General features: G+C 34.6%; 1 long non-coding RNA gene and 1 pseudogene across 1 annotated transcript in view; both read right to left on the bottom strand.

Moving 5' to 3' along the window:
- Window positions 1-44,876: 44,876 nt before the first annotated feature.
- Window positions 44,877-48,126, bottom strand: LOC149168798 (F-box protein At1g67340-like; annotated as a pseudogene).
- Window positions 48,127-71,871: 23,745 nt separating this feature from the next.
- The window catches only part of LOC149168797 (uncharacterized), a 483-nt gene continuing 265 nt past the window's right edge, over window positions 71,872-72,089 (bottom strand). The window contains exons 2-3 of the long non-coding RNA XR_016259735.1: window position 72,089; window positions 71,872-71,961 (exon numbers count right to left, since the gene is read on the bottom strand). The exon at window position 72,089 is cut by the window's right edge and continues 58 nt beyond it. This is a non-coding gene — a long non-coding RNA (uncharacterized LOC149168797). The remainder of the gene's footprint in view (window positions 71,962-72,088) is intronic.

Genomic DNA, 72,089 nt, shown 5'->3' with positions numbered 1-72,089 from the left:
TCCTGCAGGCTAAACCCATTTTCATGTTTTTAGCTCTTCCTGCTCCTAAAGGAGTTATGAAAAAAATCAGGAGTATTAAAAGAGATTTTCTTTAGGGCAAGGGGGAAGAGAAAAATAAGTGGGCTTTGGTTGCTTTGGACAAGCTCTGTAAACCTAAGGCCCATGGTGGTTTGGGGCTGCATGACCTTGAAATCCTCAGCAGAGTTTCGGGAGCCAACCTTGGTGGAGGTGGCTCAAGGAATCGGCCACCCCTTGGGCCAAACATTGGAAGCAGAAATATGCAAATAATTGGCAAGAGAGGGATCACATCCGAATGTCTGGGCTCATCAAGGGCTCCCAAATTTGGAGCCTTTCTTGGGAGAATAGAGCCATTGTCTAGAAGCATAGTTTCTGGGAGATCCGAGATGGGAACCTTGCACGGTTTTGGGATGCCAACTAGCAGCAGGAACCAAATTTCTTTAGGGAAGGACTGACTGCTCTAAAAAATGACACTGACAACAAAGGTTTACTTATGGTAAGTGACTTCTGGGATCAGGCAAGCAACAATGGTAAATGGAGAGTGTGGAAGGATATTGGTTATAATGAAGAGAGCCCTTTGAAGGCCCAAGCATAGTCTCTTTCTCTTGACTTGGAGTAGAGGAAGATTTTGGTGTCATCCTCATCTGACCAACTAATATGGGGTAGAAACACCGAAGGCACCTTCAACCACAAAGAAGCTAATCGCATGGCCCTAGGTTTCAATTATCCAAATCCTGATCAGGTTTGGAATGACCTTTTGCAGAACTCAGAATGGATGAAAATCAAGTTGTTTATGTAGTTAGTTCACCAAATGAAAATTCTCACATGTGATAATCTTTTGAAAAGAGGCTTTGTTGGCCCATCCAAATGCCACCTATGTGGCCTATAGGAGGAGACGATGGAATATTTACTAAACCTCTGCCCCTTCACCTCTACCCTGTGGAATTGGGTGGCCTCTATCTTGAGGAAAAATGACAGGGACAGACTCAGTGTTACCAACACTTTGAAGAATTGGAGGAAAGAATTCTCAGGTAATCAAATAATTAAGAAGGTTTGGACTCTGGTTCCAAGCTTTATCATCTAGGATGTCTGGAATGAACGGGATGGCAGGATTTTCAAGAACAAAACATGCTTGAACCGGAACATCATTGTCCAAATTTTACGATAGATAAAAGATATAGTAGGAGCCCTTATGTGGAAAATTCCTAAGGAACCTCCTTCACCCCAGGATGCTGGCATACTACTACAATTGGGTCTTCATTCTCTAGTTCCCAAAGGAACTGTCAAGGGTGTGAGAAAAAAAACTGTTGGTAAAGGTATCTGGCAGCCTCCTACTCATGGTTTTTCGAAAATCAATATAGATGGGGCCTCTAAGGGCAACCCAGGGATGGTTGGATTTGGCGGTGTCACAAGAGATGAGCAGGGGCGCATAAAGGATATTTTTCACAGTCATTTGGGGACTGCCACTAATAAAATGGTAGAGCTCATGGCCTTAGAACAGTGCCTAGAAATCCTGATGGAGTCAAATTTACATAATGCCATCATTGAAGTTGTCTCTCAATAGGTTATTAATGCAGCCAAGAAAATGTGTAATGGATAGGCCCCTCGAAAAGTGTCAAAACATTGGAGGCTCTCGCAGGTAGTTCACCGTAGTCATTCCCACGTGTGAACCCTGAGAACTACCAACTTCGTTCATGTGCGAAGAAAAGAAAATATGTTAGCTGATCGTCTGGAAAATGAAGAGGTGTTATGCAAGGAAAGCTACATTTGGTATGACTAATAGTCTTTACCCTCTGGTAAATTGCGTGATGATTGTCAATGACTGGCAGCCAAAGACATGGCGTATCTATATACCATGAAAAATGAGTAGGAGGAAGACCAGCAGGAGTTGAAGGAACGACATAAACCTACAGAAAAGAGAAGGACTAAGCGGTGAAATAAGTGGTGAAATAACAATGAAATAGGCAGTGAAATAACAATGCACAACAGGCATTAGATCATGTAAGACCAATGGACATATATGGTGGAAAGGATTTGTGGGACTAGGAGAGGGTGGAAGGCCTTGAGACTGGTTGAAGTGCCACATTAATTCCTAACCATCGATCTTAATTCCAAACGATGACGTCACATGTAACTACATGGGTTTGGCTATTTGTAACTCGCGTGCTAGTTGAATGGCTGCAAATGTAGGTTTTAAGTGCAAATGCCATCGATTGGACATTGGGTGCTAAAGTGGTTCGAGGTTAAATCTAAGAGCAGACCCGAACTTTTATGGACCATGTTTCATAATCTATTTCGGCTCCAAGAAGCGGTTAAGTGGTGAGCAGGTTCCCGATGCAATGTTGCGACAACTGTCGGATCAAGAACCAGATCGACGTTGGAGATTTAATCACAAATCGCATTTAGTCAAAGAGTCGGGTCAACGTTAAACCCAATTTTGCGATATTTCGATATAACGATATTGCGATGTGCCAAGGTTGTGATATTTCAATATTGTTATATTGCGAGGTGCGATGCGCCACGGTTGCGATGCTGCGATGGATTATGGACCATCAGATCAAAGGGTTGAACGAATGGTGGTGGTTAACTCTCGCTTTTTGTAGGTATCAAGTGTTGGCGACATGCGGACCTAAAGTTTTATAGACCATGGGTCATTTTCTATATCAGCTCTGGGGAGTGATTATGGGGCGTCCAAGGTCCTGTTGCAATGTTGCAACAACCATCGGATCGAGAACTAGATCAACAACAGAGTTTTAATCACAAATCACATTCGGTAAATGAGTCTGGTCAGAGATAAACCCAGTTTTGTGATATGCATTGTACCGAGGTTAGCAATGTTGTGATGGACTTTGGACCGTCAGATCAAAGGGTGGATCGAACGAGAAAGGTTAACTATCGCATTTCGCAGTAATAAAGTGTTGACGGCTTGCGGAAACTACAATGGGTGATATGCGGAGCAAGGGTTAAAGCGTCTAAATTGGTTTTTGTGTGTAATGTTTTGAGTTTTGTTGACCTTGTTGCAGGTTTTTCATCAACGACTCTGCCTTTTTCTGGTCTTTACACTTGTAAAGACGTGTACCATATGTAATCTTGTTTTTTCAGTTAATTGATGGCTCCATTCTTGCTTGACCAAATATATATATATATATATATATATATATATATATATATATATATATATATATCACGAGATTTATAATCCCTTAGTGTTATAATATATATCGAGGGATTTATAGTTCCCCTTGTTTTAATATTAGCCTATTTGGTTCATAATATTAATCTCTTGATTTTATTAATCTCGTGGGTACTTCCTTCCATTTGTAGCAATATTAATAATATAATAATATTGTTATAATATAATCATGATTTTTAAAATTATTTTTTATCATAATAATAATAGTTTATATTATATTTTTTAATATTAATATTAAATGTATGATATTGAAGTTTATTGGTATATATTAATCAAATTTGTTAACATAGTTGTGTATGTGTTAATATAGCTTGAGTGGGCCTAATGGTTAAGAGCATGTGTTTCCTCTTAAGAGGTCACAAGTTCAAAACCAGAGGGGGGTAAAGTATGTATGTCTTCATAGACTTAGAAGTCAAATGGTTGCACGGAGGTGGGTCCCTTGTCCCACAACAATGGGGTCTGATACACCAATTTGGTGTGTGGCTTAGCTATGATCTTAAAAATAGATATTATTATTATTATTATAAGACCGTAAACTTATATTAATGCATTTCACCACATTGATTAGGCTATACCTAACAAGTGTGTGCGGTCATGGTAATAGCCCGGGGGCCCTTGTTTTCCTTTTCTTTTGCCATCCTTTTTCGATACACTCACATACTCAAATGACGAGACACAACAATTACATGTGGTGAATCCTTCTTTTTGTCTACTATGGAAATTGTGAGACACGAAAGAATGCATGCTGTTTTTCTCCAATTGAAATCCCGTGACACAAAATAACGATGGTATTTGGTCATGCAATTTGTGGTCTTTGGCGATGCGTGTTATGAATGTGTGATGCACTTACCATGAGGGGCAATCCTATCCATACATCGACTGTGTGTGATTATGCTTATATATCTCTGTGAGGGTTATTACCCTTTATCTCCAGGCCTATAAATGTCTTCGGATCTTCCAGTTCTATTTTGCACAAACAATGTGGCAGCGGGAAGGGCCAAATCTTGGAGGAAGATGGCTACCCGCGATGGTTTCATGTTCTCTGAACATCAAGCCATTGAGATTGTCGTTGTAGGAGAGGGCGTTGCAGGACTAGCCGCAGTCGTTGCCCTCCACAAGTCAATCTTATACTCAATCTCATATTTCAGCTTAATAACTTAGAAATAATACGGGAGTTGCGCTTATCATATGGGGTTGTATGCATGCAGGATCGGCCTTCATGGCCTAGTGCTGGAGCGCTTTGATTGCCTACGAGCTTCCGCTGCAACCTTCTTTATGTGGCACAATGATTGGAAAGTGCTTGATGCTCTTCATGTAGCACGTACCCTTGCTGGTGCAAAATATTGTCTGATTGATGGATCAATGACCCACAAGGAAATATTGCCAAGTCTTCTTTCATCTATCACCAAGATAAACGATTGATTGTGGAGCTTAATTATATGCTGGTCATGCAGGTTATGGAGTTTCTCAAATTTCTTTAGTGTCCAAAAGAATGGTCAGCTCCTAAAAGACCACACAATGTAATAGATTTGTCGTTTATTGTATAAAATTATTTTCATTTGATATATGGAATGAAAAGAAACAAATTATACACAGAAGATAATGTCAGTTATAATTTTGTTTATTATGTTCAACCTGTTCAGTATGAATTGCCTGGGATCTCGGTGCGCAGAATGAAGCGTGCTTCAGGAAACACTGGCTAAAGCGTTGCCTGAGGGGAGTACCATATTCAACTATAAACTTGTTTCCATACATAAAAATACTCCCTATCCTTTAAGCACACTAGATTTGGAAGATGGAACATGCATCACAACTAAGGTAGGGTTGTTGGTATCAACAATTTATATGGTTATTATTTTGTTTTGAGTTTTTGTAAATCTCTGTGCGTAGTTTAAAACTGATGTGATGTGGTTATGATGATCAGATCGTACTAGGTTGTGACCTCGTGCATACAGTGGTTGCAGGGTGGATTGGCTTAGATAGGAGCATAGTTACCAAGATCGCTAGAATCTGGCCAAAAAATACAAAAATTCTTCTATGACATATTAATTTTGAATTACTAGCACAACCATATTTACCAAGTTAAATATGGTTGATATAGGTTTATAGGGGCATATCATGCATAAATATCAATTATATTTTCCAGTGTGGTTGATATACCCCAATGGGCCAACTTATTATTCATAACTATATAAATATTAACAAAGATATTATTTATATATATTATTATATGAATATTATATTAATATTATAATAATAATATAAACTCATAATAATATTATTAATATAAATTAATTACATTATCATTATATTAAGCCAGAAATAAAATAATATATTTATTATTATATTATTATAATAATAATAGCTCATAATAATAACCATGATCCAATAATAATTAGAATTGTGATAAGTGAATTATTATGTGTAATTTTTTAAAGACCAACCATTTATGATAATTAATAACTAGCATTTGCACCAGATGTTGCAAAGGAACGCCATAAGGCATAAATTGAAGAACAATTGTGACATGTAAATTGTCATTGAGAATAAGAATTAATAAAGAAGATTGTCTGCAAAAGTGGAAGATAAATCTAAATGATTTACATTATCTGAATTTTATAGATAGTATAATGTTTGTAACAAAGATTGGCTCTTGATCTTCTAAGATGTTTTTTTAAGTTTCAATAAAAAATTACTAGTAGATTATAATAGATGACACTTTCAATTCTCCACATAGTATCTCTCCAAAAAAACATCCCTACAAAAAGGATGTTGTACAATACCTTCACCCAGTGACATATAGCATATAGCAATCACACTTACAAAGTTTACTTCAGGGTTAAAGGCCTTCATACCAATTTTTTTGGTGATGTATGACCACTGCAAACACTAGGGCTACAAAACCTGAGGCCATACATTAGTCGTCTTGTTATGTCCCCTTCGCCGACTCTAGATGTAGATTTCGACTTAATGAAGACAAAAAACTTTGATATCTTCAATCAACATAAAAAATAGAACTTGCAATAAAAGTTTTGTAGAATTTTTCCATATGCAATTTTTAAAAAATATAGAGAATTTGTGTGGGGCTATTAAGAAAGACTTGAACTTCAAACATTTCCCACTATTTCTATATTTCTCACTTATATTGAGATAATGTACAATGCAATGTTATGATATATTATTTTGATTTAAAATTGATAATTAAAATAGTAATTATAGTTATTAATTAAAAAGTTAGTAAATATTACTTTAAAATTATTAGTTAATTTTTTTTTAAAATAAAAATAAAGTGGTGCAATATCCAAAAAATATACTTGTCAACTTAGAAGAAATAATGTGGAAAAGGGTCATTTCTTCAAATGACAAATTGATCATTGCGATTGCGAGGAAAGAACTACAACTTTGTTGTTTAAAAAAGAACTCACTATGCTTAATTTGAACATGCAGGTTGTTGAGACTCCAAACCATGTGTCCTAAACATTTTGTGAATATCATTTGTGGCTTCAAATGAGAGTTTGATATCCCTTGTGGCTTCAAATTAGATCTTTAGTCATACTTTTGTTTGGGTTTTATACATTTTATATAGTTGTGATGGAATCTTTATCTTTTAAATGTTTGGCTATTTTAAAAATACAAACCATGTGTCCTAAACATTTTGTGAATATCATTTGTGGCTTCAAATGAGAGTTTGATATCCCTTGTGGCTTCAAATTAAATCTTTAGTCATTCTTTTGTTTGGGTTTATACATTTTATATAGCTGTGATGAAATCTTTATCTTTTAAATGTTTGTCTATTTTAAAAATACATTTACAATCCAACTTGCACCACAGATTACAGTTTTAGTTATTATCAAACATGTTAATTAGTATCCCATATATTTTAAGCAAGGAGTGTTATTTTGGGTCCAATTTAATCCTGGAGTAGAATTTTTATCTTTTAAATGTTTAGCTATTTTAAAAATACATTTACAATCCAACCTGCACCACATATTACAATTTTAGTTATTATCAAACATGTTAATTAGTATCCCATAAGGAATGCTATTTTGGGTCCAATTTAATCCTGGAGTGGAATTTTTATCTTTTAAATATTTAACTATTTTAAAAATACATTCACAATTCAACCTTTTATATTTTAAATGTTTAGCTATTTTAAAAATTAGCTATTTTAGTTATTATCAAACATGTTAATTAGTATCCCATAAGGAATGCTATTTTGGGTCCAATTTAATCCTGGAGTAGAATTTTTGTCTTTTAAATATTTAACTATTTTAAAAATACATTTACAATTCAACCTTTTATCTTTTAAATGTTGAGCTATTTTAGAAATACATTTACAGTAGAATTTTTATCTTTTGAATATTTAAATATTTTAAAAATACATTTACAATCCAACCCGCACCCCATATTACAGTTTTAGTTATTATCAAACATGTTAATTAGTATCTCATATATTTTAAGCCAGGAATGTTATTTTGGGTCCAATTCAATCCTAGAATAGATTTGTTTATGCACAACCTATTGAAAAATTCGATAATGAAGATAATTGTTAAACAAATATTTTCTCTGATATTCACCTGTGCTCTAAGTTGTGCACATTTCAGATTTCCACTAGAGAAATCTAGAAGAAGGGAGACTTGATTGTTATGTAGAAGCCTAAGTTTACTAAAATAATCGGTTCTGCGTTGTTTGAACATCTGTACTAAGAGTGTCGAGAATTGTACTAAGCGTGTCAAGAATTGTTCGATCCAAGATGTAGACCATTCCTTTTTCAAATTTTCTTGAATGTTATATTGGGTCCAATTTAATCCTAGAGTAGATTTGTTTATGCACAACCTATTGAAAAATTTGATAACGAAGATAATTGTTAAACAACTATTTTCTCTGATATTCACCTGAGCTCTAAGTTGTGCACAGTTCAGATTTCCACTAGAGAAACCCCAGAAGAAGGGAGACTTGATTGTTATGTAGAAGCCTAAATATGTGAATAGTTAATTAAAAATAATACATTATTTAGAAACATGAAATTTTTTACTCTGTAACCCATAAAAATAATAATACATTATTTAGAAACATGAAATTTTGTACTCTGTAACCCATAAAAATAATAAATTATGTTAAACCATGCAACAAGGTCATGAATGTGATTCCTTCTGTAGGGTTGTAAAAAGAAAAACCTTCGATGTTAAGGAAAACCAACCATGCCAAAACCACTACGAGTGATGTCTAATGTGCACAAATGTCTATGTGGATTCAGATAAATCTCCCTGCATACCAATGTATCTATGAGATGATTTAATCCTGGAGTAGAATTTTTATCTTTTAAATGTTTAGCTATTTTAAAAATACATTTACAATCCAACCTGCACCACATATTATAGTTTTAGTTATTATCAAACATGCTAATTAAGATCCAATAAGGAATGCTATTTTTTGTCCAATTTAATCCTGGAGTAGATTTTTTATCTTTTAAATATTTAACTATTTTAAAAATACATTTACAATTCAACCTTTTATCTTTTAAATTTTTAACTATTTTAAAAATACATTACAGTTTTAGTTATTATCAAACATGTTAATTAGGATCCAATAAGGAATTCTATTTTGGGTCCAATTTAATCCTGGAGTAGATTTTTTATCTTTTAAATATTTAACTATTTTAAAAATACATTTACAATTCAACATTTTATATTTTAAATGTCTAGCTACTTTAAAAATACACTTACAGTAGAATTTTTATCTTTTAAATATTTAACTATTTTAAAAATACATTTACAATCCAACCTGCACCCATATTACAGTTTTAGTTATTATCAAACATGTTAATTAGTATCCCATATATTTTAAGCTAGCAATGTTATTTTGGGTCCAATTTAATCCTAGAGTAGATTTGTTTATGCACAACCTATTGAAAAATTTGATAATGAAGATGATTGTTAAACAAATATTTTCTTTGATATTCACCTGAGCTCTAAGTTGTGCACATTTTAGATTTCCACTTGAGAAATCCCAGAAGAAGGGAGACTTGATTGTGATGTAGAAGCCTAAGTTTACTAAAATAATCGGTTCCACATTGTTTGAACGTCTGTACTAAGAGTGTCGAGAATTGTTCGATCCAAAATGCAGGCCACTCCTTTTTCAAAATTTCTTGAATGTTATTTTGTGTCCAATTTAATCCTAGAGTAGATTTGTTTATGCACAACCTATTGAGAAATTCAATAACGAAGATGATTGTTAAACAAATATTTTCTCTGATATTCGCCTGAGCTCTAAGTTGTGCACATTTTAGATTTCCACTAGAGAAATCCCAGAAAAAGGGAGACTTGATTGTTATGTAAAAGCCTAAATACGTGAAGCAATTAATTAAAAATAATACATTATCTAGAAACATGAAATCTCGTACTCTGTAACCCATAAAAATAATAAATTATGTTAAACCATGCAACAAGGTCATGAATGTGATTCCTTCTGTAGGGTTGTAAAAAGAAAAACCTTCGATGTTAAGGCAAACTAGCCATGCCAAAACCACTACAAGTGATGTTTAATGTGCACAAATGTGTATGTGGATTCAGATAAATCTCCCTGCAATCCAGGGACAGTAGGGAAAAGTATCAAGACAATTTATGCCAGATATAGAGTATATTAAAAATTATTGACTGATGTCAAAAATATCTATGAGAAGGATTTATGACACGAAAGGCTACGTGAATTGTTAGTATATTTCTTAACGAAAAAATCTTTCAAAAGTAATGATAATTGCAAATTAATGTTATAAATACCAATGTATCTATGAGATAATTGAAATAGGTTGAGAGATACCTCACATGATTTCGAATCTCGAGAGTTTATTGTTCTCGAGCATTACCTGTGGATGTTTCTCCTTCCTTTAGCTGGCATCTTAACAGACACCATTCAAGAGAGAAAAGTAGCTTGTGGAACACCAAAGTGTGGTTTGTGCATATCAAGGAAATGCTAGAGACATGTGTTGTGGAGATCATCTAAATTGTCAGGTGAAGGATGTTGAAGCAATCATGGGCCGATAATCCAGTGCTTGAGGAATCTATGTCACCCACATGAGCAGGAATAATTAATTAGTTATCTGATAAATTGGCAATGAATAATTTATACAACCATTAGCAATCTAATAGGGTAAAAAACTTAATACCATATTCAATCGGATTAATAAAGATTCAGGTTAAAATAATACTAGGAGCGAAGGTAAGAACTTAATACCAGGTTCAATAAGCTCGAGTATATCACAGTCTTTCAACCATGAAGTGAATCTTGGAGGAAGCTCAACGGAACCGCATTCTGAAAATGACTTAACTCGTGGGGAAAGCTTTACAGATCATGATTCTGGAAATGAAGCGAGTCGTGGAGGCAGCTCAAGAGAACTTGATATATAACTAACTATAGAGATATTCAATGTAAATTAATCTTTATTCTCAATATATAATAAACATGAAAAAAAAGAGTCAAAACTTAAATATATTATTTTTCAATATGAAATTTCATCTTTATAATACTAGGCTATTATAATAGTAATAATAGCATAATTTTATTCACTGTAATGACAACATAATTCATGGAAAATAACTCACCACAGGAATAAGATGATATAGGCGCAAAGTATCTGTCAAAGCAGCATGAAGATAGTGCATCTTGTCCAACACTATATGTGTCAGGCTTTTAGTGAACATACATATAGATTCTCCAGGGATGCACATTCATTCTCTTTGACCACATCGCTGATTTTTTGGAGAAGCCTTTCTTCGATGTCTAGATTATGGAAAAGCAAATGAAAAAACCAAAAAAGAGTAATCGCACTGGTGTCCCGCCGGGCTATTATAAAATTCATAACAATTTCTAGGACATATTTGTCAGAGTATTTCTCTGAATGACAGTAGATCGAGCTTTCTCTGTATATACTTTTCATAGACATGGTTATTTCAGACAGAAATTTCATGCCTTTTGCTCTAAATGACATTGTAGACAAAATCATCCACAGTTTAAATGCTTTCCTTGATGGTGACCTCGGATCCAATACTGAAGTGTCTTTTTATAACAAGGTCAAAATGACGTCCGAAGAGCATAGTATTCGTAGTTTCCTGGGGTCCAGCGTTAATATTTGATAAGCTGTTCGCCCCTATTCCAAACCCCAAGCTGTTCGCCCTTATTCCAAACCCCAATTTGATATTTCATGCATTTTTTATCGTAAACAAACCCTGCAATTGGAGAAAATAGAAGAATGGCTCTTTCTTGTCGAGCTAAGCAGAATAATTGGTCTTCGTCAGAAGTAAGTCGGAAGGAAGCAGTAAAGATTGAAGCAGGAGATGCTTCTTGGTTTGCCATAAACAAACGCTGATAGACGATGTAGTTAATAATTGTAACTTAATACCAGTCTGAAATGATCGAAGCAGGAGATGCTTCTTGGTTTGCCATAAACAAATGCTGATGGACAATGTCGTTATTAACTGTAACTTACTTAATACCGGTCTGAAAAGATCGAAGTAGGAGATGCTTCTTGGTTTGCCGTAAACAAATGGTGATGGGCAATGTCGTTATTAATTGTAACTTACCTAATACTGGTCAGATTAACACTCTTTAATCGGATGGTCAATGTTATTTTGATCGTCTAACATGAAAATCAAGGGCAGAAGTCTGTACACGTGTGATGGGAGGAGATTTGTTTCCAGAGGGAACGCCTTACGGCGTAAATATATAGATAATAACAATGATATTCTCATATATTTATATATTTATGATTATTATATTAATACTATTACAATAATATAAACACAATAATATTAGTAATATTAAATATTAATAATTCATAATTAGTAATATTAATTAATAATAATAATAATAATAATAATTATTATTATTATTATTAGGTTTTATTAATTCAACCATGTTTATTTTAGTATTTTTAATATTTATCTTAGGGTTTGTATACATTGGGTTTATAATATTAGTCCCTTTTGTTTATTATTACCCAAGGGATTAATACTAAAAACCCAAGGGATTATGAACCAAAGGGAATAATATTAAACATAAGGGACTAATATTATAAACCCAAGGAACTAATATTAGACAACCATGGTCAACCATGGTTGAATGTCACATTGTGACAAGGATTGTCTCACCATGAAAATAAACCATGTTTATTTTAGTCTTTCTAATATTTATATTAGGGTTTACCAATGTTGGGTTTATAATATTAGTCCCTTGGGTTTGATATTAAACCCTATGATTAATATTATAAGCCCTAGATGAATCCTTATATGATAGGAATATTATATGATAGGAATATGAACCCTTAGATGAATAAACCCAAGGGATTGATAATATAAACCTAAGGAACTAATAACAACAAGGGATTAATACTAAAAACCTAAAAAACCAAAAGGATTAATAGTATAACCCAAGGTATATAAAACCTAAGATAAACAAAAGGGACTAATATTATAAACCCAAGGAACTAATAAACCCAATGGTTTAATATTATAAACCCAAGCAATTATTGAACCCAACGTATAAATATTAAAAATCTAAGGGATTAAGAAGTGCAAGGGACTCATATTACAAATACAAGAGAATAATAAAGATGACCATAATTGATATTATACACCAAAGTTAATAATAAACCCAAAGGATTAATACTAAAACCCCAAGGGATTACGAACCCAAGGAAATAATATTAAACCCAGGGGACTAATATTATAAACCCAACATTGGTAATCCCTAATATAAATATTAGAAAGACTAAAATAAACATGGTTTATTTTCATGGTGAGACAATCCTTGTCATGATGTGGCATTCAACCATGGTTCACCGTGGTTGTCTATGATTGACAATGGTTGACCATGATCGATATTATAAACCTAAGGGAATAATAAACCCAAGGGATTGATATTATAAACCTAAAGGAATAATAAAACTAAGGGTCATAACTAAAATCCCAAGGGATTATGAACCCAAGCAAATAATATTAAACCCATGGGACTAATATTATAAACCCAACATTGTTAAACCCAAATCTAAAAAATACAAACACTAAAATAAACATGGTTTATTTTGATGGTGAAACAATCATTGTCACAATGCGACATTCAAACATGGTTGACCATGGTTTGCTATGATTGACAATGGTTGACCATTATTGATATTCTAAACACAAAGCAATAATAAAACGAAGGGATTAATACTAAAACCCCGAGGGATTATGCATTGAAGGGAATAATATTAAACCCATGGGACTAATATTATAAACCCAAGGAACTAATAAACCCAATGGTTTAATATTGTAAACCGAAGGAATTAGTGAACCCAATGGATAAATATTAAAAACCTAAGGGATCAAGAAGTGCAAGAGATTGATATTACAAATACAAGAAATTAATAAAGATGACCATGATTGATATTATAAACCCAAGTTAATAATAAACCCATGGTTGACCATGTTTGGCTATGATTGACAATCGTTTACGATGATTGATATTATAAACCTAAGGGAATAATAAACCCAAGAGATTGATATTATAAACCCAAATGAATAATAAACCCAATGGATTGATACTAAAACTCATGGGATTATGGACCCAAGGGAATAATATTAAACCCAAGGGACTAATATTGTAAATCCAACATTCATAAACTCAAATATAAATATTACAAAGACTAAAATAAACATGATTTATTTTCATGGTGAGACAATCCTTGTCACAATGTGACGCTCAACCACGGTTGATGATGGTTGACCATGATTGATATTATAAACCTAAGGGAATAATAAACCCAAGGGATTGATATTAAAACCCAAATGAATAATACACCCAAGGGAGTAATACTAAAACCCCAAGGAACTATGAACCCAAGGGAGTAATATTAAACCCAAGGGACTAATATTATCGACCCAACATTCATAAACCCAAATGTAAATATTACCAAGACCAAAATAAACATGATTTATTTTCATGGTGAGACAATATTTGTCAAAATGGGACATCCAACCATTGGACTAATATGGTAAACCCAAATATAAATATTACAAACACTAAAATAAGCATGGTTTATTTTCATGGTGAGACAATCTTTTTCAAAATGTGACATTCAACCATTGGACTAATATTATAAACCCAACATTGGTATACCCAAATATAAATACTACAAACACTAAATTAAACATGTTTTATTCTGATGGTGAGACAATCCTTGTCACAATGTGGCATTCAACCATGGTTGACCATGATTGATAATATAAACATAAGGGAATAACAAACCCAAGGGATTGATATTATAAACCCAAATGAATAATAAACCTAAGGGATTAATACCAAAACCCCAAGGGATTGTGAACCCAAGGGAATAATATTAAATCCAAGGGACTAATATTATAAACCTAAGGGAATAATTATCCCAAGGGATTGATATTATAAACCTAAAGGAATAATAAACCCATGGGACAAATATTACAAAGCCAACATTGTTAAACCCAAATATAAACATTACAAACACTAAAATCAACATTGTTTATTTTGATGGTGAGATAATTGTTGTTACAATGCGACAATCAAACATGGTTGACCATCATTTGCTATGATTGAAAATGGTTGACCATGATTGATATTCTAAACACAAAGCAATAATAAAATGAAGGTATTAATACTAAAACCCCAAGGGATTATGAACCGAAGGGAATAATATTAAACCCAAGGGGCTAATATTATAAACCCAACATTGGTAAACCCAAATATAAATGTTACAAAGACTAAAATAAACATGATTTATTTTCATGGTGAGACAATCCTTGTCACAATGTGACATTAAACCATGGTTGACCATGATTGATATTATAAACCTAAGGGAATAATAAACCCAAGGGATTGATATTAAAACCCAAATGAATAATAAACCCAAGGGAGTAATACTAAAATCCCAAGGGACTATGGACCCAAGGGAATAATATTAAACCCAAGGGACTAATATTATAGACCCAACATTCGTAAACCTAAATGTAAATATTACAAAGACCAAAATAAACATGATTTATTTTCATGGTGAGACAATATTTGTCAAAATGGGACATCCAACCATTGGACTAGTATGGTAAAGCCAAATATAAATATTACAAACACTAAAATAAACATGGTTTATTTTCATGGTGAGACAATCTTTGTCAAAACATGACATTCAACCATTGGACTAATATTATAAACCCAACATTGGTATACCCAAATATAAATACTACAAACACTAAATTAAACATGATTTATCTTGATGGTGAGACAATCCTTGTCACAATGCGACATTCAACCATGGTTGACCATGATTGATAATATAAACCTAACGGAATAATAATCCCAAGGGATTGATATTATAAACCCAAATGAATAATAAACCCAAGGGATCAATACTAAAACCCAGGGGGATTGTCAAACCAAGGGAATAATATTAAACCTAAGGGACTAATATTATAAACCAAATGGAATAATAAACCCAAGGGATTGATATTATAAACCTAAAAGAATAATAAAACTAACAGATCATTACTAAAACCCCAAGGGATTATGAACCCAAGGAAATAATATTAAACCCATTGTACTAATATTATAAACCCAACATTGTTAAACCCAAATATAAACACTACAAGAACTAAAATAAACATGGTATATTTGATGGTGAGACAATCGTTGTCACAATGCGACATTAAAACATGGTTGACCATGGTTTGCTATGATTGACTATGGTTGACCATGATTGATATTCTAAATGCAAAGCAATAATAAAATAAAGGGATTAATACTAAAACCCCAAGGGATTATGAACTGAAGGGAATAATATTAAACCCATGGGACTAATATTATAAACCCAAGGAATTACTGAACGCAATGGATAAATATTAAAAACCTAAGGGATCAAGAAGCACAAGGGATTGATATTACAAATACAAGAGATTAATAAAGATGACCATGATTGATATTATAGACCCGAGTTAATAATAAACCAAACAAATTAATACTAAAACCCCAAGGGATTATGAACCCAAGGAAATAATATTAAACCCAATGGACTAATATTATAAACCCAACATTGGTAAACCCTAATAGAAATATTAGAAAGACTAAAATAAACATGGTTTATTTTCATGGTGAGACAATCCTTCTCACAATGTGACATTCAACCATGGTTTACCATGGTTGTCTATGATTGACAATGGTTGACCATGATCGATATTATAAACCTAAGGGAATAATAAACCCAAGGGATTGATATATAAACCAAAAGGAATAATAAAACTAAGGGATCAATATTAAAACCTGATGGGATTATGAACCCAAGGGAATAATATTAAACCCATGGGACTAATATTATAAACCCAACATTGTTAAACCCAAATATAAACACTACAAACACTAAAATAAACATAGTTTATTTTGGTGGTGAGACAATCATTGTCACAATGCGATATTCAAACATGGTTCACCATGGTTTGCTATGATTGACAATGGTTGACCATGATTGATATTCTAAAAGCAAGGCAATGATAAAACGAAGGGATTAATACTAAAACCCCAAGGGATTATGAACCGAAGGGAATAATATCAAACCCATCAGACTAATATTATAAATCCAACATTGGTAAACCCAAATATAAATACTACAAACACTAAAATAAACATAGTTTATTTTGATGGTGAGACAATCCTTGTTACAATGCAACATTCAAACATGGTTGACCATGTTTTGGTACGATTGATATTATAAACCTAAGGGAATAAAAAACCCAAAGGATTGATATTATAAATTGAAATGAATAATAAACCCAAGGGATTAATACTAAAACCCCAAGGGATTATGAACCCAAGGGAATAATATTAAGCCCAATAAGCCCAAGGGAATAATATAAACCCAACATTCGTAAACCCAAATATAAATATTACAAACACTAAAATAAACATGGTTTATTTTCATGGTGGGACAATCTTTGTCAAAATGCGACATTCAATCATGGGAATAATATTATAATCCCAACATTGGTAAACCCAAATATAAATACTACGAACACTAAAATAAACATGGTTTATTTTGATGGTGAGACAATTCTTGTCACAAAGTGACATTCAACCATGGTTGACCATGTTTGGCTATGATTGACAATGGTTCACCATGATTGATATTATAAACCTAAGGGAATAATAAACCCAAGGGATTTATATTATAAACCCAAACGAATAATGAACCCAAGGGATTATGGACCCAAGGGAATAATATTAAATCCAAGGGACTAAAATTATAAACACAACATTCGTAAACCCAAATATAAATATTACAAAGACTAAAATAAACATGATTTATTTTCATGGTGAGACAATCCTTGTCAGAATGTGACATTCAACCATAGTTGACCATGGTTGACCATGATTGATATTATAAACCTAAGGGAATAATCAACCCAAGCGATTGATATTAAAACCCCAAGCGATAATGAACCCAAGGGAATAATATAAACCCAACATTCATAAACCCAAATATAAATATTACAAACACTAAAATAAACATGGTTTATTTTCATGGTGGGACAATATTTGTAAAAATGTGACATTCAAGCATGGGAATAACATTATAAACCCAACATTGGTAAACCCAAATATAGATACTACAAACACTAAAATAAACATGGTCTATTTTGATGGTGAGACAATTCTTGTCGCAATGCGACATTCAACCATCGTTGACCATGTTTGGCTATGATTGAAAATCATTTACCATGATTGATATTATAAACCTAAGGGAATAATAAACCCAAGGGATTGATATTATAAACCCAAATGAATAATAAACCCAAGGGATTAATACTAAAACCCGAGGGATTATGGACCCAAGGGAATAATATTAAACCCAATGGACTAATATTATAAACCCAACGTTCGTAAACCCAAATATAAATATTACAAAGACTAAAATAAACATGATTTATTTTCATGGTGAGACAATCCTTGTCACAATGTGACATTCAACCATGGTTGACCATGGTTGACCATGATTGATATTATAAACCTAAGGGAATAATAAACCCAAGGGATTGATATTAAAACCCAAATGAATAATAAACCCAAGGGAGTAATACTAAAACCCCAAGGGACTATGAACCCAAGGGAATAATATTAAACCCAAGGGACTAATATTATAGACCCAACATTTGTAAACCCAATTGTAAATATTACAAAGACCAAAATAAACATCATTTATTTTCATGGTGAGATAATATTTGTCAAAATGAGACATCCAACCATTGGACTAATATGGTAAACCAAAATATAAATATTACAAACACTAAAATAAACATGGTCTATTTTCATGGTGAGACAATCTTTGTCAAAATGTGACATTCAACCATTGGACTAATATTATAAATCCAACATTGGTATACCTAAATATAAATACTACAAATACTAAATTAAACATGATTTATTTTGAAGGTGAGACAATCCTTGTCACAATGAAACATTCAACCATGGTTGACCATGATTGATAATATAAACCTAACAGAATAATAAACCCAAGGGATTAATACTAAAACCCTAAGGGATTGTGAACCCAAGGGAATAATATTAATTATAAACCCAACATTCTTAAACCAAAATACAAATATTACAAGACTAAAATAAACATGATTTATTTTCATGGTGAGACAATCCTTGTCACAATGTGACGTTCAACCATGGTTGACCATGGTTGGCTATGATTGAAGGATTAATATTGAACCCTAAGATTAATATTATAAACCATATGCTTAATATTAAACTATACGAATATAAACCTTATGAATAATATTAGAAACCCCAGGAACAATATTATAAACCCAATGGATTACTAAGCCCATTGGATTAATATTAAAAACCCAATGGATTAAAAATCGAAGGGAATAACATTAGGCCATGGGATTGATATTAAACACTAAGAATGTAAACCCTAATTAAATATTATGAACCTTAGGATTAATATTATAAACCCAAGATATTATTACTGTAAATCCAAGAAATTAATATACATAAAGGATTAATATTATAAACTAAATGGATTATAAAGCGAGGGGAATAATTTTAAACCCAAGGGATTAATATCATAAATCTAAGGGATTAATAAACTCAAAATATCAATATTAAAAATCCAAGTGATCGATAAACCCAAGGGATTGATATTAAATCCTACGATTAATATTAGAAGCCGTAGTATCACAAATTATAAAGCCAATATTAAAATTTAGTATTACAAACTAAATATTAAAAAGTCCTAATATTAAAAAGCTTGTATTAAACCCAAGTTTTGTAATGTAACAATGCGAATATTAAACCCTTGGATGCTACTAAACTCTATGATTAATAAACCCAATGGATAAATATTATAAACACTAGGATTAATATCAAATCCTACGAATATAAAACCTATGATTAATACTGTAAACCCGAGGAATTTATATCATAAACCTAATGGATTATAAATCCAAGGAATCTATATTAAACACTTGTTAATATTATAAACCCTATCAATAATATTATATGCTAGGAATATCAACCCTTAGATTAATAAACCCAAGGGATTGATAATATGAACCTAAGGAACTAATAACAACAAGGGATTAATACTAAAAACCTAAAAAACCAAAACAATTAATAGTATAACCCAAGGCATATAAAATCTAAGATAAATATTATAAACCCTAAAACAAACATGGTTGACCATGGTTGACCATGGTTTAATATTAAAAACCCAAGGGATTAAAAACCAAGGGGAATAACATTAAACCCTAGAATGAATATTAAACCATAGGAATATAAACCCTAAAATTAATAAAGCCAAGGGATTAATATTCTAAACATTGGGCTTAAAATTAAACATAGGAGCATAAACCCTATGATTTATATCATAAACCCAAGGAATTTATATTATAAACCTAGTGGATTATAAACTCAAGGGATCTATATTAATCCATGGGATTAATATTATAAACCCTATCAATAATATTATACCTTAGGAATATGAACCCTTAGATTAATAAACCCAAGGGATTGATATTCTAAACCAAAGGTACTAATAAAAACGACGGATTAATACTAAAAGCATAAAAAACCCAAAGGATTAATATTGTAAAACCAAGGTATATAATCCCTAAGATAAATATCATAAACCCTAAAATAAGCATGGTTGATCATGTTGACCATGATTAGTTTTCGTATTGAAACACTATTTTTCAGAATGTGGCCTTGGACCATGGTTGATCATGATTTTCATATAAAAAGAATCCTTGTCACAGCGTGACATTGGAGCATGGTTGGCCATGGTTGATTTTCATATTGACAATCTGTGTGAGAGTGCGACGTTGGACCCCTTAACCATAGTTTGCCATGGTTGATTTTGATATTGAGGAATTATTTATCACAATGTGACATTAGAGCATGGTTGATAATGGTTGACGATGGTTGATGATGGCTGATTTCAATATTGAGACAATTTTTGTCACAATGTGACATTTAACCATGGTTGACCATCCCTAATTTTCATATTTACCATGTTTTACCATGATTGATTTTCATTTTGAGACAATCTTTGTCGCAATGAGACATTTGACCATGGTTGAACATGATTAGCTATGACTGAATATGGTTGGAAATGATTGATTTTCATATCGAGACAATCGTTGTTAATTAAATGTTATTAATATCAATAATTAAAATTAAAATTAATATTTATAAATATTAACATTATTAAAAGTAATATCCATATACATCGATCATTTTTAAAGTTGACCGATCAGGATCGGGGTTTGGCAGAGCCAAGAGATTTGAGAAGGATCGATGGGCGCGGACTTCAAACGGTTATGCATAGGAGCCTAATTTTTTTTGAAGTTCACCAGTTCAAATTGCATATCGGTTGCAGAAGTGGAGGGTTGCAAAGAGAACTGAGGATGTCCCAATCCCCGACAGCGATAAAGGAGTGTTGGGTCCCTATAATACTAGTGATTACCCCATTACTATTGTAGTTATACCCCTTATTTATATTGATGTACCCATGTAGTGCCCATATTGTTACTATTGTGCCACATAGAAGCCCAATATTGTTATTGTTGTGCCCCACAATATTATTGTTATGTAGGCTTTGATTGTATTGGGACCACTTAGACTCCTATATATAGAAAGGAGGTATTTTCATTTGTATCATCCAAGAATTGCTCATTTATGTAATGTAAAGGAGGTTGCCCCCTCGAAGAGGCTGAATTCTAAGGCGTGGATCTCTCTTTTCTATCTTTTTGTGAGCTGGTTACATAACATTTGGTATCAGAGCTTTGCATTCTAGGGTTTCACTTCTCCAAACAGGTCATCGTGGAATTTTCGCTATAACTTTTTTTCGGTGATGTTTCAGAAGTCGCAAAAAAAACCCATTTGAGAAGAAATTGCGCTGAACCTTGGGTCCGAATTTCAGATCTTTTCGCGCGATATTTTCGGAGATATGATCTCAGGAATTTGGTCTTTTTGCAGACTCCTGAATTACACTCAAAACAGGTGACCTGGGGAAAATCGTCATAACTTTCTTTCTGAGCATCGGATTGAAATTTCGTAAGAAGTTATAGAAATAGGATGAACTGTAGTTTTATTTTATATATTTTTCAGAGTTAAAGGTTGAAACAGTGACACGTGGCACTTCATACAAGTTCGCTCTACTGAACCAGTCTATAATTAGGTCACTGCGGGAGATTGTGCATAACTCTTTCTTGGAGAATCCAAATTGGTTCAGACTAGTGGCATTGGAAAGAGGACACAGAAAGCTACTACAAATCACAATTTCAGAACTGGATGATTTGAAATTACAGAGGTACGTCAGATTCAATATCAGGCTTCTACAAAGTAAAAAAAGGTGTGTAGTTTTTATTTTTTATTTTTGCATAAGCTTGGTTTGAAGGAATTCAAAGGGCCTAGTAAAGCATTATTATCGGTAACTGATGCCCCGAGGAAAGAAAATGCAAACGCCTAGTAAGGAACCTGAAAGCTCTAGCATGACTCATGAAGAAGAGGAAGAAATGCTACATGATATATCAAAATTACAAGAACAAATGCAACAAATGTCACGCTCACAAAAGCTAACAGATGCTAAGATAAAAGGCATGGAAGCTAAGATGGACGATTTGAAGACTGATTTGAAGACAGATTTGAAGAAAGACATGGCAAGTTTGAAGACAGATTTGAAGACAGACATGGCAGATTTGAAGACAGATTTGACAAATGTTCTACAAGAGATACTTACTAATGGTGAAAAGGTTGTCAAGGAAACTCATGATGTGAACAAAAGTAATGTTAATCATGATTCCATAGATTCTAATGTTGGATCGAAGACCCACCATATTCCAAAAATCGATATGAGGAAGTTTGATGGGAAGGATCCCGCCACATGGATATTACAGATGGAGCAGTTCTTCGATCTCAATAATGTGCAAAACACACAAAAGGTACGTATGGAAACTTTATATTTGGAACCAAATCAATTTGTATGGTATCAATGGCTTTGCTCTCGTAAACAATTTATCACTTGGGCAATTTTTACGGAAGAATTGGTAGCACATTATGAGGATACAAAAAGCAACACTTTTTTTAGCCAATTGATAAGTCTCAAACAAAAGGGTTCAATAATGGAGCACATTGAGGAGTTCCAAAAATTGAACATAAGGGTAAAAGATATTCCAGAGCAGCATAGGATTGATGTGTTCATAGGGTCTTTAAAGGATAATATCCAACATGATGTTCGCCTTTGGGAACCTGATTCATTAGAGAAGGCATTCAGGTTAGCAAGAAAAATGGAAAGCAAAATTATGGCAACTAGGAAGCATACCATTCACAACTATAAAGATGGAAGTGTTGTTGCCCATAATCTTCCACAACCTACAAGGTTGACACCACAACAATTGGAAGAAAAAAGAGCAAAAGGGCTTTGTTACAATTGTGATAGCAAATACACAAGGGGTCATAAGTGTGGTGAGAAGAAATTATTCTACATAGATTGTGAAGAGGAAGAAGAAAAGGAGCAAGAAATGTCAAAAGAAGAAGATATACTCCAGGAACAAAGCCTAGATGAATAACAAATAAATCCAACCATATCTTGTAATGCATTGGCAGGAATTACCACTCCTCAAACCATCAAGATAGTAGGACAAATCAAGAAGAAAAAGGTGATAGTGTTGATTGATTCAGGAAGCACCCACAACTTTATTCATTGTAGGGTAGCAAAAGAATTGAATTGCTTCCTATATCTAGCACCAGAGTGTCAAGTGATGATTGCAAATGGAGGAACAATAAATTTCTCTGGAAAGTGCCATAATATCAAGCTATCCATGGGAGAATATGTATTGACTAGCCCAATGCTTTCCATTCCAATGGGAGGTGCTGATGTTGTACTAGGAGTCCAATGGCTACAATCCTTGGGTACAATAGCTTTTAATTTTCAAGAACTTTTCATGAAATTTTCTGTGGAAGGAAAGGAAGTTGAATTAAGGGGTATTGCAGGGAAACCAGGAAAGATAATCAGCTCTAATGGTATGACAAAGCTTCTAAAAAAGGAGCAAAGGGGTGTAATTGCACAATTATGTTCGCTAGATGTTTCCACATTAGAATCATCTATTTCTCCAAATCTCCAAAAAGTCCTGGACAATCATTCCAAGGTATTTGAGACTCCCAAAGGTCTCCCACCTATGCGTGATCATGATCATGCTATTCATCTGATTCCAGGAACCTCGAACAGCGAGCCAAGATTGTATTATGGCAAAAAGGAATTTTTTGTGGAAATTCTCATTATAAATGGATCAAAAGAACCCAACATTGTCGGAGCTAAGAGCTTTAAGAAGGACCGATGGGCGCGGACCCGAAATGAGCATGCACAGGAGCATAAAATATTTGAAGTCCGTCAGACAATATCGCATATCGGGTTGCGGAAGTGGAGTGCTACAAAGAAATCCGAGGAGGTGCGGATCCCTGATACTAATAAATGTTAGAACTTTAACGTTGTAAGCTTTATGAATGACAACAGTTTAAATTTTATCTGGACGTGAGTTGGAAATGTTACAAAGGATGTGAACTGGAAATAGTTCAAGGTTTACCAGGACGCGAGTTGGAAACGTTACAATATAATTACAAATCAACTTCCAAACTTCATATGAAGCATGATCTGAACCATTTAAAAAAAACACAAATTTAATTGTCATGATCATCATTTATACTTTAAATGATGATACTTTATACGTTTCTACAAAGTTTCAGATGTGCCTGGAGCTTTAGCAATGCATCAGACGTGTGTGGAGCTTTACCAATTAATTGTTACTTTAAGTTTGTTTGTTGCAGAAAACCTAGTAATAGTAGAGTATTGACTGACTTGATTGAATATATAGATGTGTAATTTTGCTTTTGCAATTCAGAATCCCTACAAGATGAAGGAAGGGAATGAAATTTCTTAGTTTCCATGCTCCTGATCACTTTCAGGCTCATGGTTTTTGCATAGCTATTGCATCAATCCAATTTATAAACTTATATACCCTCTACATCTCTAAAACCTTGTTTAGCCTTTAAGAGGACTTAATGGTTAACCTGAACCATGATACTTTTTTATTTTTAGTTTTTGGGTGGGGGGTGTGATTTCAAGTTGGAAGCATAAAACATTACATTGGAATTTGCTGACATTATGATCTAATCCATAATGGAAACATAATATTGGTGTATATAGTTTAACAGGAAACCATAATATGATCCACATCACTGTGACTCAGTAGGGTGAGCAATATGAGGTTTTGATGAATATTACAAATTTATGAACATCTTCTCCTTATGTTGTTACGTTAAACTACACATTTCTATGCATCTATTCTTCAAAGTGTCTTCCATTTTATCGTGAGACTACTGATTTAACAGTAAAATAGAGAGATGACAAGCAGTTTTGACTGTAAATTTTCGTCCATTATAGTTTTCCATAAGCACTATTACCTCACATTACTGCAATCTAAATCTATTATAGTTTTTTTCAAGCAACAGAGATCCCATGAACTTTTATGTTATATGCCCTATGATTCTCTCTGACACCTAAATTTAGAGTTACTGTGGAAACATATAGTCTATATAATCATTTTTCGTTTTCAAACACTAAGCTACTATAGTAGTTATTTAAATTTAACTGGAATTATCATATTTTTTAGTCAAATATCAAGCATGATGTAGTAAGAGAATCATTAGCTCACTGGGTTGTCACATTATCAATTACATTATAACATTAAAATAGAATAGAATGATCAAAAGACAGTAAACCAATTTACTGCTTATTGACTTATTGCATGGTGCTGCTGCCCTTAATATTTGAGGATTCTCAGGTCTTTTACGTTGATCATGCATTTATAATTATCAAACTAAGGTGCATTTACAATCCTCGTGCCAACCCTAAAACGGCCTCTCCAACACAGAGTTGAGTTACGTAGTTAAACTTTTTATTTATTTAATCCATACATTGACTTCAACTCTCTGTACATAGTTTAAAAAACAGTCCCATCGCCCACTATAAACCAACCAGTAATACTATAAGTGTTTCCCGTGTAATGTAAAGAAGCATGAACATACAAAGGTGTACATAAACATGGCAAACAAACGTGAAATTTCTCTGCGTTGTGTATTGACTAGCAACGTTGGAGAATGTAGCTATGGTTTTCCCATTCTGTTCTGCAACGAGCGCAAGGATTCTTTCTCCACACGCTTTAGAATTTCAACAAAAGAGACAGCCTCTAGATCTGTGACAGACCCTTGATTTCCAAGCTCGTAAATTGATTCATCTATGCCATTCACATGAATGGAATCACATCCTGCGTTGGAGAAGAAACCAAAAAAACAATCAAAAATGGTAACTCATTAGTCAAAACAATAATGAAAAAAGAGGCTAAAAGTAAACCCTATTATTTACCTGTAGTTGCGCAGTGATTCGTTCATGGCGTCGAGTTGCGAAGGTTGAGTAAATGCTTACGATCCGTCCCTACAACTTGGGAAAGCATTCAGGGAACGGTGGGGAGGAGGGTGTCGGCCGAGGTATCTGTATACATCTTCATACGAAGGGGGAGGAGGAATGGTGAGAATGCTGACGGTCAAGAATTTCATGATTAAATAATGGGATAACTGCATGTTGCCAGGTTACGCATATGCAAGGAAAACTGTTGCTCCATCATATATTGTTTCATATTCTTTTTATTTTATTTTTTTATTTTATTTTTGTTAATCCTTATACATGGAGATAAATGAGGGGCACAGTAAAATTTTAATCTCATTTGGTAAAAAAAAAAAATTAGTAGGGTTTAAACACCCAATTTAGATATGCATGGAAGTTATGGCTTTTAATTTCAGTCATTGATCTAGTGGAGACTACGAGAATATGCTGGCATCTTTTAGTTTAGACCATCAGATCAAAAAGATTAATTAAAAAAATGTTTAAGTTGCCGACTCCCATAGGGAATACGCGTATCGGCGTAACTATCAGCGTAATTAGTAGAAATTCAATTCGGTAGGATACATGCTTAATTATGAAATCTTACTTAAAATATTGGTAGTTTATTATACGGACCAATTTTCCATTCAATAATAGAGGATGTGAATGACAATATTTACTCAAATTGATAGTAGTGGGATGAAGGCCACCTATAAGGAAAAATCAAATATATATAAAGGAAACTAAAACTTCATAGTAGAAATAGAAAGTTTACAATTTTCCAATTCCATTTTTGTTTTTAAAAGGTTAAAAAGTTTAGAAAATAGGAAAAGGAAAAAAATCTAGGACTATATTGATTTGTAATAAGTGTTCATTTTAAAAAAGAGTGATTGATTTTTTGGGATTTTATATATTTTTTAAACATATCTGTATTTTTTATGAAAGATTTTAGATAATTAACTTTTTAAATTAGAAAAGTATGTTTGATTTAAATTTTGAAATGAACAGAAGTTTTGGAGGGAAGCAATGAATATGGTTTTTAATTCGAAATAAATTCAGAAAAGAATGACCCAAAAGTGACGAAAGTCTTTAAGATGCATAATGTGTAAATTTTTTGAATTAGAAATTTTAATTTGAACAAGTTGGTAATTGTGCTTAAAAGAAACTAAGCCGGTGAGACGTGTTGCCATAGGAGGGGTGTTGCCATAAGAGGGATGGGAATGTTTCCTGTGGGCCATCTTACACTAGAGAAAAAAATTGTACAATTAGTGGTAAAGGGGCGAGAGAAGGATTCGCTCCCTGCATAGATAAAAAAGTTTATTGGTTTATAACCAGGAACTCGTAACCTCAAGGTTGCTTCTTTAATGTGATATCCACCTCTTTATCAATTCAATTTTATATATTATGTCAGAGATCCACTTTTGTTTATGTTATCATTAGCACCATAAATACGTCGTGCTGAGCTCAGCTGAGGTGAGAATAATTACGCATATGCCAACGTATTTCTCGATCCCAAGACGCTGAGATGCGCAGTGCTACAGTGGGTAAGATATTTTCCTGAACCGATTGGAGAGTTAATAAATGCTAATTGAGCAGAAACAATGAGTATAGGGGAGAGACTTCTATTGTTGTGCAAGGACCAGTAGTTGTTATAGTACTAATCACACGCAACAGTCAAAACATGACAAAAAAACATTCATAATTAAAACATAAATAGATAATATTAAGTTATATAAGTTATTCAAGTATGTCCAAAATGGGCCCATATATTGATTGGGCTTACAACTATTCAACACTAGACTTTACTATCACAATTTGACAAGTCATCCTATCCCAAGTACATCCTGATTTGATTTAGAAAGCAACACAAAATTAACAAGCAAAACCTCCATCCCATATTGTCCAACAGGATACATATCACATTAGATGAACCCCAATAAATGTAGATAGAGCAGCTATGACCAAATTCCATTGCTACCTCCATAAGAATAGAGAATGTATGTGTCAGCCATAACTACATATATGTTCATCATTGCAAAGAGCTCAAAGAAATAAATGACACCAACACACAAGATTCAGGAATTAAACACACAATTCAGGAAGTAAACACAAGAAAACACAAAGGAAAGCACAAGGATCAACCATTAGAGTTTATGATGATATCCAAATCAATCCATAACACACATTCCAATTTGGAAAAAAAATCCATGTCAATCCTCCCTTCCAATCAAATTCAACAACAAAAATATATAAAACTGCCTCACAATTGCTTCATAAACCTCCATTCTCCTCATCTACAACTGGATTCACTCCATCAGATACCGTGGATATTGTAAGAAACTTTGAGTAACTCAAGTATTTTATTTCTGCCTTTTTAAATCTTCCATTAATTTATAGTATAAACTTCAATTTTTTTCCTTTATTTTTTTTCTGTTATTTTTAATCTTCCAAATCTTCAATTAATTTACTATATGAAAAAACTCTGTGTGCAATTTATGTTATGTGTGTGAAATTGCAGACAAAAGAACCATAGCATCTGAGTTATGAGAGAACAAATTAATCATTCCCAACATGCAATTTAGCTTCTATGTGTGAAATACGGCTTATGTGTGTGAAATTGGAAAGAAGAAGCCATAGCATCTAAGTCAACAGAGAAAAAAATTAATGATGCCCAATAAAGGCAACAAGGAAAAAAATACGGGGGCATTTGAGTCAAAACACATAGGCGTGGTATTTCTATCAAACACATAGGCCTGATATTTTTGTCAAAAAAAATGTTGAATTCCAGTCTTGCCATAATGTGAAAGTCTAATGTATAAGGGATTGAAGTAGGTCTTGTGTTCCATACATTTTGAATTGTGAGTATGGATTATATCATCTTTGAAAGTTGTTTTTCATCAACAAAGTCAGATTCACATGATTGTCTTTGTGACCCACCAAAGGTGCCAAACACACTCATTCTCTCCACTCCAAGTATTTTTCTCTCCCACGATGACTGTAACTGTAAGCCATAATCTGGGATAAGGATATCTTTGGCATCACAACATTGACATATTTCCAAGGTTTATCGTTTCACAATGCAACAAGCAACTATGGTTTCATATTAGTGATTGTTACAACATCTTCTTCATCCCAAGAAGAACCTCTACATGCTCATCTTTTAGTTTTTTCTCATGTTAGCGTTTTTGAGTTTATAGGTATTGTTTTTAGGCTCATTTCACTCTCTTTATGTTTTATTTTAAAATTATGTCTAGTGTTTTTATTTTTTTCTGGCATTTTTTCCAGGAATTTTAAAGCTGCATCATAACAACCATAAACTAGAGAATACTATAAATTAGAAATTGTAAACAAAATCCGACTTCTATGTGTGAAATTGTACAGAAAAACCATAACATCTGAGACAACAGATACAAATAATTAATCATGCCTAATAAAGACAACAAAGAAAAAAATACTAGAGCATTTGAGTCAAAACACATAGGTTTGATCATTCCTTGATCATAGCAACTGAGTCAAAACACATGGGATTGATCATTCCTTAATCTCATTAATTTGGAAGCTTGTATGCAATAACTTCCATGCCTCTAAAAAAAAGGAATATATTTGTTTCAAAATCACTTGGAAGTTTCTTGTCTATTTTAAAAGGAAACTGTAGTATGTTAGTTTTCAAGTAGTTGAGACACAAATGTAAAATGAACACAAGGTAGTTACAATGGAGGGCACATCTTCATAGTTGCTAAGGAATTCAATTTTGTATGCGCAATAGAAGCATCTTCCTTTGCAAGATGTCAAGGCTTTAGTTATCATTTTAAAGGAGGCATGGTGGAAATTGTTATGGGAAATCCCTTCTAAAAGGTATACATCTCAATATACTAATCATTATGAATCAAATGAAAGGAGATTTCCAATACAATCTATGAGAATACTAATCATTATGAATCAAATCAAAGGAGATTTCCATTACAATCTATCATAAGAATAATAATTCTTAATCTAATCAAAGGATATTTCCATTACAATCTATCCAAAGAGAGATTCAGCATGTTTGCAACTAAACTCATGGAACAATTGTAGAATTCGAAGCAGTTGTGGCTGAAAATGTAAAGAACTAGAGCGTTTTAAGATACGATCAAACATTACAAGTTTTAGTCACCTTTTTGAGTGACCTTAACAACAAATGAATTTAAAATGTATTTCAATTAACCAACACCTATTCCTATCATTTGTAAGGAAGTAATTTTTAGTACCTTCTCTTTTTTCCTTAGGTTGATTGGGATATTATGGATTTGATGCTATTCTCAAGATAAATTATTATGTTCAAGCTAAATTTAGGCCTGATATTTATATCAAATTAAGTCCTGATATCTGTGGATGGAGATTCAAGTTGATGTAAACAAATAAATTTATTATTCAAATATACGCAGGTTGCAAGTATTGATTAACATGTTCATATTTAAATTTCACGAAATAAATAAGATTGATTTTCTATTATGTAGTTTTCAATTATTGATTACCCTTTTCATATTTAAATTTCTTATTCAAATAAGATTGAGTTTCTACTGTTGAAACAACTTCCACTCACTAAAATAAATTTTAACAATATGCAGCCATGCCATGAGTTTCAATTGTTGATCGTATAACTAACAGGAGGAGGAAAGGGAACAAGGGTGCCGAATTTTGATGCACTTCATCTGAAGAGGAAACGGTCGATGATGTCAGTGCTTCCAATTCTCCATGCAATGATGTTGAGAATTCCCATCTGGTGGTAGATCCTACTGTCTAGTCATCTACCACAGAGCCACCCTCAACCACAATACAAGGTACAAGCTCAAATAAGAAGATCAGTGCCATAAGAGGGTGGACGAAGGAAGACATGCTAGGTGAAATTGATGACATAGAGTTCAGAGGATATTCGGTACGCACATTTACGAATAAACATGGAATTATATCCTCAAGCATACATTTGGATTAATGGGCTCAGTAATACAAAGCATAGAGTGCCTATTACTGTTATGACTGAAGAGGAGGAGGTCGAGGTGGTTGTGTGGTGTAAGGATATGGCCCAAATAGGACATCGGTTAGAGTTGATACAACTCAAATCCACGGTAGCTAAAATATGTCAGGGGAGGCCAAACCACTTCAAAGACGGGTTTCCTAGAAAATCTTGATGGAGTGGGTCTAAGAAAAGGCATCCAGACCTTGTCTTATGAATATCAGAGGATCTTGACAGAGACAGGGCTTTAAATTTACACCGCACAATTATGCCTATGTTTTATGACACCCTTTCTTATGCATATGACAAACACTCTTATTCCCCAAACCATATCTGCAACTCTGACAAAACAGGCTTACGGGATGGAAGGAATTGTGGCATGCGGGTAATTTCCAAGAGATGGAGAAGAAATGTGACAAAAAAATTTCCTAGGAGCAAGGAGTGGATCACTATACTTTGTTGTGTCAATGCAACTGGTTCTTTAATGCTAGGTTTTTATTTATTCAAACGAAAAACACAACTTAAAAACTATATATATAATTGTGAACTAGGTGCATGCATGGTTGCACATCCCCATGCATGGATGAAAAAAGAACGTTTCCTTAATTGCATTTTTCACTTCACTGCATCTATGTCAGGTTATGTCTCACCTGAAAATAGACACCTACTAATTTTAGATGGCCATGGAAGCCACATGGCTATGCACACAATTGAGGACGCCAACCATTTGGGCATTGACCTATTAACATTTCCAGCTTATACCACTAACAGATTGCAATGCCTTGATGTCAACATGTTTCGGCCTTTCAAGAACTATTTCAGGGCAGAGTGAGCTTCATGGATGGAAAAGAATCCGGTGGTGGAGGTAAAAATATTTGAGCTAGCTAATCTTGTAGGTAAAGCATCTAAAAGGGACCTAACACCTTATAATATCAATACTGGATTTAGGAGGACTGGAGTTTGGCCATTGAATTTTGATTCTCTTATTAATGGTACTAGTTGCAACTAGACATTTTTTGTGGAAGGTCAGGAAGCAGTGTCCAGACTTACATGACCAAGTTGATGCCCAAGAAAATGTGGATTGGTAGGAACACGATATTTACGTTGAAGGTATGATATCCCTTTCTCAACGTAACTTCTATGATGATGAACATGTTTGTGAGGCACAATTCATTAATGAACCAATTCTCAATAACATGGAGGCAGCCACACCCATTGAAGCACCTACTAATTCCACATGTGATATTCCAAATGAGGCAGTTGATCATGAAAATGAAAATGCAAATGTGGGTTCAAATGATAATGTAACAAGAATCAACAATGACCAATTGAGCATGCCAACTCAAGTAACCCCACCATCATGGTTGGTAGATGCCATGTTGAATAACAACAAACATAATGTGATATCCACCAATGATGAAATCATGGCAATGCCTTTTCAACGACCAGAGTTAAGCACTGAACTTGTTCATTATTTTGTGGACAATGGATCACTGGAAAAAGAGTCTATTCAGAATGAAGTACCAAATGAGGACAACAATGGCATTCAATCAGGTTCCGCTAAGGTTGAAATCCAAGTGCCAAGCCATTAGGAGCATGTCACAATGAACCAAACAATACTCAGTAGGTTCCTAAAGCTACCAGTAGAGAGAGTGAAGGCCTCATCAACGCATTCAACAATAGACTATCTTCGATTAGAGAGGAGTTCACAGTTACTCATCTTTGAAGAATATATGAACCTAATATTCAAGTACGAGCCTAGAAAAATTGAAATTGAAGAATCCATACAAAGAAATAAGGAGTTGCCTAAGGAAAAGAGATATTCAAGGATTGCAGTAGGAGAAGATAAGGCAAAGGAAAGGATTGAAAGACAAAAAACAAGGGAAGTGAAGGAACACCAAAACAATTGGAAAGGCTAGAGAGGGAGGAAAGAAAGGTTCAACAAGTGGTGGAAAAAGAAGGGGTGACAGACATGGAAGAGTATGGTGCAAGTGAGTTGAAGGAAAATAGGATGATTTCCAACACTTTGGACCACATTGAGGATCATAGAACATTGAACTAGGACCTAACTAACATCCATGTCCCCCACCATCAACCATGGGTTATACACACCCCTTATACACCTACCAGTGTAGGGGTAAATCTTATGTATTATAGGCCACCTCCAGTTGGTGTTCGGGTTAGTAGCACAAGTGGAAAATTCAGTTATTCAATCCCTTCATGGTTACAAGGAGTTAACTGGGCTCAAGCATATGGAAGAAACTGGGCTTAGGAAGGTGCTTCAACAAGTTCAGGAAAATTCAGGAAATGGAGGCCGTCCAGCATAGTGGCGGCATGAATTTTTTGTTTATAACCAAATTGCAATGTGGATGAAGTTACCATCCCTTTTTGGTATGTTGCAATATAAGTTCCAGTGTGTATATGGATACAGTCCAAAAGACAAACATATGGTTTAATATACTACTTAAATATACAATGGGTTTCAAGTATGGTTTATTTATAATGTTACAAAAATAACTAACTAGCATGTTACAAGAACTAACTAACTGACTAACTAAATTCCAATGTTAGAAAAACTAATGAATTACAAAAACCCTACATAATTTATAATGTTACAAAAACAAACTAACTAACATGTAACATAAACTAACTAACTGAATAACTATTACATAACATAATTACTCCCAAGGTTACATAAGTACTCCAACTGCTACATAACATAATTATTAAGTTCACCCAAAATTTAGCTTTTACATAACATAAGCACTCCAACTAGATTTCATTTAGCAATGCCTCAAATGTTTCTTCAAGAATTTCATCAGTGCAAGTTAGTCCACTTGAGAATTCAATCAAATTTAACTATAGTAGCAATTTAGGGTTCTTTTTGTTATCATCATTTTCAGTGAATCAATGAAACTTGGATGTAAGTAAATAATGCAAGTGTCAATTTTTATACTAGCTCGAGCAACTAAGTGGAATATGCAGAGACTGTGATGGCAAACAAATCATTATGGTACTAAAATAATGACAAAGTCTATGCTTCCTCTTATGAAACCTTCCTCAGAAAGGCCACCACTTCCCACAGATACATTACCTGTGAAGGCTACCACGAGGTTGCATAATTATATAATCTTCAGTTATTTCACCACCTACAACATGAAAGACCAATTAATTGACTATTTTTCCATTGTAGAAAGCTATAGAACAAGACCTCACTTTTGCATATTATTTCCCAACCATGAGAAACCCTCTCACGTCACAGTCTTGTATGTCTCCTAGTTAAGAATGTGTGACACATAAAAGGCAGGGTTTGCAGAAAAGTGGTAAGAACACAAATAAACTAGAATGTGTTATAACCCCCTCTCAAGAAGCCACATTTCCTACAACTCCACCATGAGACAACAAAATTACAACTCTACAAGCTACAATAACCCCAAAATAAACTGTAATTATGAGAGTTGTAGTGGTAGAACACAATGTTCCAACTCAAGTATCCACACAATACCCTCGTGTTCCAACTGAATAAGAAATACTCAAGGTCTAAAGGGATATTAAGGTAGCCATGATAGAAATGTGAATTCATAGAAATTAAACCCCTAAGAAAGACATGGTTGATATGATGTATACACAAAATCCATGTTGGGAGTTCCAATGCTTAGGATTTGGTACACAGAAGTAGTAATCAGAAAGAAATTGTCTCCAATAAGAAATAGTCAACGTTTTCATTGCAATTCTAAAGATATATGAACATAGCCATGAGATAAATGTGAATTCATCCCAATTAAACCCCTAAGAAAGAGATGGACCATATGATGCATACAAAAAAATCATGTTGAGAGTGCCAAAGCTTAGGATTCTATACAGAGAAGCAATAATCAAAAATAAATTGTCTCTAATAATAAATACTCAAGGTTTTCATTGCATCTCTAAAGAGAGATGAAGGTAGCCATTATAGCAATGTGAATTCATAGCAATTAAGCCCCATCAATTATACAAACAAATCTCAGGAGACTTTAGTCATAATAATTTGTTTGAATACCAAGAGATTGTTGTTCAAATAATCTTTTAGGCAGAGACTGGCTTGAGTAACTGAGTGGAATATGCATAGACTGTTATACAAGCTAATTATTATGGTATTAAAACCCCCAAAAAAAATTCAACCTAAGCCACAGAAGCCACCAAAAGCCACAAATTGAAGCCGTAAATACATCATACATTCACAAAAGGCAAACAAGCCACCGAAAACCCCAACCAGTGCATAAACCCCATTTTGTTTTCAACCTAAGACAAAAAAGCCACCAATTAAGCCAAAGAAGCCACGACTTGAAGCCACCAATACTCCATACATTCGTAGAAGCCAAACAAGCCACCAAAAAACCCAAGCAGTGCAAAACCCCCCAAAACAATTTCAACCTAAGCCACAAATTGAAGTCACAGATAATTCATACATTCATATAAAGCAAACAAGCCACCGAAAAACCCAACCAATGAAAAAACCCCATTTTTGTTTCCAACCTAAGCCACAAAATCCACCAATTAAGCCAAAGATACTCCATTCACAGAAGGAAAACAAGCCACCGAAAAACCCAACTAGTGCATAGACGCTAAACTTTATTTTCAACCTAAGCCATAGAAGCCACAAATTGAAGTCATGGATACTCCATACATTCACAGAAGGAAAACAAGGCACCAATAAACCCAACTAGTTAAAATCCCCAACTTGTTTTTCAACCTAAGCCACAGAAGCCACGAATTGAAGCCAAAATTACTCCTTACATTCATAAGAGGCAAACAAGCCACTGAAAAACTCAACCAGGGTAGAAACCCAAATTTTGTTTTTCAACAAAAGCCACAAAAGCGGCAAATTAAGACATGAATTGAAGCCACAGATACTCCATACATTCATAGAAGGCAAACAATCCACTGATAAAACTAACCAGTTCAAAAACCCCAATTTGATTTTTAACCTACGCCACAAAAGCCATGAATTGAAGCCACAGATACTCCATAAATTCATAGAAGGAAAAGAAGTCACCGAAAATCCAACTAGTGGATAAACCAAAAACTCTTTTTTCAACCTAAGCCATTGAAGCCACCAATTAAACCACATAAGCCATGCATTGAGGCCACAGATACTCCATACATTCACATAAAAAAAAAAAACAAGCCACCAAAAAACCCAACCAATTCATAAGCCACATTTTATTTTTTAACCTAAGCCATAAAAGCCACAGATACTCCAAACATTCATACAAGGCAACAAGTATCCAAAATAACCAACCACTACATAAACCCCAAGTTTGTTTTCAACCGACGCCACAAAAGCCACTCATACTCCATAGAAGGCACAAAAATCCAGAGATTAACACAAAGAAGACAAATGGTGTGAATGCCCAGCAAATAGAGGTGTTGACAAACACAGTTGGAGGTATTGCTGGGAGGATGAAGAAACCGACTAGGGAACGATAATGCCAATTTCCAAATGCTTGTTACAGCGATCCGATCATGCTGTCTAGTGTTGGGTCAAAGAGGGTCGAGTGAGTGAGACATATCAAAAAAATGTCCCTCCAATTCTGAACCAACATCGATGACATACAACCCTATAGCAATGTGATGTCACCCAAGAGCTAAAACTCTTTATTGTGCCCACACCCCACCTCTGTAGTTGAACAACATACCATAGTGATTGAAGAACACAGAGAAGTAGCCAAAAAACACAACACAACAAACAAACAAGATGCCATAAAGAGCAATAAATGTAGGTTGTCCTCACCGTAGATGAAGACCTCACACAAAACTACTGACGAAGCAGAATGAGCAGGTTTTAGGCATGAAAGAAAATGAACATGGAGTGAAACAAGGTTGAGTAATCAAGGCAAAAGGAACCCTAAACAACACCAAAACATGAAGGTGGGGTCCACCCCACAAAGGGGACATGTGGAGGCACATGGGTGACATGTGTCACACAAGCGAATTAGTGGTTGAGGTGGCATCTTTGGTCCATGTAGGGAGGCCATGCAACTATTGGCCTCCCTCCCCTAGCAGATATAAAGTTGAGGTGGGTGCAGCCATGGGAGTGGGACAAGAAGGAAAAGAGAAAGAGGGAGCATGATGATTATTGGAGACGCATTGCACCTAATGACGCTAGAAGTGGGTCAAGGCACTTGCACAACATTGGACTACACTGTGGTTTTGGCTAGATGCCTCTCACTCTTAAATTAAAATTTTGAGAAGAAATAGGGAGCAGAAGAAGAAAGAATGTTAGAGGAGCTTTTTGGAGAGTATGGGGTGGTGAGGAATTGGAGAGTGTTTGGCATCACTAGAGGATCATTCTTGGTAGGTATTTTGATGGATGGATACTCCTCTTTTCTCTAATTCCTTCATGAGTGGTTTTGGTGGTTTTGGCTGCCTCTGATGTCCATGTCTTATCTCCACTATTTTACATCCATTAACTATGGGATAATGTTGTCATAAATTATAACTTCCATCTTATGTCATCGAGACGGGGGAAATTAATAGGTTATTTCATATGAAGTTCTTATATTACTTTAATAGGAATGAAAGCACATGAATATATATATATATATATATATATATATATATATATATACATATATATATATATATATATATATATATATATTGGGGGGGGGTCATTTATCCTATTGTTTTATTTCTTGCATAAAACCATATCCACTAAGGTTATCTCGATTTCAAGGTTCTTTAGTGTTGATAACATGGCTAACAAGCTCTCTCCATCTTTGTTGTCGTCCATTTATAGAAGCACAAATGGTTTTCCATGCGGAAGTTGAAAAACTCGCAATCAGCAACCTCTCATGTCTATGACTTTTCACTTTACATGTGTATGCAGTTAGTACTGGGCAACTAGCGAGCACCATCAACGACGAACATTATCCACCTGACTACAAATTCATCAAGATTCAACAGGAATTCAAGAACCACAATTCTGTGAAATGACCATCAATATAAACATCCATGGAGCATCCACGGTTCTGCCAAATAACAATCAATATAAACATCCATGCAACATCGTACCATGCTTATGCAAAATGACCATCACATAAACATGATGGTACACATCCATGAGGCATCCATTCTTCCAAATGAACATTAATATAAACATTCGTGGAGCATCCCGTTGTTAAATCTATCAAGAACATACATATGAAAACATAAACAAAACTAATGAACAAAAATAAGATAAGTGTGATTGTCAATCCATGAGTTGAACTCTCATTGGAATCTCGTATCTGCATAGGAGAAATGAATATATTATTATATAGTTGACATATTCTAATTTGATTACCCATTATATGACTAATCTACTATCCCTAATAATTTTCTGAATGATCACTCACTACATCTATTATTTTTCTTCCCTAATTCTGATAAGTTAGAATGCAAACTTTGCTAGCTAATTTGTCAGCAATTACATAACTTATTTTAAGCATTATCCTCAACACTCCCCCTTAATGCATAATGAGGTGATTCCAAGCATATCCCTCATGTATTCAAAGATCCTTGCAAGTTGTTCATTTGTTGTACAAAACTTTATTTCAATTTCTCCTTTTGCCACATAGTCTCTTATGAAATGATATTTGATATCAATGTGTTTGGTGCGATTATGAAACACTAGATTTTTAGTTATGGTAATGGTAGATAAGTTATCATAGTAAATATTTGTGGCATATTTTGGTTCTTGTTTTAGATCTAACAATATTTTCTTCAACCAAATTGCTTCACATGTTGTTGCTGCTGCAATATATTCTGACTTTGTAGAAAACAATTAAATATTTGGTTTCTTCTTTGAACAGCATAATACTGCGCCTGATCCAAGGCTGAATACATAACGTGAAGTGATTTTCCTATCATCAAAATATCCATCCCAATCACTATTTGTATAACCAACCATCCCAAAATTATTTGATGAAGTATACCAAATTCCATAATTTGTAGTTCCACGTACATACCTCAAAATTCTTTTTGCTTCTCCAAAATGAATCTTACTTGGACTTTGCATGAATCTAGAAATCAAGCCTACTACATGCATAATATTAGGCCTAGTGGTAGTAAGATACAAATGGCTTCCTACCAAACTCCTATAGGATTGAGCTTCTACCTTTTCAGCTCCATCTTCTACAGAATATCTTTCATTTGTATTAATGGGTGTGCTCATGGGTTTACAATTTCCCATTTTCCATTTTTTAAGAAGATTTGAAACATATTTTTTTTGTGGAATAAAAATTCCATCATTCATCTATGTCACTTATATGCCAAGAAAATAAGGGACCAAACCCAAATCAGTCGTTTCAAATTCAGTCATCATAGCCTCCCTAAACTCTTCCACTAACAAATGACTTGAATATGTGTATGTCAAGTCATCTACATATAAGGACACCATTATTATATCATTACCATTTCGCTTGATATATAATGTGTGTTCATTTTCACTTATATTAAACCCCTTTTTCAAAAAATAAGTGTTAATTCTATTGTACCATGCTCTTGGAGCTTGTTTAAGCCCATAAAGAGCTTTTTTTAGTTTGTAGACTTTTTTTCATTTCCTACATCTTCATATCCTTGGGGTTGGTGGACATATGCATATTCTTTCAACTCACCATTTAGAAAGGTTGATTTAACATGAAATTGCTAAACTAACCATTTATATTGTGCTGCCAATGCCAAAACAGTTCTGATTGTATCAAATTTTGCAACGGGAGCATATGCTTCATTGTAGTCAATACCTGGTTGTTGAGCATATCCCTTTGCTACTAACCCTTCTTTGTGCCTTTGCATTGATCCATTAGTTGCATACTTGGTTTTATACAACCATTTCACCCTAATGACTTCTTTTTCAGTAGGAGGATCCACAAGCTCCCATGTTGCATTCTTTTTAATCGCTTCCATCTCTTCATTCATTACTTTGCACCAAACTAACTCTTTCACTGCATCTTCAAAACATCTTGGCTTTGCTTCAATCTAAGACATCAAAACAAAATTAGTATAACCATAAATTTCATTTAAATATTTTGTATTTTTCCGAGGACTTCAACTTGAAACATGACTTGAAGTAACAGAAGATGATGGAGTGTATGTGGCCCCTGAAGTATTTTGATCACTGGATGGATTTGCAAAAACAAAAGTTTCATCTTATTGTACAAAAATAATTGGAGTTTGTTGCTGCACATCATGATTCCACTTCCATTCTTCTTTCTCATCAAATAACACATCACGACTAATCATTAATTTTTCAGTTTCTAGATTGTACAATCTATAACCTTTGGTTTCCTCACAATATCCAATAAAGATGCATTTTCCACTTTTATCATCAAGATTTCTTCTCTTCTTAGTAGGAACATGAGCATAGGAAATGCAACCGAAGACTCTTAAATGAGAAATATTGGGTTTTCTTCCATACCATGCTTCATAATGGGTAATATTTTGCATACTTCTTGTTCGGAATCTATTAACCAAATAAATAGATGTAGCTACAGCTTCAACCCAAAAAATATTTGGAAGGTTTTTACCTTGAATTCATGCTCCTAGCCATCTCAACAATTGTTATATTCTTACGTTCAACAATGCCATTCTGTTGAGGAGTATAACTAGCTATCAATTGCCTTTGAATGCCATTCATTTTACAATAAGAATCAAACTTATTAGAAGTGAGTTATCCCCCACTATCTGTGTGTAATTTTTTTAGACAATAACCATGTAATTTTTTTAGACAATAACAACTTTGTTTTTCCACAAGAGCTTTAAATTTTTGAAATATGACAAATGCGTCAAATTTTTATTTAACGAAATATACACATGTTCTTCTACTAAAATCATCTACACAAATAATGAAATACTTATTTTTGTTGAGAGAAAAAGTTTGCATAGGATCACATATATCTCCATGCACTACTTCCAATGGTTTTCTTGCTCTCCATAATTTTCCTGCTCGAAATGAATCTCTATGTTGCTTACCAAGAATACACCCTTCACAAACTTTCTCACTAGAACCAATAAGTGGTAACCCTTTTACCATTTACTTGTTATATAACAATTTCAAGCCTTTCATATTCAAATGTCCATACCTTATGTGCCATAGCCAGGAACTATCATCATAAGAAATTTTATTGTTGTACTCACTTGACAAGGGAGATTGAAAGAAAAATTTTTGTTTTGCAGTATATTAGTCGTAGCAATAATTTTACTGTGATCATCTTTATCATAGATTATGCATTGCTTATCCTTGAAAACAATTAATATCCCTTTTCAAGGAGCTTCCCCACACTCAAAAAATTATGTGCCACATGAGGAACATATAAAACATCATTAATGTGCTTTGGTTTTCCTTGTTTTGTCTTCACAGCAATTGTTCCTTTAGCTTTAGCTTCAACTGGCTTGTCATCTCCCAATAGTACATCAGATTTTGTAGATTCATCTATTTGCACAAATATATATTTGTTTCCTATCATGTGATTTCTACAACCACTATCCAGAAGCCACACCTCTTTGAAAACATTATTAGTTGAATCAGAAGCCAAGAATAAAGTGTTAACCTCTTCTTTTTCTTCAGAGAAATTAGCTTGTTGTATTTGTTTTTTCCAACAATTTCTTTCATAGTGGCCAAATATTTTACAATAAAAACACTGAACTTGGGATTTATTAAATCTTTTACCTCCATCACTCTCATCATTACCTCTTCCTTTGTTGTATGTAGAAAAAAATCTTCCTCGACCTCTGCCTCCTCTATATGTTTGTCCTCTTTCTCTTCCTCTTCCAAAAGTGTTTTCGCTTTCCTTTTGAGAGGAATCAATTTTGCCTTTGAAAATATTTCCTCTTGCTTGAAAAGCTTGCTGAATAGATTTTTCAGAAGATCTATTGATTCTTTTCTCATGAGATTGAAGAGACCCCATTAGCTCATTGACAAACAACTGAGTTAGATCCTTAGACTCCTCAATAGAATCAACAACCCCATCAAATTTTGTACTCAAACTTCCTAAAATCTTCTCAACAATTTTTTGATCTTTTAAATCATCTCCATAAGCCCTAATTTCATTCACTATACCCATAACTCTAGTGAGAAAATCTTCAATAGATTCAGTGTTTTGCATGCACAAAGTTTCAAATTCTCTTCTTAAGGACTGCAACTTAACAATTTTTACCTTATCAGTTTCTTGATATGCTTGCTGCAAAGCATCCCATGCCTCCTTTGATTTTGTTACTCCAACTAGTCTTGGAAAAATAGAATCATGCACTACTTGCTGGATTAGGAAGTGAGCCTTTGAGTCTTTATTACGATTTTCCTTTAGCTGGTTTCTCTGGACTGGAGTCCAATGGGCAAGTGTTTGAGAATCTCTTTTTGTATATCCATTCTCTATGAAATCCCACAAATCTTGTAAGAGAAACAATGTTTTCATCTTAATTCTCCAAAAACCAAAGTTCTCACCTTTAAACATTGGTATTTGTGGCTAAGAAATATTCATATTTTTGGCCATTACTGCTAACTGTTGAGCACTCCCTCCAATAACTTGAATTTGCACAAGCTTCACAAAATTATGAAAACTCTTACTAATGGCTTTCACAAACTTTTGAAACCTCCTGCCAACAATGCACACTTTACATATAAATCAACTCTCTTAAACTAACATACCATGTTAAATCTATCAAGTGCATACATATGAAAACATAAACAAAACTAATGAAAAAAAAATAATAGAAGTGTGATTCTCAATCCATGAGCTAAACTCTCATTGGAATCTCATATCTTCATTGGAGTAATGAATACATTATTATATGGACGACATATTTCTAATTTGATTATCCATTATCTAACTAACCTAGTGTCCCTAATAATTTGTTGAATGGTCACTCACTATATCTATTAATTTGCTGCCCTAATTTTGATAAGTGAGAAAACAAAATTTGTTGGCTAATTTGTGTGCAATTACATAGCTTATTTTAAGCATTATCCTCAATAGCCATGCTTCTGCAAATGTCCATCATATAGACATACATAAAGCGTCATGTTGCCACTATAAAAGACTCACAAGATCTTCTTAGTCGATCACCTTTCCACATGCAGTCCCTCCCATTTCAACTTCAAATTTGAATTTTAAACAAATACGCTTTGCATTTACCATGAATAACCTAGACTTCTGCCACTTAGTTTTTTCATTTTTAAGCTAACATGTAACTAGTAATTCCAACGAGTGATAAAATGACTGGATGTTTTTTCCAGGCATGGGCACTAGAGTGAAGACAAGCATTTGAACAAGGTCACAACACTCTATTAGTGTGATGATGAGAGGATTCTATTTCCACCAGATTTTGTGGTGATATTCTAAACAATAAATAGATTCTTATATATATATATATATATATATATATATATATATATATATATATATATATATATATATATATATATATATATATATATATATATATATATTTCATCTTCCTGTTTCTATTGATATTCATGTTGTTGCTTTTGTAACAGTTCAGGTCTATACTTCTCGTTCATCAATGACAATCCTCGGATAGTCTCTTGCACTACGAATAAGACAACCAACTCTATTTCAAGTCCCTCCCCTCTGAGCTAAGGGAGCGAAGGATTTGTCGACAGTCATATAATTATATCCAGCAAATGATTCCATGCCTGCAGTTGTAGTCCATGTAGCCCGAGCTAAAGAGGGTGGGGAGAAGGAGGCAGATTCACTTAAGAGTAGTCTAACTAGGTGGAGGAATTGCCAGGTTTCTGTCACTGCCCAGAAAAACATCCGGCTCTGGCAATCGGCAATTCCTTCACCGTCAGCCACCCTCCCCAAGCTCCACCACCCTCCGCCACTGGCCCACATTAAATTCCTAATTTGATCAGATCGGGGCTAGTCTAATAGAATTTGCACCGCAGAGAGTTAATGTGCATTCCAATTCAAAATGGAGGAATTTGCAAACCGTGGGCTGCTCCCCTAACCAACTCGACTCGGCTCCTGTAGCCCACTCACTCCCGGGCTCGACTTTGCACCTGCAGCTCACCAGAAAACTCACTCCCGGGCAATTCCTCCGCTCTGCAGCTCACCACCCAGGCGATGTGACCTTCAGGTTCATTCATCTGTAAAGCCATCTGCCCAACATGATTTTATTTCTTATAGGAATGATGTTGTCGATAACTTTTCATCTTTTCATGAACTGCACAGTTTGTTCAACCTGAAAGTTGTTTTGTTCACTCGGATTGTCTGTTCCGCAGTCTTGCATATATAGGCATGGGGTCTCTTGTCTGATTTCTCTTTGGCTTCTTGAAGTGTATAAAATATTACTCGTCACCTATGGAGTTCGTTCTTAAAGCAATTGTTACACCAGGGTGTAGGGTGTATTTGAGCCAGTCTACTCTGATAATGGAGACAACAAAGAATTATACCTGAATGTGGTAAAATTTTGCAGTGACAGATTAACAATAGAAAGTAACCTAAATCTTCACATGCTGCAGCTAATAAATTTTTTAGAATTATGAATGCATTTGCAGGTGGACGTCACATTTTTAACTTTCAAATCGTAGCTCTAATTTAAATCTTCCAGATAAGTTTGATCATTGATCCTATCAGGCACACTGGAATAAAATATGGTAGGCAAGAGAGATCCTTTAATAAGAAGCCTTTTTTTATCAAAATATAAAGCTAATCGTGTTCAGTATGAAATGTATGGTTTCCTTTCAAAAACTAGTAGATTGGATCTTACTGGTTACACAATTGAAAAGTTCCATTGAGTATGGGATGCCTCAAAAGTCCAAGGCGGTTTCCATGGTTATCACTTAAAAGACATCATATATTTGGAGCCCTACATATAACCAGCACAATGCTATCTTGACAGGCTTGATTCCTTGAAGCCTTTACATGTAGCTGTGACAGAAAACAGAGGGCTCTTCAACCCTAGATCAATTCTGAAGTTTGCATTCCAAAACATCATTACAATAAGGGCTCAACAAAGCTCTTGTAAAACCTGCTTTATATCCCATGTCAAACTAATACACTGAATTGCAGTTTTCAAACTATTTCAGAAGGTGCCCCAACAAACTGTTATTTTCTCTGAATTGATAGAAATGCTAATAGGCCTCACTATCTTGAAACATACTCTAGATGCAAAGAGAGATTCTCTAAGCATCATCAATGTCATGGGAACCAATATGACCATTGTCATTATCCTCACCAATGTCGGGTACATTTTTGTCTGTGCCAAGTTTTCCAATCCAAAGCTTGACAAGCACGGGAACAATAACTAACTGAACTGCATGCAGAACATCTTCTAAACTCATGCCTTCTGGTTTCAAGCCGACCGCAAATTGGATAAGAACAAAGGCCAAACCCAGGTTCTTGGCAATGGATATGGATAGAAAACCAGTCCACCAAAAAAACGTTTGCCAAATGCGGCTTGGCAGGTGGCACATTACATCCAAAATCACTCAGTAACAGACCATCATCACCCTCACTAATCCGATTTTCAAAATGATGGTTTCTATGAGAGCTCTTCAGAGTATCATCTGACTTAGTTATGTAAGACTGATATTGCAAATGGCAACTAGGACAATTTCCATTACATCTTGATGAACCTAGTCCAGAAACACTAGTAGCAAATGGAGATGATTCCTTGGTAGTAGCCTCTGCCTCTCTAGCATTAGCTTTGACTAAAAATCACCATCCCTCTATAATTTTTTTCTTGATACCATATCCATCCTGCAAGCAATGGCCAAGTTCACGGATTGCATCTATATGCCCTAGAGCTGCAGCTTTTGCACATAGAAAAACACCTACCTTTAAGTTCTTGTCTCTTTTCGGATCTCCACTACCGTTGAACTGAATAACTACCAATGAATACAGAGCCACTGGATGTGAAGCAATTGTTGCCTTGGCCATCAATGCCACACTTGAAACCCTATTCTTCAAACAATAAAATTGGATCTGCTTGGAAACCAATTATGTGAACCCATTAGAAATTGTATTTGACAAAATTTCACATTCTTCTCTTAGTAGCAAACATATTTACAAGTTCTTTTGGAAATTGTTTTGAGAAACATGCCTAAGTCCTGCACTGCATAGTGTAAGCTTCCTTTGTCTTAGGTATGAGATCTGAGGGGTATTTATTTTGACAAAGTTTTCAAGGACTTGCACCTGGCCTCATTCCTTTTGACATGTCATTAGAATGGGGTAGACCACAGAAAGAATGGAGCTTGGTGGAAGGCTCAATATTGTCAACCACACCAGTGAACCAAGGCCCTGCTAGAGTTTCTTTGACTTAGATTCTAAAATCTAGTCTGCCAAAGTCACCTAGGAACTACACCAGGCCTCATCTTATAAGAAGTCAAAGCATACAATCCACTTCGAGGGTATAAACTCCTTTTACAATAAATACAATACAAGACAAGATATGATGGTCATGAGACTAGGTACCCTTGGTATATATATTGGATACAAAGGGTAGAGTAATAGCACTCCACCAATCTAGGGTAGAATTTGAAGCTATCTTTGGGTGATAAATGATAAATGTTTATGAAAGACATGAGGATCTTTGTATATGTCAGAATTATTGAGGTTCAAGAAGTTTTCTTTTATGTAATAGCTGAACATAGCTCATTTATGTTGTCACCTGTACTACTTGCAATTCTACATTATGCAACCTGTACAATCATCTACTATACTGTTCAGAAATGGAATTTCTATTACATTAAAGGATGAGATCTCTTACCTACTTCCCGGGCATGATCCGGGAAGTCAAGTTCATGTTACAAATTGTAGCACCAATTTATATGAAATCATGAGGCTTTTGCATGTTATGTTTGGTAATATATTGCCCCTAAACAAAATCTGGCAAGAGCTCTCATTAAATTGATATCACTATATGCATATAATTGCTTCAAGGACAATCATAGAAGAAAATCTGACAAGAGCTTTCATTAAATTACTAATACCATATACATAAACTTTCTTCAAGGACAATCAGAGAAGGAATTCCTAGCAATAATGTTTACAACATTGAGCTAGACAATAGATATGGGATCTGCAAACTTTCCATTAACCTCCATCCAGGAATCTAGATTCCCTAAATGATTTCAAACAAAATGAAGATCAATTTGACTAAAACATTCTAAAAAAAGATTGCTTTGCATGTATTACTTAATACATCACTATTATTATGCTATGTGTACAGCATCTAGGACTCTAGCCTAAGAAGCCTAGTTCGGGACCCTTACTAGTTTCTTCATAAAATTGAAAAAAAAAAATTATCCAACATATTGAAACTTTCCTAATAAACAAAAAAAATTATATTAGCCTAAGGCAGCCTTAAGGATCTCAATCAATAAAAGGTCATATGAAGCAAATAATATTCAAGGAGCCTAGAAATAAAGTAGTTTTTTCTCGGAATCCTCAACAGCAAGAATTCTTTGTCTTGGGTGGTTCCACTCCATCCCCATCTCCATATAGATCCATAATATTAACTCTGTTGAGAGACAATAGAGATTTATAGGAATCCGAATTCAGCATTTTCTTGCTCACATTAGTGTAAATCTCCTTGACCACAATTTGGAATGCAGGCAATACATTTCTATTATCCAAAGTTGAGGTCTCAATGAAGAATAGCCCCTCTGATTTGGCAAGCTTCTTCCCATCTTACACAGGAACTTCCCATAAATGAGCTAAATCAGACTTATTCCCCACAAGAATTTTCACGACATTTCCATCAACATGCACTACAACATTAAAATTTCACATGAGTTTGAAAATAGCTTGCAAAATCACATAGATGACAACCAAAAGCCAAAGCCAATTTCAATGATGCTCTATAAGGCATTACATCAGTAATTGCTTGCAATGCAAAAGTCAAAGCTAGAGCCAATTTCATAGATGCTCTATAAGGCATTACACAGAAAATACTTGCAATGTTAGTATCAAAACTAAGGAAGATGCTATCACATCAAACCCAAAGATGATCCACAAGGCATGACACCCAGACATCAATGATCCACAAGGCACAACACAAAACTACCCATAGTATTGGTAGGAGAGTGGTGGAGTGCTATTACTTCAACCCAAAGATAGTTTCAGAGTCTACCCTATCCCCCAATTGTAATAGAAAAGCTGTTCCAAATGGTGTTGATGAAGTTCAACCCTTAACAAGTGTAGTGTGAAGGAACCGTTCATGTAGAGTGGCCGAATAAATTTCTTGTGATGTTATATGACAAATGGCATTTCTGTCACACATTAGGCATATACATGAATCATGCTTATACATGAAAGTGTTGTAGTGTAAATGAACACAAATTATCTACTTTTTTGAATTATATATGATTGAAAAACATGTTGAGTATTAGGAAATAGATACTTGTTTGAGATGAATTTATTGTTATCTTATTTTTCAGGTTTTTGAAGTGTAAAAAATGGTGCAAAAGTGGCGTTTATGCATTGAAGTGTCCTACTTTCCAAATCCAGGTCGAGAAATTATTAAATTAGTCCTTTACAATATGGCAACAAATCATTTATTTCATGGAAATAGAGAAGTGCCTGGAATGAGGACAAACAATGAGGCATATTACATTGCCCTTGTTGAAGGGTTAAAAGAGGCAAAACAACATGACGTCAATGATATTGAAGTCTTCACCAACTCAGAGTTGATATGTAATCAGATGGAAGGCATCTATCGGGTTCGAAAGGACAATTTAAAACCTCCTCATAAGGAAGCAATAAATTGGAGCTGTCAATTTCAACATTTTACCATCAATCGCTCTGCAGATACTGAAAATATGTCCACTGGTATAATGTCTAGAGCATTTTTACGCACATATGTAGATGTCAAATATGACATAGGATCACCATCCACTACAACAAAAATCATTGATCACCATCAATATGAATCCCCATTATGCGAATGGGTCGTTGTTACCATTTTTCTGGGGTCTATCATAGCATGGATCTTTCACTAAAGAAGAACCTGTTAATGTTTTATTTCTCCCCAACATGCAATGATTACGGTTTTTTGTATGGGAGACAAATTTATGGACAAATGTAATATATTCCATGTACATGGACAAATGTATTTTGAGAAAAGTAACTGGTTCATGGTTTTGTGATTATCATTAATACATTATGATGTTCTCTGATCCTTCCAAACACCTTCTCAGATCTTTGTTTCTAGAGAGATATTGATATGCTATGTGATTTTTTCATTGGTTGTTGATCAGTGATGAAAGGTTTATTTACTATGTTTATAAGGAATTTATTCTTAATAACACTTATTTCTCAATCACCCAGTCACTCTTCCCGTCTCCACCTTGGATTTCATCCCAATAGTTTTCCCAGATCACAACTCTATTTTGGCTTGACTTCTCTGTATTTCAGATCTTGTGCTTTTGGATTTATCATGATAGTAAGGACCTAGTCATTTTAAATCAAAGAAAATATTGCTAATTCTCAGTGTGTCATAAGGAAATGTCAATATTTCTCCAAGAAATCACATCCATCATGATGGTCTACTATGCTGAATCTCCCATGTGACCACTACACTTCCTCCAAATATTGCACTAGTTTTTCCTCTACAAAGGGATTCTTAGATAAAAACTAGAAAATATGCAGTTGGTGTTCTGGTTGTTCTTGTAAGAGAGCAAAGACGATTACATGCAGTTAGAGAAACCTTTGCAATCCCTCTAATAGTCAACCATTTAAGATTCGGTTCATCTTCAGCTAAATGCAAGGACAATTTATTTCTATTTTGCTATAATTGTGTTGCAGTGGAAGTGACAAAATTGTAAATAGTTTGTTGAGATTGCCATCAATAATTCCTTCTTTGTATAATCTTCTAACATCTAGTACTCCTAAAGAAAAAAATAAAGCTCATTCTCTTCTTAGAATCCTTCATAGTTGGGACTCTTCAAGAACTACTCAAACAATTCTCTTGTCTGAGACTGGAAATTCAGTCACCTCAGGACACTAGTGAAGCATCTGCCAGTTTTCCACCAATTCATACAGGGGCCTGGATTTTACTTGTACAGATATTCTTTGGCAGAAAAGAATCAAAATAAATGTAAATATCTCTGTTATTCGATGGGATTTTGTTTTGTGCAGTATTTAATCAGTCACAAAAGAGATGGACGACATAGAAATTCGAGGTGTCCAACTCACCTCTGTAATTTACCCTTCTAGGAGATGCTTAATCGCTCCCATATGGTCATTGTAGCTTGATTTACCTTTGGGTCCCATTGACCTGATTTGATCGTTTGTGTAATTGATATAAAATTTCTATCTTATCGAACATATATATCTGAGTTGACTAGCTTAATTGATATGTGCCCACTTTTGCTAAACAGTACATATTTTATCTCTGGACTCTGGATTAGATATTCTAACACACAACCATCATACCATTATCAGCAAGGTCATGACTTTTGTTGTTTAGGTTCTAGTCCTTATCAATAAATCTATGTTTAGGTATTGCCCTCCACTTTTGTTAGTGAATAAATTGAGGAATGTGATTGCACAAAATTGCTAGAATATTTCCTTGAACATGTATGTTAACCCAACTAAAAGGTTACAATTCATAAGAGTTAAAATATTTCATGCATAGTATGGAAATTTATTAATATAAATGTTTTTTCATTTATGCAATTTTGGCCTAATTATATTATCTCATGCAATATTTTGGAATGGGAAATTTCCCACCAATGTTTTTAAATTTTTTTTGTTCAGTCAATGGTTGTGAAGGGGGATTTCGTTTCTAAATCTTTTTTGGCTGAACAATGTGAACATATGTAATATGTAATGTTCTGCTAACCTTAAAAAAATAAATGTAACAATTGGAATAGTAAGGTAGCTATTCTGGCGGCTGAGATGTGGAAATATTGATGGTTCTAATTTTACATAGGAGCAAATGGAATAGAACTGATTGTTGTAAATTCTCTCTAGTTTATTTGAAATAAATTGAGTTGCACAATTTACATTGAACATTACCAATGGTATGATGATATGAGTGGATGATATCTAAACTAATACTAAACCCGAAATAATTTGAGTTGCACAATTAACATTGAACATTACCAATGGTGTGATGCATTGGATGGTTGTTTTGTTTGGTAAATACCATTCATTTTTCGGATAAATTTCTTGGCAAAGTCACAATTTGCATAGTCACAAAGCAATTGAGATTGAAAATCTTGAGATTGAATGCTTGTTGTTTTTTCTAAATAACATTTTTTTAAGATAAACATCTTGGAAAAGACTATCCAACATGTAAAATTTGCAGCAATCGAGGTTGAAATCGCATGCCTCCCCTCCCCTCGGATGGGTGGAAATTTGGCATGGAAAATAATCTTTGATAAAGTCAGTGTATTTTCCATAAAATAGTGTCAAAAAAAAGTACCCCAAAAATAATCCCTATGTTCACATGGTGAGTATTATCTACCCTATTATCTACCCAAAACAGTGTGGGCAGATGTATTATCTACCCAAAACAGTGTGAGCAGATGCAATGCCAATGAGGTTGTTCTATTCAATGCCTCAGATGGGTGCAAATTCGGCCTGGAAAATAATCTTTGATAAAGTCAGTATATTTTCCATAAAATAGTGTCAAAGAAAAAGTACTCCAAAAATAATCCCTATGTTCACATGGTGAGTATTATCTACCCTATTATATACTCAAAACAGTGTGGGAAGATGTATTATCTACCTAAAACAGTGTGAGCAGATGCAATGCCAATGAGGTTGTTCTATTTAAAGCCTTAGAATTGGACAAATTGTGCTTTGAAAGATGTGAAAAACAAAATGAACCATTAATCTACTTACTTGTCGATATCCAGTCCCTCACACAATACTAAATACAAATCGTTCCAAATTTCTTGATATCCTATTTACAACAAGGTGTTGAGGTTTTTGTTTATGCCATTGAAGCCTTTGATGAAGCAGGTGGACTCCTTTAAATAGTTCAGAAGTTGGTCCAGTAGAAGAAGCACTAGTAAGAGTGGGTTCTATTCTTGTGAGTGTTAGTTGTAGTTTATATGGGTGAGCCTATACTCAATGCTATATGCTAGTCTTGCATAGCAATTTTGATAATGTCATCTTTAATAGTATATGCTAGTCTTGCATAATAATTTTGATCTTGTCATCTTTAGTAATATCCCTACCAAGTTTCTTACATAGATAATCGTGGGAAAGATTTTGTGTTTAAGGACTTGTGAACATTTCTTACAAAATTCTTAAATGATATAAAATTCTTAAAGACTGATTTCTCCTTCTACACTGCCACATCTATCGCTTAATCAGTAAAGTTGGTTAGTCCAAAAAATTCATTGGTAAAGGCATTGATACTGCATCTTACCCTTGGGAAAACAATGACCATCAATTGGCCCGGCTTGTCCATGTTTGATAGCAACAAATAGTGCCCACTGTAGCATGAATAAGAAACCAAAAATTAGGATATCTAAACTTTTTTATTATACTACTTGCAGATCTGTCAAACGTGATACTTTATGCTAAAGGTTTCTCACTGGAGCAAATGAAATACAACCCACTGAAAAGAACGAAGCACATAGGTAGAAAAATTAAAAAACTCGACGAACTGCGAAGAACAGCAATGAAACAAATTATAAAACAAAACAAAATATAGGGGTTGATCAACATTGACAATGGGGGTCTGAAAGGTTCCATACTGATCGTTATTTGCAGCTACTGAATATCGCAGTTCCCATGCAGCGTTCTTCTTCCTTTTTCATTGGCTAACTCTTCCAACGCAAGATTTCCACTTCTTAATTGTCCCTTAGCCCTTGAACACTTACGGCATGTGCTTAATTGTCCCACACACAGCAAAGGCAAAGTCACTCCTACAGGATTTGAATATGGGTTGATGGGAGTAAATACAGGATTTGAAAATGGATGGATGGAACTAAATCGATGTGCATGGAATTTTTTAAGGGTTAAATTTAGCGGATTTGTAGGAGCAAAAAATCACAGCGGAAACTAAATAAGCATACACAACATAAACAACCATAAAAACATAGATATTTTAACGTGGTTCACCCAACCAATCTGGGATACATCCACCAAACAGAGGCATTGGCAATCTTATTACTCAACAGGGGATTACAACAACATAATTCCTCACACCCTCTCAGCACACATATCCTCTACGGGCTTACATTTTTATAGCTAGGAGTAGAAAACTGAATCATAAATTCTCTCACAACAAATATAAGATGCAATAACTCCTCCTTAGGAATAAATGGAGCTAATTTAGCAACAAATCCTATTGTTGTCATATTCATGAGATTTTTTCCAAATTTAATTAACAGAAAATCTCAACAAGATCAATTGATATATATATATATATATATATATATATATATATATCTTTGTAAAAAGATGTGTCATTTTCGTAACCATCCATTAATTTCAAATAAAAGACATCATCTATATTGCAATTCTCAAAAAAATAGTTTCAGTCAGTTTTCCAAGCTTGTGAGTATGGCAGGAAGCCAAATGATGTTCATTTGAAGTCTGACAATATTTTCATTGAAGGTTGTTGGAATGCAGAAGGCAAATCTTTATTTCCAACCTTTGAGAATTTTATCCACATGGTTTCTTGGTGACTCCAACATTCTCTCAGATGTTTTTGGCAAATGAACAAATGCATGTTTTAGAATGGTCTTTTCAATGATGAAAATGACTTGTCGATAAGCCCTCAAATACATTTCAAGGCAACTGCCATATCTGGCCCACATATACCTCCCTACATGAATATTTCTCACCAGAAAACAAATGCGGACTTGATTGATAAACTCCAGATGACACAAGTATGAATGAATAGTCCCAATGCTAGCATAAAATAAGTTAATTTTGTGCACTTTTCAGGTGCTTTTGTGTTACTCTATTGACTTAGAGCACTTCCTATTTTTGTTTCACAGAAAAATCCTGATGACACTGAGGAAGTCTTGAAAGATTTTCAAGAGAAACATAGTAAAGCTAACTGCACAATCAAGGAAAAGGAGTTCATTATCTCAAAATTGTTACAATCAAGTAGGTTCTAATATCTGCAAATGCTCTCTTTGTTTAGATATGATGTCTCTTCTTAAAGTTCACCTATTTGCTCAAATTTTGGGCCTTAATATCATATTTTCTTGTGGTGAATAGAGAAATCCCTTGTTGAGCAGGCAGAAGATCTTCGGTCAGAACTAGAAAGTGTAGCATAGGATGTTCATGGCCTATTTGCAAAAGAAACTCTAGATTCTGGCATCTAAGTCAAAGAAACTCTAACAAGGTGTTGGTTCACTGGTGTGGTTGACAATATTGAGTCATCCACCAAGCTCCATTCTTTCTGTGGTCTGCCCCATTCTAATGACATGTCAAAAGGAATGAGGCCAAGTGCCTTCCTTTTCAATTTTAGTGTCTTCCTTTTCAATTAGTAATGCATAAAGAAAACCAGGACAACAGACAAAGTAGAAAGATTGAAGAATTCTGATATTAGGTTTGAACTGTTTGAGAGCATGTGAAAATTATGACTTCTAAAGAAACTTTTAATTGAGTCCAAAAGCTAGGAATTAAGGTGAGGGAGGAGTATTTGTCAATCAACACTTGGGGCATTGATTATTTCTTGATTGAACTAGGGGGGAGTAATGGTGTCATCATGATATAGTCACCTTTCCAACAGCGATAATGGGATTTGAAATTGTTAGAATTTGAAAGAAACAATTGTGGTTCATCAATTTCTTGTCTGTACTAGGGATTCATTGGCCTTGGATGTTACAAAAGCTTCCCCAGGATAACCCAGCTCGGCCCTCTTATCCCAGGCCATTACGCTGAAGACATTCTCTGGCTCTACATTGGTACCTTAACAATGGTGCTAGTTTCTCTTTTGATTTCAGTAAGATTAAAGTCTCTCTTCTTGCACAGGGTTAGTCTCTTCTTCTTTGTCTAGGTTGACCTCATAGGTCTACCCCTTGGTACTTCTTATTTTAATTCTATTTTTGCTATTACTTTATTTGAATATTTAGGAGATGCCTTTGGCACTATCACATTTCCACTGTGGCTGTCTACTTTAGAGTCCTATTAACCTATTATGGTAATTAGGACATCAATGTAAATTAATTTCTTTCTTCCTTTCTCATGTCTTTACCTATTTCTTAGGTGATTAGAGCACTGAAAAGTCTGTTAATTGCAAGTTTCTAAATATTTCTTAAATTCCAATAAAAAACATAATCTTCTTATAAACGTAGGGCATTCAGAGTACTTGATAGATATCATAATTAAAGGCTTTTGATTCAACCTTGCAGAATTTGGTACAGTTCTAAATTGAGAGCTTTTGCATCTTCTCACAAAAATATGATATTTGGGTTATAACATACATTTTATAAGTCAGATATTGTTTGCAGATTCACATTGTTGAACGCTTTTCCTTTTAGTCCCTTAGAGCAAATCTGGGTGTGATTTGTACAGGCTCTTATAGGTTGTGATGGTGTCCGCTCAGTGGTGGCCAAATGGATGGGCTTCTCAGAACCTCGTTATGTTGGACATTGTGTTTATCGTGGATTGGGAGTTTATGCCAGAACACCGACTGCATATTTTCTAGTTTTTATCTAAGAATCCCTTTCTAGAGGAAAAACTAGTTCAAGATTTGGAGGAAGTGGAGTGGTCACATGGGAGATTTAGCATAGTAGACCATCATGATGGATGTGATTTCTTGGAGAAATATTGACATTTCCTTACTTATGACACACTGAGCGTGAGCAATATTTGCTTTGATTTAAAAAGACTAGGTCCTTACTATCATGATAAATCCACAAGCATAAGATCTGAAATACAGAGAAGTCAAACCAAAATAGAGTTTTGATCTAGGAAAACTATTGGGATGAAATCCAAGGTGGAGACGGGAAGAGTGACTGGGTGATTGAGAAATAAGTGTTATTAAGAATAAATTCCTTATAAACATAGTAAAGAAACCTTTCATCACTGATCAACAACCAACAAACAAATCACATAGCACATCAATATCTCTCCAGAAACAAAGATCTGAGAAGGTGTTTAGAAGGATCAAACAACATCATAATGTATTAATGATAACCACAAAACCATGAACCAATTACTTTTCTCAAAACACATTTTTCCATGTACATGGAATATATTACATTTGTCCATAAATTTGTCTCCCATACAAAAAACCGTAATCGTTGCATGTTGGGGAAAAATAAAACATTAACAGGTTCTTCTTTAGTGAAAGAACCATGCTATGATAGACCCCAAAAAAATGATAACAACAACCCATTCACACAATGGGGATTTATATTGATGGTGATTAATGATTTCTGTTGCAATGGATGGTGATCCCATGTCATATTTGACATCTACATATGTGCTTAAAAACTCTCTGGACATTATATCAATGGACATCTTTTCAATATCTGCAAAGCAATTGATGGTAAATGTTGAAATTGACAACTCCAATTTATTGCTTCCTTATGAAGAGGTTTTAAATTGTCCTTTCAAATGCAATAGATGCCTTCCATCTGATTACATATCAACTCCGAGTTGGTGAAGACTTCAATATCATTGACATCATGTTGTTTTGCCTCTTTTAACCCTTCAACAAGGGCAATGTAATATGCCTCATTGTTTTCCATCATTCCAGGCACTTCTCTCTTTCCATGAAATAAATGATTTGTTGCCATATTGTAAAGGATGAATTTAATAACTGCTCGACCTGGATTTGGAAAGTAGGACACTTCAATGCATAAACGCCACTTTTGCACCATTTTTTACACTTCAAATACCTGAAAAATAAGGTAACAATAAATTCATGTTAAACAAGTAAACAATTATCTATTTCCTAATACTCAACATGTTTTTCAATCATATATAATTCAAAAAAGTAGATAATTTGTGTTCATTTACAATGCAACACTTTCATGTATAAGAATGATTCATGTATATGTTTCATATTAAAGTTTTTACAATTTTAATTTAATTATTAGTAATTATTAGATGGATAGTAAAGATTTAATCTTTATAGAATGAATATTCATAATAGTATTCAAGAATTAAAAGTTAAGATTCATCTCCAAGTTAGTTATGTCCTTTTAATTAATTTATCTCAAATTAAAGAAAATATCATATCAACAATTATCATGTTGGACATGTAGTATTAATAAACATGTTTTAATGACAAATTATTTACAAGTTAAAAATTTCTATAATATTTTGGTGAATCCCTGTGATCAAGAATATTGTTACACTTTTTTTAAACATATAGATATTTAACTCATATATTAATTCTTTTTATAATTAATAATAATATAATCTAAAATAAAGTTATAATTTAGTGAATTATTATTATTATTATTTGAGCATAACATGTATTACTAAATCACTATTTTTAGAATGTTATAGTGCATTAATATTTGTTTGTGTTTACCAATTATTTAATTATTTTTTTACTATTTTTTAAACCATTTTTTCTCAATTTTTATTCTTATTATATAAATTTATCTTTTGATATGTACTTAAATTTTGTAAAATATTCATATTCAATAAATTGAATTGGACCATATTTTTCTTTGTATTAATAAAAAATGTTATTCAAAAAACTATTAAAAAATATACACAAAACAACACAAGAAACACTATAAAACACTATGTACATATATTTCATGATGAATGACAGAACCCAAAAGGTTTGTAAGACTTATTTGAGAAAAAAACTCATAACTACATACTCATATTATAAGATTTTTTCAAAAGAATATTCAAAAACCCATAATGGCATGCTCATATTGATACTTATCATCGATGTAAAATTCGATGTTTTGCATTGACAATGCCATCTCTCACATAGAAATAGAAAGACAAAACCAAAACGAAAATCTGCATCTAAACATTGAGGGAAACTATTTAGATTTAAGTGAAGACCTTCAAGGTTATGGTCCAATCAAATATTTGAAAAATAAAATTTTCAATAATATTAAAAAATAAATATTTGTTTTTCAAACTTAAATATTATAACTTACATTAGTCAATGCTATAACTAATAATGTAGCAAATTACTTTGCCCATGTTAAAATAATATAAATATGAAGTTAAAATAATATAAATATGAAATTTAAATGTGAACGGTGGAATAATTTAGCAATATTTGTAGTGGCCTCTAGGTTGGAATCTCAAAACGATATGGACAGCTTAAAGAAATTTGTAGGCGTCCTCGTATTCGATGAGTAGCTCATCCCGTGACGGGAAATTTGTCTGGCAAATTCCCCAGCCTGCCGGCATTTCTAGTAAACTGTTCAAGGAACCCTTGATGAATAAAGTAGAGGATTCTTCCCATATATATGAGAGGAGAAGAGGAGAAAAGAAAAGAAAAGAGAGAATGATAGAGGAATGTTTTAAGCAATACATAGCTGCGATGAAATGGAGAATGTTGAGCGTTCTTGGGGGAGCATTTGTTCGTGATTGGAGTTGGTTGCCTTTCTTTTCCATGTAACATCTTCCCATCCCAGTATGCTGATAAACTGCCGTTCCCATCGACGTCATCCTCCGCTCATGCTCATAACTTATAATTATTTTCCATTGAAATTATGATGTGTTGGCCTCGTTCGTGGGAGGCCGTTTAATGGAAATGGAATGGTCTCATCTCAATGAATAAAGTTTAGTCACGATTTTCTCCGTTCTTCAATACTATATCAATGATACATGGTTCCTTCAGATATATATAAATTAATATAAAATCATTCATTTCAAACGAACTCCCTTTATTTCTTCGACTATATTTCTTCGAACCCTATATTATTAATGATTAGACATGATATGCTCCATAACCCTTGCTACTACTCATAATGAAAAATTAGAAAAATATAAATTTTTGTATTAAAATGAGTTATAAAAAATAAAAGCTAATTGCATGTTATTTTTTAAAAAAAATTTGGTAAAAATATTAAATTTCATATTACGGTTCCGCAAGTGAATAAAAAATTTTATATTTCAAAAATGAAAATTAGTAATTCCTATATTAATCGGAGTCAATAAAACATAGAAGTTATAATCAACACTGTACTATTCACTCTTTCTTTTTTTTGAAATAGCTAATTCCATATATAAATAGTTTATAATTGATATGGAAGTGTGACAGAAAATAATAAATTTTATGGGTAGAGAATGATAAGTTTGCAGTAGATATGAAAGTATAATATAAATTAATAAATTCTATTGATAAGATATGTATTTTGGGATTTTTTTAAGAAATTTTTTTATATTAATTCAAATTTGAACTTGGTAACTATGCAATAAACAAGTGATGTGAGAGATTATAATAACTTTATACTATATTTATCTTGCTTATAATTTTTTTTAATTTTCAGAATTTTTTATATAATTCTGTTAAATAGATGATAACATAATGTTTTTAGCATAGTATATATATAATTCTTTTTTTTTTTGGGCAAAATTCTCAGAAATTTAGTTTTGTTAAATGGATCATAACATAATTGTTATAGCACAATATCTATATAATTTATTTTTTTTCAATTCTTTTAGGTCTTGTAATATTTACAGAACTAGGTTTTAAATTCTTACTAAATAGTCTTTTATATAATTTTGTAGCTCTAAGAATTTGTTCTCTGAAATTCTGTTGTGCTTTAAACTCTATAGCTTTCTGAATATATATATATATATATATATATATATATATAATTTTTCTCTCATCATTATACATAAAATTACTTTGTGCATTTTCATCTAATTCTAATACATTTAAGGTCAAATTTTCATGTGATTGGCATATGGTGATGCCTCAAGAGACGGATACGATATGAGGGGGGTGAAAGAGAGGTTCTAGGGTTCAACAACAGAGGAGACAGGGTTAATAGGCAACCATGGCAATGCAGGGAGGAGGGAGCTCCACTCCCTCCTATAGCAATGTGGTTTCAAACAGAGGAAGAGCAGGGAACAGGAACAAGCCTCCACACTCCTTGGAGGACAAGACAAGAATTCTTGAAATCCAGAAGGAGGAAGGCAGCAAAACCCATGCAGAGCAAAGGGCCCACGAGGAAGACCGACAAGAGGATAAAGCAAAAGATAGTGGTCAGGGAACAGAAAACAGAACCAAGATGGGGCCCTGCAAACTCAAGACCAACAATAAACCATAGGTTATACTAAATGATCTTGCTCTTCAAGTGCACAGGGATTATATGACAAACTACGTGATCATATGCAAGTTTATGGGAATTTGGCTGACAGAGAAAGCGTTATATACACTTGGATAAAATACAACTGGAAAACAAAAGGGGAGTTAAATATACATCTTGGATCCAAAGGTTTTTTTTACAGTGGTGTTCACGAACATGGAGGACAGAGATAGGATTTTTGAAGGAGGACCATACTTCTATGCGGCAGCTGGTCTCTATATGCGCCCATGGACGATGAAATTTGTGCCAGAGTGAGAAACTTTCACATCGGTACCGGTATGGATTAGACTCTACTCCTTACCCTTAGATTATTGGATGCCAGAGTCTTTAAAAGCAATAGGCAATAAATTAGGTCATTTTTTAAAGATTTCAGAAGCAACCCTACGAGGAAAGTATACCTCCTATGCCCGTATATGTGTGGAAATGGACCTTTCTGGAGCTCTTCCAGATGAGGTCATTCTTGAAGTCTATGATGAGGAATGGGTTTAGGCAGTTGACTATGAGCACATCCCTTTCAGATGTTGCAAATGTCATGAGCATGGACACCTATTCAGAGATTGCCCTCTTAACAAAAGGGAGGAATACCAAAACACCAATAAAGGGAAAGACCATATGGGTTTTACTAAAGTGGGAGGGAAAGGTAAAGGAGGGGAAGGAAGACACAAAAGAACCCTAATGATAACAAACCAAATAGTCACCATAGGTTTGAGATCTTAGAAGAACAAGAAGAAGATAAGGGAAATCAAATGAAAATAGAGAACCAGATGGAAAGAGGGAAAGGAAAAGAGACAAGTATGGAGTTCACACAGGAACAAAATGAACACATAACAGACCCATTGAGTACCATGGAAATAGAAAAAGACCATGAAATGACTCAAAGTGAAAGTGGTACAGAGGACCAAGACTTATAGGAGATCCTTGAAAGGGAGAATCTTGAGTTAGAAAAGTTTCTAGAACAAGGAGGAAGCATGGGTATTAACTCCATACCATAGGAGGAAGTTGACAAGGTTCAGCAAATATTCCTCAGCAAGTCACACCAAACAGCTGTAGGAGTAAAAAGAGGACATGACAATCAGAAAAACAAATGGGTTTCCTCACCAAGATTAACGGCAGGAAAATTAGCGAAAAACCCAGGCAAAAAGAGAGGAAGAAAGAGACAGAAAGAATTTCTACTAGAATGTGTAAAACTCATGATGACTTAGGAAGGATGAAAGACCTGTCTAGTTACTCCTTCAAAACCCCACCTCAATGAGAATCACAACCTGGAACATTAGAGGACTAGGGAGCAGAAGGAAACATAGGAATCTAAGCAATAGGATCAGAGAGGAGAAACCTGACATAGTGTTCATATAGGAAACAAAATGCTCTGCGGAGGCATCCAAACATCACCTTTCTTTGATCATCCAACCTGTGGGTGACAGACAGTGTTATATGATCACCAATGTCTATGCTCCCCAACCAGTGGAGGACAAACTTTGGCTCCTTACTACACTGGAGGATATCAAGAAGAGATGCCCAGCTTTACCTTGGATTCTAGGGGGATATTTTAGCATGATAAAATCTCTCACGGAGAAAAAAGGGGGAACTAGAACACTTGGGCGTGAGTCAGTTGCCTTCCAGAACTTCTTCACCAACATGAAACTGGTGGATATGGACATTAGCAATGGAATTTTCACTTGGAATAACAAAAGGGGGGGCTCTAACCAAGTAGCCTCAAAGTTAGAAAGATTCATTATTCCATAGGAACTTCTACTCATGGGAAGAAGTCTAGCAGTGTTCATCCTAACTTTTGGTGGTTCTAACCATTGGCCCATCCAATTGGAAGCTTCCATAATTAGAAAACCTAGGAACAACCCCTTCAGGTTTGAGAATGTATGGCTCATGCACTCAGATTTCCTTGAAAACATTGAAAGATGGTGAAGAAAAGATTCCCTTTCAAGGCACGAAGATGTTCCTTCTTCATTGCAGGCTCAAGCACATTAAAGGCAGACTCAAAGACTGGAGTAAAAATGAATTTGGTAACATTTTCAAAGCTAAAGTAGAAGTGGAACAAAAACTAAAGGAAATAAACCAAATTCTTATCACAGAAGGCTACACAAGGGAAAGGAAAGAGCTTGCAGATTCACTTCAGCATGAATGGGATAATAGATGTCTACAAGAGGAAATACTCTAGAGACAAAAATCCAGGGTCCAATGGATCAAGGAATGGGAGAGAAACACTAAATTCTTTCACATATCCACTATAGATCACAGAAACAACAATAGAATTGTCAAACTAACTGACAATCATGGAGTTGAAAGAAACACGCATGAGAATATGGAAGAGGTTCTAGTCCAGCATTTCCAGGAAATTGTTGAGGAGACCACTGTAGACAGATCTCAGTTCATGAAAATATTTACACAGTACATTCCTAAATTGGTCTCCAAAGAAGACAATTACAATCTCAACAGACCAGTAACAGAGGAAGAGCTTGAGGAAGTCATCACAGAGATGCACAATGGGAAAGCTCCAGGCCCTGATGGCTTCAATGTGGACTTTTTCAAAGCTTGCTACAGGACTGTAAAGCATGATATTCTGGAGGTGGTGGAAGACTCGCGCAGTTCTAAAACAATCTTGAGGGCACTTAATGAATCTTTCATTACGTTAATCCCTAAACAGGAAAAGGCAACCTCTCTAGATAGATTCAAACCTGTAGCCTTATGCAATGTGGTGTCCAAAATAATATCAAAAGTAACTGCCAACCGACTCAAACCACTCCTCCCTACCCTGGTGTCAGAGGAGCAAACGGGTTATGTGGAAGGAAGACAGATTCTTGATAACATAATTGAAGCTCATGAAGTGGTTCATTCAATTATTACCAATAAGCAGGCAGGGATGATAATTCAGCTGGACATAGTGAAAGCCTATGACAAACTCAGTTGGACTTACATAAGAGAAATTCTTAAAGCTTATGGCTTTGACTACAACTGGATTAGTTGGGTCATGGCTCTAGTTACTACTGCTAGTTGTTCTATTCTTCTCAATGGATCTCCCTCCAGAACCTTCAAGCCTACAAGAGGTCTCATACAAGGTGATCCTCTTTCCCCTTTCCTTTTCATTCTCATGATGGAAGGGTTGGGTAGAGCAATAAGAGCTACCAAGGGGGAAGGCAAAATTCAAGGTTTGAGACTCACTCGAGGGGGAGACACGGTGACACACCAGCAATTTGTGGATGATACTATGCTTCAAGGCACTCCCACAGTCAAGGAAGCCAAAGCATTTAAGCAAATTCTGTATGAATTTGCAATGGAAGCGGGCACTGAGGTAAGTCTTACTAAATCAAAGATCTTCTTTTTCAATACTGACATTTTGATTCAAAGAAATCTTTCCAGAATTTTGGGCTTTCAAAGAGATTCATTTCCCTCGAAGTATCTGGGAGTTCCCCTCACTAACAAACCATTACATAAGGACATTTGGGAGCCTGTTCTAAATAAATTGAAAGACAAAGTCAGTAAATGGACAAACAGAGCCCTAAATCTAGCTGGGAGACTAACTCTCACTAAGGCTATCCTCCAAACCATCCCTATCTATATGCTATCAGCCATTCCGGCACCAACTGGAGTCAGTATTCAAATAAGAAACATTCAAAGAGACTTTCTCTGGGGGAAAGGTGAAGAAAAGAAGAAATGGGCTCTGGTGGCTTGGGAAAAGATTTGCATGCCTAAATCCCATGGTGGCCTGCGTCTCCATGACACAGGTATTCTGAACTGAGTTCTGGGAGCTAAAGTTTGGTGGAGATGGCTAAAGGAAATATGAGCCCCCTGGGAAAAACTGTGGAAACAAAAGTATGCAATGAATTGGTTGGATATGAACCTCATAAGAATGATAGGACAAATAAAAGGTTCACAAGTTTGGAACAAAGCCTGGGTGAATAGGGCCTTAGTTCAAAAACACAGTTTCTGGGAAATCAGAAATGGAAATTTGGCCTCGTTCTGGGAGGACAATTGGCAACAGGAGGGAAATCTCAGCAGAGAGGAATTAGCAAGTATCCAGATGGATACCATCAACAAAGGCTTAAGAAGGGTAAGTGACTATTGGGATCAGTCAAGGAGCAATGAAAAATGGAGAATATGGAAGCTTCCAGTCTACAATGAGATGAACATGTTGAATACTCAAGCTAAGGCCCTCCAAGGTATTCTGGAAAAGAGGCAAATCTTAACCTCAACCTCGGATGATCAATTACGATGGGGGAGGAATAAGGCGGGTCTCTTCACCCTTAAAGAGGCTAAAAGAATCGCTACAGGGCTTAACTCTCCAAGCACTGACAAGACATGGAAAGAACTCTAGGATAACCCTCACTGGATGAAGGTCAAACTGTTTAAATGGCTGGTTCAACAAGGTAAAATTTTGACATGGGATAATCTAAGAAAGAGAGGCTTTGTTGGCCCCTCGGGATGCCACCTGTGTGGACAACAGGAAGAAACCACAAATCATATCCTCAATAGTCTCTCCTTCACTGCCACACTATGGAACTGGGTTGGAGATGTCTTTGAGCAGACAGACAGACAGTTAAATGACATCACTGCTACGTTGAAAAATTGGATGAAAATTTTTTCGGATAATGAGACAATAAACTCAGCCCGGGCTTTGAACCCAGGGTTTTTGATCTGTAATGTATGGAAGGAGTGCAACAACAGGATTTTCAAAGACAAATTGGGCCTGGTGAACAACATCATTAAGCTAATCCTCAAGCAACTCAAGGAGACTATCCACATGTTGGGGAGAGTTTCCTCCGAGAAACCCAGAGGAAACAGAGAAGCTAGCATCCTGGAAAAACTGGAGCTTCAGGTACATCTCCCTTAGAGTCCTGTGTAGATCACCAAGCATAACGCAGAAGGAAAGGCTTTCTGGAAACCCCCCTTCACAAGGTTTTTTAAAATTTAACATAGATGGAGCCTCAAAAGGAAATCCTGGAGATGCAGGGTATGGAGGGGTCATGAGAGATGAGGAGCGCAACATACAGGTAATTTTCCATAGTTATCTAGGGAAGGCAACCAACAACATGGCTGAGCTCATGGAGATGGAGCTATGCTTGGAAATACTACGTAAGCACAACACACATAATGTCATCATAGAGGCAGACTCAGAGTTAGTCATTAATTCAGTCAAGAGGCTAAACGCAGGAGCAGCACCAGAGAAAATTTCAGGTGACTGGTAGCTTCTGCAAGTCTACCAAAGAATCCAATCACACCTAAGAATTCTAAGAAGTCTCAGGTTTATGCATGTTCGCAGGGAAGCCAACAAAGTGGCGGACTGGCTAGCCAATGAGGGAGTTAGAAGAAAGCTTACTGACATGTGTTGCTGGTGGGAGGAGGTAACAGATCACAGAGTGAGAGATGAATGCTCATCTCGGGCCTTCATAGACAAACAACACTATCAGAACAGATAGAGAGACATCATTTCACTTTATGCAAATGAGGAATAAGTTCACTTTAGGAAAATTCTCAGCGGAGGTTCACTTTAGGATTGCTCAGGATTTTAGCAAAGTCTATAATAGCCTGGGCACTATTGGAAGTCGTGACAGAGGAATTCATAAGACAAGAAGCTATCTGCACAAAAGGAAAAGCTCTAGGGAAATGGGCTGTCGAGAAGATTGACAATGGTTGCCAACACAAATCCTGGTGTTTTGCATGCAAAAGGCGACCCTTTAGGGCATGTCTTCCTTGGGAAGTGCATTGGGAACTAGGAGTGTTGAGTACTAGAGTCAAAAATTGCTCGGGATATACCACCTGCATAGGGTGCCCTTTGACCAGGAAGTTGTTTTCCCAGATGGCATGCGATGCCACTCAGCAATCGATGCGTGGCAGAGGAAGAAGAATGAATACCGCCCTCATCGCGTGGTAATCCTCGAGCTTATGAGATGTGCGATATTGATTAGGGTCGTTGGATCAGGATGGGGAAGATCAAAGGCCACAGATGGTCGTGCAGGTTTGTGGGACCAAAATGTCAAAACCTCTTATGGTTTACCACCTTTATTGGGCACCCTCACACCAAAAGATGGTTTTCAGGAAAAGCTAGTGATGCCACTCAGAGAGCAACACGTGGTGGAGATCGAGGAAGGAATGCCGCCCTCATCACGCGGTATTCATCCTGCTTCTAAGCCTACACGATATGAATAGTAGCCGTTGGATTAGAAGGGGAAGATTGACGGCCATAATGGGTCGAGCACTTGAAGGGGTTTTTCGCAGGCCTCTGCTCCACGTGTTTTGTTTGTGGACTGTCTGATTAAAAGGGGATAGCTCATCGGTGGCTACTTGTGTGTGAACTATGTTCTTTTAAAAAAAAATCGAGTTTTAGGGCACATTGTTTATTTCTCCCTCTTCCTGGTGGGGGTTTGCACTTTTGAGTACTTCCTGTAACCTATGTAAATTATTTTCTTTTTTAAGTCAATAGAAAGACCGTCTCTTACTTTAGAAAAAATATAAAAAATTCTAATACATTTACATTTATCTAAATAGTCTTTTGTATATCATAAAGGATATATTTCTTATATACATCTAGACAATATATTTACCATAAATTAATCCTTTAAGGCCTATACTAGTCTATCATACACACTCATACATGTTTCTAATTTCATTTTTTCCATTTTATTGAAGCAAAGATCATTTTTTCATATTTAACACTTTATGAATAAATGTTTATCTTTTGTAGTTAATACTCTACACCATAACAATAATCGTTCACTTTTCTTTTCAAATTCATGTAAACATTCTCAATCAAGTTACAAGACGGTTCATTTAATTCTTCTACATCATTCTTGATATTTCTAGCTACATTGTAGGAAATAACCAACTTTATATTTTTGAATCAATAATCAATTTTTTCTTTACTGTTTTCAAGTTTAAATAAACATATAACCAATTTCTAAAATTATAAGAGTTAGATATACCAATTTGAAACTATTTTTTCTCTAAAATTAAGAATCAAGTACTTGTTTCCTCCCAACCATGACTACCACACCTACAATTCCTTTCTTTCTATTTTTTGGTACGTTTTTCTTAATAGTCTATTCAATTATACTCTCAAAATAATTTTCATAAAAAAACAAGTAAAATCAATAGAGATTCACCCATCTACCACACTTTTGGTGATTAATAACTTCCTCCACCTCACCAAATAATAGCATCTAGTTATTATTAGATGCCACTCACCCATCTACCACACTTCTGGTGATTAATAACTCCCTCCGCCTCACCAAATAATAGGAGGTAGTTATTATTAGATGTCTATGACTTATTGATGGGTAATAACACTTTCATAATAAATTGCAACCTTTTTCACTTTCAACCATTTGTACTCAACAATTAATTTTCTAAATTTCTGTATTCACAAAAATAGAAACTATTATTAATAGTAAATTACTCCTAATTTAAAATTTATAATTTAAAATGTTCAATTTATTTTTCAAACTAAAACCTTAAATATGAAAGACATATACACAATTAATTACATAATTTATCAAATCAAAAGATATCACATCCGCTACTACTTGAATTTGACACCTTCCCGTTGTCAGTTCTATCCCAGTGTCCGTTCTAACTCAACAGTCATGTTTTTCTAGAAATTTTCACGCATCCTCCCTGTAGAAATTTTGACGCATCCTCCCGGCATACCCATTGTCAAAATGTCAACCTAAAAAACATGTAGCACGACTATCCAGGCATTGTCTAGGTGTTAATCAAAATAGTTTCTCGCTGTATGAAAACCTTAACTCAAGATTCACCACTTGGTTAGTCAGGATTCAAAAATAAAAATTATATTCATAAAAATGAATATGTTTCACAAATGTCAACCTAAACAGCATGCATTACGACTATTCAGGCATTGTCTAGGTGTAAATCAAATTAGTTTCTAGCTGTATGAAACCCTAAACTCAAGATTCACCAGTTGGTTAGTCATGATTCAAAAATAAAAATTATAGTCATAAAAATGAATATGTTTCACAAATGTCAACCTAAACAGCATGCATTACGACTATTCAGGCATGGTCTAGGTGTAAATCAAATTAGTTTTCTAGCTGTATGAAACCCTAAACTCAAGATTCACCAGTTCGTTAGTCATGATTCAAAAATAAAAATTATAGTCATAAAAATGGATATGTTTTATTTGAAACCACCTTGCAATTTTCAAATTACCTTTAACCAGTCAAATTGGTTTTACTGAATTTTAACTTGATTCATAACTGTATTCTAAAATATCATGTTTAAAATGTGTACAACATTATACTTGTACTTCTACCTATATAACATTTCAAAGAATAATGTGAAGTAAATCTCGCACATACTTCTTTAAAATAAATACATTAAATATTTTACGATTTCATGTAACTAATTTTTTTAACCATAATAAAATAATTACTTTACCTCTTTGTAACTAAATACTTAACCACCCACATACCAGTAACTAAATTTTAGATCATGATAATAAAAGAAATAAAAAATACAATATATTTAGTTTAAGTTATAAAAAAAATAAAAGTAAAAAAGCTTCGAGCTCTTTTTCTTTCTTCATTCAAGTTTGTACTAATGATGGATCCCGATTGCGATTCGAAACGTTGATAAAAGAAATGGTTAATACTGTGGGTTCTCCAGTTTCTAATTAGAAAAAACGTAAATGTTAAATGGCACAGGAAAGAGACTCTGAAGAAATACACATGATGAGATAATTTAAGGTGACTTTGGAAGTTCAATAAACCGTAGTTACCAAGTTCAAAAAATTCATAATTTCACTGATTCGATACGTACGTTTGGCGCAATAATTCAGTTATTCTAGTTCGAGACGTTGATTCCTGCGTTCAAAGAGTTGCCAAAACCCGAGTTGGAAACAAGAAGTCGATTTCCCCATGAAACGAGCCATAAAGAATTTTTAGGAAAAAAAGCTCCTTTGTACAGAATTCGTGAAATATGTAGATATAGATGGAAAATCAATGTGAATGACATCTATCAAGGTGCTTACGCTCGCTTCCTTGGAATTCCTCTTATTACACCAAGTATAACACAATAGATAATCACATAATCATTGATACCCCTCCATCTATTTCAAGCTTTCGAATCGAGCCTTTTGGTTACCTCATTAGGATGTCAACTTGGCTAACAAATGCATGGCCAAGGCAAAGCCAAGGAAATCAATCAAAGTGAAGTGCATAATAAAAGCGAAAGGGATAAGTATGTAAGGCGTAGATATATGTAATTACGCTTGTCCACATATACCAAGTCCGCCTAGTCCACATAAAGCACCTGCCAAGTAAGGAAAAAGCCTTTCGCCCTCTCAAGCCACTCACCATCAAACACAAAATCACACTTCTGGTTTATTGACCAAAAGTTTTATATTAAAATAGAAGCTATAAGCAACCATATATTGCACGCTATTTTTGTTTTTTTGTAAAAACAATGAATTCCATATTCTAGTCTTGTAGGTCAATCAAAAGTTTTATATTTAAAAAATAAAAAATAATAATTTTTATATTAGAAGTATTTAAAGGAAATATAAGTTATAACCAACCTTATAATGTTTACTAGTTTTTTAATAGCGAATTCAATATAAAAATACGGTAGAGAACGTAAGTTTACACTTGATATGGAAGTGTGACCAAAAAAATAATAAATTATATTCAGTAGAGAATGGTAAGTTTGCAGCAGATATGTGATGACCCCGTAAAACATGTAATTATGAAAGTTACTATGGTAAGAAACTCATGTGAATTATTAATTACTGTGTTAAATGATATTATTTATTTTATGAATGGAAAATATTTTGAAAAATGCTGGCAGTCTCCTAAGGGAGGATTTCTAAAGAAAGAAACAGTTATAAAAACTGAAAAAGGAACTAACCCTTCAGCCAGGAAAAGTCCTGGGAGGGGAAAAATCCCTAGTCAGTGATGACAGAGAGGGAGAGAAATTGAAGAAAGGAAAAAAAGAGAAAGAAAGGGGGTTAAGTCTGGTGAGGACCAGATAACCCTAGCACAACTGTGCATGAGTCTTGTTGAGGGCTGCAGGCCTGCAGGACAGCTCGGGGGGAGAACCCAACATAGCGTTGGATCTCATGGCTGGGTGGATAAGAGCAAACCTTTAAATTGCAGGTGAACTTCTGGAGCTATATCTCTGGTGCCTAATAGACCAGGTATGCGTTATTCATCTGAACTAAACTACTGTATTAGTATGCTTGGTGCTTGTATGGAAAGTATGGCTGCACCTGAGTTTCTGTTATTGACTAGATGGAACAGTATGCATATAATAACTTAACAGTGTTTAAGAGTGCCTAAGATTGGCTATTCAAAGCAAATAGAAATTATCTGTTATATTCTTTGCATAATAATTGTAAAGAAAACGAAGCATGATAACTGTGTACAGATTAATGCTTGATATCTGTAATGATAACTGTATAGAGGACAAGTCGGACATCTGTAAGAAAAATGATGCATGATAGCTGTGCAAGAACAACGCATGACTTATGTAAAAGAATGATGCGAATAGTTGTAATAAGAAAGATGCAGGATAACCGCATGAATATGATACATGTAGTATATAGGAACAATGCTCAATCTGTATTGAAAAGCCGAAGCATAGAAACGATACAAAGAACCGAAAGTTCATAACCATATACAGAGCATGTGAGTGCATAGTATATTTACCAGTTAACCGTGAGAGGGTTTCTGTGCAAAAACTAACAATGTAATGGTTATAGAAAACTGCTAAAACGACATCTAACAGTCATATTCCTAATACTGCCGGAGCATACATTGAACCTGTAAAAGCGGTTCATGGTATGAGTGAAACCCTCGGCCGTTTCAAGGTGAAACCCTCGGCCGTTTCAAGGTGAAACCCTCGGCCGTTCCAATGCGGAACCCTCGGCCTGTACCTAGGGTTTGAGCCGATATGAGTATATAAACAGAAAACAAGTAAATCTAACGCTGTTTAAAAACAAAATACAAAACAACACGTTAATATAACATTATAGAACCGCTGTGGAGACGGCCATTGAACCACTGTTTCCAGCCATACCGTGACAAACTATTACAGGAATTATGGAGACGAAACCCTCGAAAGGAATACGTCTCAGCCTGTCAACAGAGAAACGAAGTATCCGTAGCAAGACAAGCTCGAACCATTTGGAGCAAATTCATATGTATAGCAAAACAAGCTGTAGACACAGAACAACCGAATGGAAAAACATGCATATTATATTTAACAGGTAAACAAAAGAGATAATCATATAATAACGATGGGATAAATAAACCCGAAAGAGTACCACGAAGGTCTGTCCATTAAATATTCAGAGAACCATAGTCTCTCATAAATACAGAGTAAATCATAATGGCACATTCCCAAATAATAGAAGCCTTGATTTATCTCGTTAGGTTCCGGCGAGGGAGGCCGTGAATCCCTGAACATGAATATACAAGTGATATCAAATAATACACAGAGACTGTAAACCAGAGAAGACGCAGGTACCGGCATGGGAAAGCCGACCTCGCATCCTAGCCAGGGTTTAGCCGAAGGTGAGAACCCTGAGTCAACACATTGAAGAATGCCATGAGGAACCCCCTCAGGCCGAGAGAAAACACATGGAAATCTACCAGCTACTTCCGCCTATCGTATTAACTATTTACTGTAACGATTGTGAGGGTCTAGTACC

This window comes from Pinus tabuliformis, chromosome 4_2, assembly GCF_031772625.1.
Source record: "Pinus tabuliformis cultivar Carrire ecotype Pingquan chromosome 4_2, CPIR1, whole genome shotgun sequence".
Taxonomy (NCBI): domain Eukaryota; kingdom Viridiplantae; phylum Streptophyta; class Pinopsida; order Pinales; family Pinaceae; genus Pinus; species Pinus tabuliformis.
This window is presented reverse-complemented; position numbering and strand designations above follow the sequence as displayed.